Source organism: the organism of the source record quoted next, unplaced genomic scaffold (assembly GCF_019419815.1).
Source record: "Pyrus x bretschneideri cultivar Hongxiangsu unplaced genomic scaffold, Pyrus_bretschneideri_v1 Contig77, whole genome shotgun sequence".
In the NCBI taxonomy this organism is placed as follows: Eukaryota; Viridiplantae; Streptophyta; class Magnoliopsida; order Rosales; family Rosaceae; genus Pyrus; species Pyrus x bretschneideri.
This window is the reverse complement of record NW_025999817.1, coordinates 702,461-763,408: the sequence shown is the minus strand read 5'-3', so window position 1 is coordinate 763,408 and position 60,948 is coordinate 702,461. Positions and strand designations below refer to the sequence as shown.

At 37.3% G+C, this 60,948-nt stretch overlaps 4 protein-coding genes and 1 non-coding gene across 10 annotated transcripts; 2 read left to right on the top strand and 3 right to left on the bottom strand.

Moving 5' to 3' along the window:
• The first annotated feature begins 222 nt into the window (after nucleotides 1-222).
• On the top strand, nucleotides 223-6,265 carry LOC103964454 (ciliary rootlet coiled-coil protein 2). Of its 6 annotated transcripts, none has more exons than XM_048575062.1 (18): nucleotides 223-394; nucleotides 658-721; nucleotides 966-1,059; nucleotides 1,242-1,345; nucleotides 1,420-1,458; nucleotides 1,609-1,692; nucleotides 1,816-1,877; nucleotides 2,145-2,247; nucleotides 2,647-2,787; nucleotides 3,177-3,245; nucleotides 3,337-3,393; nucleotides 3,499-3,762; nucleotides 3,988-4,071; nucleotides 4,181-4,291; nucleotides 4,792-4,862; nucleotides 5,004-5,225; nucleotides 5,380-5,473; nucleotides 5,657-6,265. In XM_048575062.1, exons 2-18 carry the CDS (start codon nucleotides 719-721, stop codon nucleotides 5,957-5,959), a joined length of 1,905 nt encoding a protein of 634 aa, XP_048431019.1. In that variant the 5' UTR covers nucleotides 223-394; nucleotides 658-718; the 3' UTR covers nucleotides 5,960-6,265. The 6 variants fall into 6 exon arrangements, with proteins under 6 accessions (XP_048431019.1, XP_048431016.1, XP_048431014.1 ...); XM_048575059.1 differs by having other exon boundaries at nucleotides 1,237-1,345; XM_048575057.1 differs by having other exon boundaries at nucleotides 886-1,059.
• A 966-nt stretch (nucleotides 6,266-7,231) lies between these two features.
• Nucleotides 7,232-7,303, top strand: TRNAP-UGG. Its single transcript has one exon. It is a non-coding gene; the product is annotated as a tRNA-Pro (tRNA).
• An 8,072-nt stretch (nucleotides 7,304-15,375) lies between these two features.
• Nucleotides 15,376-18,750, bottom strand: LOC103964472 (endo-1,4-beta-xylanase 5-like). The gene is made up of 7 exons (XM_048575010.1): nucleotides 18,699-18,750; nucleotides 18,367-18,413; nucleotides 17,953-18,178; nucleotides 17,600-17,766; nucleotides 17,260-17,358; nucleotides 16,186-16,977; nucleotides 15,376-15,977 (listed from the first exon to the last, which is right to left on the bottom strand). The coding sequence occupies exons 1-7, from the start codon at nucleotides 18,748-18,750 to the stop codon at nucleotides 15,627-15,629; spliced, it is 1,734 nt and encodes a 577-aa protein (XP_048430967.1). The 3' UTR covers nucleotides 15,376-15,626.
• A 7,790-nt stretch (nucleotides 18,751-26,540) lies between these two features.
• On the bottom strand, nucleotides 26,541-29,046 carry LOC103964463 (endo-1,4-beta-xylanase 5-like). Its single transcript, XM_009377397.2, has 7 exons — nucleotides 28,989-29,046; nucleotides 28,744-28,790; nucleotides 28,429-28,648; nucleotides 28,174-28,337; nucleotides 27,967-28,065; nucleotides 27,078-27,866; nucleotides 26,541-26,906 (listed from the first exon to the last, which is right to left on the bottom strand). The coding sequence occupies exons 1-7, from the start codon at nucleotides 29,044-29,046 to the stop codon at nucleotides 26,541-26,543; spliced, it is 1,743 nt and encodes a 580-aa protein (XP_009375672.2).
• A 2,634-nt stretch (nucleotides 29,047-31,680) lies between these two features.
• Nucleotides 31,681-33,145, bottom strand: LOC125472925 (E3 ubiquitin-protein ligase SINA-like 7). The gene has a single exon (XM_048575025.1). The coding sequence runs from the start codon at nucleotides 33,143-33,145 to the stop codon at nucleotides 31,814-31,816; it is 1,332 nt and encodes a 443-aa protein (XP_048430982.1). The 3' UTR covers nucleotides 31,681-31,813.
• Between the last annotated feature and the right edge of the window lie 27,803 nt (nucleotides 33,146-60,948).

Genomic DNA, 60,948 nt, shown 5'->3' with positions numbered 1-60,948 from the left:
AAATCATATCGGAAAATTAAAAATAAAATTATTTTTTCTTATTTGAAACACTTTTGAATAGAAATACTTTTTATAGAAGCATTTTCAAACGGATTATTAAAGATGAAATCAAATAAAATTTCTCAAAGTTTTATTATCCACCAAAAAAGGTAATTTATTGAACTAAAACTAAAAAATATTTGGCAAAAACGACAACAATAAAATACAAAGAGGAAAACCCCCTAGTTTGACATTCTGTGGTTTTACACATTTTCTTGCAGCAAGCAAACGAAGCAAAACGAAAGCAAACTGCCCCTCTTCGTCTTTCTCTTCCTCTTCCTCTTTCTCTCCCTCTCCGGCCTTGAATCCGAATTCCTCCCCGCTGCTCTTCTCGTCGTTCCTATAACATATTCAGGTACCAAAAACCCTAAATTCATTCAATTCCAATTGTTTTCACTTGCTTTAAGTATTGATATGTATGAAATTGTTGCGCCTGGAGATATAATTCTGTCCAATTTTGGTTATGGGGATTCTTGCGATACCCAAATTGTGAAACGCTGTCGACTTTGCTTCAATCTGAAGGATACAATCTTGCATATGGGTTGGTTATGGTAATTGGTTAAGTTTATTGTTTGATGCTAATGGGTTTTACGGTTTAACCTCAGTTTCTGTTTCTAGCAATGGATGAATGATTTAAGCGACAAGGAATCGTTGTTGGCTCGGATTCATCAGCTCGAAAATGGTATGTGCTATTTGATTGCGTCTTCAATCTCCACTCTATGTTTTCTTATAGAATTGGTTTTTGACTATTCGTTACGCTACGTGAAATCGGAAGTTGGTTTTGTGTGGTCCTGCTTGATGTTGCAAACACATAATTTGTGCTTCTGTATATACTGTGTTGTTCAGTTTGTGACCCTCAGTGGTGTTCCAGAGTCGAGTCTATACTAAAATGTAAGGTAAAATATGGGGATTATAATGTTTCACAGAGCGTGATGAATTGCGCAAAGACATTGAACAACTGTGTATGCAACAAGCTGGACCAAGCTACCTTGTTGTGGCCACTAAGATGCATTTCCAAAGGTATAACTTTCTGTTCCCAATCAAGAGGGTCGAGTTTTTTTCCCTTGCGATTTCCTCTTTCGTCTTCTTCTTTTTATTGAAGGGTTCGAAAGGCAAATTTGTAACCCATGGCCCATGGGGTGGTACTGCCAAGAAAACTAAAAATATGTTTTGCATTAAAATTTAATGCCATATTAGGACAGCTGGTTTGGAGCAGGAGATTGAAAACTTGAAAAAGAAGCTAGCTGCTTGCACGAGAGATTATGTGAATCTTCAAGAGGAGCTTTCTGAGGCTTACAGAATCAAAGTGTGACCTTTAACTTTCTTCCCTTATGAGTGTAACTGCTTATGAAAGCTAATATGTGTGCTTTATACCTCCAGGGCCAGTTGGCTGATCTACATAGTGCAGAGGTTGCAAAGGTCTCTCTCACACGAAAGCTCTTTTGCATCTCAATCATCAGCAGAATCGTTCTGATACATACGAAACATTACATTTTTAATTATGGAATGAGTGCAAATTAATTTCATGGTGACATTCTTGGGTCTGATATATTGAATTTGTTTGCCTAGAATGTGGAAGCAGAAAAGCAGCTTAAATTTTTCCAGGGCTGTGTGGCTGCAGCTTTTGCCGAACGAGATCATTCAATAATGGAGGTTACAGCAGCTGTCCTTTATTTTAAGCTTATTTTCTGCATGCATGGCACTTAAATAAGTACTTGCCTGCATGAAGTATTTATGAAAATCAAAATTTTACATATGTTACGTGGCTTATCACAGGCTGAGAAGGCTAGGGAAAAAGAGGATCTCATGTCAAACAAATTATGTGATATAGAGAAGAGGTAATACTGGCCTTGCACGAAAGGAGAATTGATTATTAGCAGCAAATATTTGAAAATAAACGCTATACTTTTACTTTCTTCAATCTTGGGTTTCTGTCTCATATATGTTAGGCATCTACGTGTTATTTCGGGAACTTATGATTTGGCATTTTCATTAATTTCCTGAGTTGTCATGCTGTTCTTGGAGCTATAAAGCCAAGATGAAACTCTGATGCAAGTGACAGCCTACCTCTTTCTTGATGAATGTGCATCTAATTTGTGATACAGATTAGAAGAACTTACTGCAGATTTTTCTAAACAGAAGAAGCTTAGTGATAAACTGCAAAGTGATTTAGCAATGCAAGAGGAGCAGATTGAAGCTTTCAAGAAGGTGACTTTCTATAATGTTCAAATCATGATGCATGGCAACTTTCTGAATGCACGTTTCTAAATCGTGAAGAAACATCTGATGTATGCTCGTAAGGATGTAAAGATGTTGCATGACGAATCATATATAACTGCACTTTCAGTCCCAAACAATGAGCAAGCTATCTTTCCACTCATATTTAGCAAATAGAGAACATATTGCATGATTTTTCAAAGACGTGTATGTGCTCAAGGTGTAGCTAGAACTATTTTAACGTTGACCACTGTTCTCAGTTTTGTTTCTTCGTTTTGTACTCGATTTATGTTGCTCTCAATTTCTACCTTTCATTTGTCCTATTTTTGCTTGGTTCTTTTTGAGAATGATTTTTGCGTAGTTGTTAAGGAGATATTATGTTCATAACAGGTAATTGACAAATTTTATGAGATCAGACAGCAAAGCCCCGAGGGATGTGAAGATACAAGTTGGGACAGAAAATGTGCATGCCTTTTGCATGATCCTGCAGAATGGTGGTGTTTCAAGGATGCTTCCACATCTAAATATATTGTAAGTTTGCACAACCCTCTACTTTTCATTCTCTTCAAAGGGTAAATGGATAACTATATCAAACTATAAATTTATGTTAACCTAAGTTTGAGTTAGTGGAGATGGTAGATCTAAAGGATTAATTTAAGAATACCAAATATTGAACATCTCTTTGCTGAGGACATAAAACCATTAGCAACTGTAGATTCAACAAGAATTATAGATTGACTGTGCTCTTTGAGAACCTTGTGAATCAAAATAGAATTTTGTTGTCTTAATTAGTTTTCCAGATTGAACTGACATCATGTTTGCAGTTGAAAATTTTGCCTAATTTATTAAAAAATTTGCAGTTGTCACTAGATTAAGATTTTATGTCCTGTATGCAACTTGAGTAACTTATCCTCAGACAGAGTGCATTAGAGGAAGAGCTCGAGAGGATGAGGAAATCTGTAGATAACCTTCAATACAGGCAACGGATGGTAAGCAACTTGCTTCATACTTATCAGCATTACGTTGCAGACTAATTTTTATGGTCTATTTTCCAAAAATTGATCTTCTTATGGCATGTAGGGCTTGGAAATCGAAAATCATTTAAAGCGGAGAGTTGGCGAATTGGAAAAGAAAAAAGTAAGTTCTTGCTTGAAAAAATAAGGTTCAATCTCAATTTCTTTCTTTCTCATTAAAAAAACCTCAGCATCGTTCTTACTTTAACTCTGGTTGGCTTACATGCAGATCCTCACATATAAAATGATAAGGCATGAGATTACAGAATTGCATCATTACCATTCTCAGCATAGAGTTCTCATCATGAATTTACTTGATGAGGGAAAGGCTAGTATCAAAACAATAATTGATGCAATAAAGGAAAATAGTAGGCAAATTGATGCGACCCGACTTGAAAAGGAGGGGCCTTCTCCGCGAGATATAAAGCACGACAAATATGAAGGCCAAGAGGTGCATAAAAATACCGATGCTGATCCCCAATTGGTATCCAAGGTTTGTTTACTGCACCTTAATAGAGTAATCTGCTGACTACTGTCAATGATGTTTGATAGTAGACATCTTTGTGGACTTTGATGGGAAGTAGTACTTTTTGCGCTCTGTGGTTGGTGAACTCAATTTTCTAGTTAGAATAATAGTGACGAGAAGTTCGGAGGATGCAGTTTATCTGAGTTTGCACCTACATTTTTTCGTCCCTTATCTATTCCATACTGATTGCAGAATAGTGGTCCTGACTCATCAGAGTTTGTGGCAGTTAGAGGGAATGATTCCTCCGAAGTCCTTGCACAGGCATTGCAAGACAAGGTTATTTGCTTATATCTTTTTCTTGAAATCTGTTGGTTCTTTTTCTTGTGACTTTGGAACGATTGTACTGATTTGCGGTTGCTTTTCTTTAACCATGAATGTTTTTCAGGTCTCAACGTTATTGCTTTTATCACAGCAGGAAGAAAGACATTTACTTGACAGGAATGTGAATGCAGCTCTTGAAAGAAAAATAGAAGAGCTTCACAGAAGTTTACAGCAGGTAACTTCTTTGAAGTGCCCCTCCTGCAACTTTTCACCATTGAATGGAGTGTCTGAATTTAACTAAACTATTCTGCTTATTAGTTTGGGGGTGTTGTATGCAATTTACTGGTAACTCATGAAATTTCTTGTGAAAGGCTGCAGTATAGATATGACACTGTTATCCAAGCTAACTATTGTGAAGTTTCATGTGGATGCCTGTAATGTGCTCGTGTGCTTTGTTGTTAATTTGGCCACTCGCTTTAACATGGGACCTTATCTTTTGATGTTATCACTATGTCATACAATGTTCAAGCATTTCAATGGTGATCTTCATTGACCACTTGCGTTTTTGCTGACTCCAGATACTTCCATCTTATTGTGGTAGTTTGATATTTCATTATTTGCATGAATATTTGTGGTTCAAATATGAATTTGCCTGTTCGATGTGACCTTAAAAGTTTAGTACAATTGTTGTTTGGGTTCATTGATGAACTGTCCAATTATTTCTTTTTGCTTCAGGTTACGAATGAAAAGGTAAGAGCTCTAATGGAGTTTGCACAATTGAAGCAGGATTATCATCAGCTTAAAGAGTTAGATTTCTTCTTTACTTTTCGAAATGTTTGCATCATAGATGGTTATTAATTCTTCTTTTATTTGAGGAGAACCTTCTTCTTTGCCTTGTAGTGATTTTTTGCTTCAGTACTGACAGTACTATCGATGATAATGTGCAGGAGAATGGGTCAGGGGACAAATAGAGAAAATTTGGCCGCTGAAATTGGGGAGAGGAAGGTAGTAACTCGTGAAAGAGATGGAAGGCTAAAAAGTTTGCTGAAGAAAACGTACTTGAGTCGTTGGGCTGGTAATGTAGACTTTAGGGGACATGAAGCTGCAGGTGGCCAAAATGTCGAGGGGAATCTATCTGGCAAGGGGTCCAATAGCATGGAGTTTGCCAGGTTTGTGAATATAGTTTGGGTTAATTTGAGTTCAATGATACTACCGTGTATGTGTGTTCTTGACATGCATCACCGTTGATTTTGCCACTGACATGATGGTAGATAATTATATGACATCAAAGTCCTTTTTCGTCCTCAATTTTTGTCTTCTCAGAATGAAAATTGAAATAGCAACACTTCGAGAAAGCATGGGAAGTATGGAGCATCTGACTACGACAGTTCACAGGCTTCGTCTATCCCTTTCAAAGGTCTGATGGAAGTTTAAGATGTTTTTGTTTTTCATATGGAAAACTTTTACTCTAACGTAATTAGTCAATTGCTAGCATTGAAACTCTGTTTGTCCATCAAAGGCTAGGCGGTTTAGCCGTTTTCCTTTTGTCTACTGTTTGAAGTTAAGGTGTTCAGTATTTCTGCTGTAATCTACTGTATAGGCCAAAGAGTTGGTGACTTCTGGAAGTACAGCAGTTGCTAGCCTATCAGAAGCCGTCAATGGCATTATTAATGAGGCAAAACTAGTGAAGACTGCACTTAGCAGCTCCCTGCCGATTAGTTGGTCAGCAGACGAAGACGATGGAGTTAATCGTCAGAGTGTCAGCAATGAGCCAGGTCATGCTTATGGGAAGGCCAGTCATGAGAAGATAGATTCTGTTTATGCTGCCGGATTTGAGATGGTGGAGCTCCTAATACTTGCAGCGCAAATATTGAAAGACAACACGAGCAAAACTGGTTCCTAACTGAAATGGGAATGGTCTACTGTAACTTGGGTAAAATGGTTCATGATGATCGGTTAGACGCCAAAGCATAACTGGTACCCCTGAACAAATTGATGCTAACGGGAGAGTCGGGTACACTGAGAATTCTTCAAGAAGTAAAAAATGAAACTCAGTCGTCGAGGGCCGAATGCAGATTTGTGCAGTATCTTGTCATTGTACATTTGTAACCGGTTGCATTGTAAATCTGTTTTCCGTTGAGTGATTAGGGGTGTTTAGGGAATTCAGTACCTCTCAGAACATGCTTTAGATGCATTCATCTGTTGTTCATGGACAGTATAGTGATTAGGGGTGCTTAAGGTAAACACTAAACACTAGATAAGAGGTCAGACACCGTATTCACAAGAAACAAGCATAGCGCAAAAGGATCAATTGGATCAATGCGATAGCATAAAAACACTAATCACAGATTTAAGATAATTTCAATTTGAACCTATAAATATTAGCTGTGACGGCGTTTGGGTGCAGAAGATGAAGTGTTTGATCCACGGATGTGAAGTTAAACAACTCCAGCTTCTTTGATCCACGGATGCAAGATATGAAGAGTTGGATTCTTGAAATGTTATTGATATCGTATAAGGTTGGTCTAACAGGGTACTACACACGTGAACTTAAAACTCACGGCATCTAGTTATCCAAAGACACTGTTTCCCACAACAGTTTTGAAGCTAACTGCACTAAATATTAGCAAGACACCATTAGATTTGCACACTAGAGAACCCTACCTGACAATCGTACAACAGAAAGCATAAGTGTTCAGGATCAAAGAGAGTAAATCAATACTCAACTTTAAGCTAATTAATATAAAGTCCCCATTGAATATATGATAAGGGCCCAAAGGTTTCAAATTCCACATTCATACCCATGTGCCAGGATTAGCATTACCAAGATTGTGCTTGCCAAACGTGAACTAAACTAGCGTGACCACGTCATCCCTAGGGCACCCAACTTTAGGAGAAAACTTGGGTAGGAATACCCCGGGTCCCGACTATGTCATTCCTCGAACACCTCTCACAAAACCCTTGGACCAGACCCTTGTATTTTGCTTCCACCCAACCTCACAATGGTCTCGTCCCATGTGGTTTGGCTGCCAACCAACCCCGTCCCACGTGAGAACTGCCGTACACAAGAACAGGCAAATTGAAAAGGAAAGCAACTGGACGCATGCAGCTATAACAAAGGAAAGCATTCCTAAACCAAAGTAATTATCATTAGGACGTATAATTAGCATGTCGAGGGCATTTGGTCTAGTGGTATGATTCTCGCTTTGGGTGCGAGAGGTCCCGAGTTCGATTCTCGGAATGCCCCTTTTATTTTTCCAACTTTTTGCTTTGCCTCAAGCGAGTCGGCACAACGGAGGAAATCGAGAAATAGAGAGAGGACTCAAATTTACTAAATATAAGGAGTTACTTGTAAGTATCCGGAACAATTACTTGTGCAAATTGCAATATTTAACAAACTAAAAAGCAAGGAGAATACTTCCATCAGATGTGTAATTATAAAAGGAAATGAAACCCAAATAACTCATTAAGCTACTCTTTTCTCACCTGAAAAATGTTCCACCCGCTTGGAATTTCCGACGACTGATCATTCTTATCATCTCCGGACTTCCTCAAATACACACCAACAAAACGGAAAAGGCAATTTAACTTTGGCGAGCGAAGAAGGCATGAGAGAGAGAAGAGAGAGAGAGAGAGAGCGAGCGAGAGCGAGAGCTAGTGGTGTTGGTGTTGTTAGTGGGTTTTGTGCTCAAAAGGTTTTAACCCAGAATGGAATCTCTCTCTACTGTGGCCTCTGTTTGCTTTGGCGCCACGTGGGTGTTCCTTACCCTTTAATCTATCGCCTTCCAAGCGGTAGACGGTCAAGTTTATTATATTTTGTTATTTAATATAAAAAATGTTAGCAACTTTTCTATTATAGTCAATGTTAGGAAATCAAATTTTATCTTCTTCTCTTATTTATTTATTTTTTAACTGGAAATGACAACGATTTTCATTACTAATAGTAACAATTACAAAGGTTGCCACATGAATACAATTTCCAGTGACCAAATATTCGACTAGAGATAATTCGCACAAACAAAGTAATGATGACAAACCCCTAATTGGCTACGACACTAGCACAAGCATTTCGGTACAAATCTATCAAAAAAAGCCAGACGCAACAAACATATACCAGAGCACACGTAATATCATCGCCACACAAGTAAGACAACATCAAACCATTGCTAACGAGGGAAGCTAAATTTTGTTAACCAAATTATGTGTTTGTTGATGATTAGATTAACTAACGTGCTTATTTTTGTAATAAATAACACATCATTTGATTTACAAATTTAGTATTCCAGTGTTATCCTTTGCATTTTTGGACCTTTTCATTTGTTTTCAATGACACAATGTCATTTTTAACACAAAAGATCACATTATTTTTTTTACTTCTTCAAATAACACGTGTCATTTTATTACCCAAATGGTAAGTGCAAATGTTGCTAGCACTCCCATTGATACAATTATACGAGAATGCCCACTATTGATACAGTTAGTTGTGGGACTCACATCACATCAAACTTCAACAATCTGAACCGTCTATTTGTTAAGTTGCACCTCATAAATCATCCTTACAACATATTAGCCAAATCAAAACTATTTCAGACACCTAATTGAGTTCAAATAAATTTTGATATTTTCTCTTCAGATTCTTATGGCATGTTTACGGACCTGTGATTGAAATAAAATACTAAATTGGATTCTAATTACACTTTACTTCTGTGTTTACCTAACATAGAGGAATAAAAATTCATGCAAGGTCTTCACAAATGCTAGAATCCAACTTCTCTTTTTGAAGGATTTGGACTCACTAGATGAATTAATTATTTGAATTTTGCGATATATGTGGAATCTGGAATGAACTTTCCCTTCATTAGGGTCGTCACCTTCTACCCAACTAGTGGATGTATCCACCATTTCCTTTGTTTGTTAAGCTAGAAGGGTATGGAGTGGCTCTAAGGTGGGTTTTCTGATGGCGGTACACAGATTGTCTAGGGCCTGAACCCTTGTACATAAATGCTTTTGTCCAAGAATATGATGTTCTATTATTGGTATTTTACCAACTATGTCCTCACTTAGGTTTTTATTATTCCAACAATTGCCCTTCATTTAACAAGAGAGACTCGTCCAACGCTGCAAATTGTCCGTCTCCCTCACCACCGCAGCCTCCCCCACCCAAGGCCACATCTCATACCCACTGCAACCACTCCCAAACATCTCTCTCTGTTTATCCCTAGAGAATCTTGTAATCAAAACACTGGATGTGAGAGAGAGAGAAGAGAGAGAGAGAGAGAGACAAAAAGAGAGAGTTACGGTGTGGCAGCGGCGGTACACAATTAGTTTGGCAAGTTTTTTACAGGAAATTAATTGATGTTTTTTATTAATTAAAGTTTTTAACCAAAAAATTATAAACTCAATTTCATTTTTAATTTGATTTCAGTCAATATAGGTAAACAGCTGCAACATGAATCTGATTCTAACCCATTGCCATTCCAACTCCCCTTCTTTTTAGTTCATTCTCAATCCAATTCCTCTTATTTTGATTATGATTACGTGCCATTAGATGTTATTTCGCTCATCGTGGCTTTTCATGCTGACTTTCATGGAATTTAGAGCTTGTTTAGAAGTGCTTTAAAATGGTTAAAAGCATTTTTAGTGAAAATATTTTTGGAACCAATTCTTAGAAAAAATGTAAGTAAATCTTGAAAAGCACTTAAAGTGTTTATTGGAAGAAGCACATAACTGATACTTCTTGCATGTGAGAATTGAAGAAATGTAGAGATTATGCAGAAAAGAATGCAAAGAGAATTAGAAAGAGAGCTTGAGAGATTTTGTGAATTATTCTTTCTTCAGTAACAAGTAATTGTTTTACAAAGAGTCTTATATACTAATCCACTACAAAGCTTGCTAGTTAAGCTAATACAATGTGCTAGCACCATAATACAACAAACTACAATCCTAAAAACCTTTATAACAACCTCTTCATCTAATGACACATGGCATAATCTTAACCATTGTATTATTTTCACTTGGATCACTAGCTTTGATATCCTTACATCCTCCCTCAAGCTCATGCTTCATGGAACTGAGCATGAGATTGCTGCAATGTTGATAAAACAATGATGATGATAGCCATTTGGTTAGAATGTCTGTGAATTACTCTGCAGAAAACAAATGTTGAACATGAAGATCACCTCTTGTGATTTTTTGTAGAACAAAATGGTAGTCAATTTCGATGTGCTTTGATTTTGAATGAAAGACTGGATTTGTAGATAATGCTATGGTCGAGATGTTATCACAATATAACATTGGAGATGTGAGAAGTGGAATATGCAAATTACAAAAGAGCTGTCTTATCCAGGCAAGTTCAGATACTATGATAGCCAATGCCCGATACTCAACTTCAATAGATGAGCGTGACACTGTATGTTGTTTCTTTGAGGCCCAATATATGGGATTGGATAAAAAAAAAAACACAACAAAGAAGTGGAACTGTAGACATCAAAATTTTGGTAAAATAAATGTTGATCAATGCATTAAAATTACAACCTCCACTCATTTCACCTACATCATCCACTTACTTCACCAAGAAAATTTGTGGTGGTGATTCATTCTCAAAGCCTATAAATATGCTTCTCCATCAAGGTATCAAGGATCCAAAAAAAAATCAACCAATTCACATTACACCAAAACCTTGGAGCCTTGAAACTCTAAACTCTCAAGCAAATCCCGAAGGATTAAGAAAGCCCTTTTCGTTCTTTGTCAAATCGTCCTTCAAGATCAAGCCCCGACGACCCTTGAAGAACTTCCACCAACTCAAGATCAAGCCCCAACAACCCTTGAAGAAAGTGTTCATCGTTCATCCTAAGATCAGGCCCCAACGGCCCTTTATATCAACAACACAAACAAATCCACACATCTATTCTTCAAGATCAAGCCCAAAAGCCCTTGAAAAAAAAACCAACTGTTCTTTCAAGATCAAGCCTCGACGGCCCCTTGAAGAAACCCAACCGTTCTTCAAGATCAAGCCTCGACGGCCTTTGAAGATCCGTTCATCACCGTTCTTCAAGATCAAGCCCAAAAGCCCTTGAAGATCCGTTCATCACCGTTCTTCACTAGATGAAGACAAGGATCTTACCTTAATGAAGAAAGAAGTAGAAAGGAGCAGAGGTGGCTGTATTGATTATCCAATGCAGAGGAAGTTGTCAAATGCAAAAAGAAAATGGAAGGCTGGAGTCTGAATGTAGTGTGAAGGTAAGGGTCAGAGAGTGAGAGTGGAGGTCGAGAGAGAAAGAGAGAGAGAGAGAGAGAGATTTGCGGGTCTGAACTGAAAGGGGTATAGGAGTAGGGAGGGAAGGAAGTGAAGGTGAGGTGAGGTCAGAGAGTTTGGCAGAGAGGTTAGAGAGTAAAGGTGAAGGTGAGGTTGGGTTTCATTTTGAATGAACTGTTGAGATTAATTCTGAACCAATCCAACGGCTTATAATATCTAAAACTATATATATGTTAACTTCGGTTCGGTTTGGGAATACTGAAAAAATAAGATTGAGAGATTGATTCCTGTACCGAAAAGTTTGGGATCGGTACCAAAATTTTTGGGATTTTTTTGGTTCGGTTTCAAGATTTTTTTCGGTACAGTTTGGGATTTTAGGTATTTTTTTCCACCCCTAGTTGTACTAGTTCTAATGAAATGTGGGTGAATCTCAAGGAAAGGTTCTCATCTATGACTAAAGTAAGTATCTTTCAATTAAAGACTGAGCTTCAGAACATAAAAAAAAGGTCTGATTCAATTTCTGAGTACCCACAGAAGATTAAAGATGCAAGAGATCATCTTCCAGCAGCTGGGGTTATTTTTGAAGATGATGATATCATCGTTCTTCCTCTCAAGGGTCTCACTGCAGAATACAACACATTTCGATTTGTTATAAGAGGCAGGGAAAATGGCATCTCCATTAAAGATTTTCATTCTCAGTTGATTGCTGAAAAAGCAACTATCAATCAATCTCTGGAGTTTAGTATGTCTTTTGGCACTACAATGGTAACAAGCACTCAAGCTTCAAAAGGGAAAGCATTAGTTCTTGGTTCTAGTTCCACAGAGTCGAACACATATGGTTCATCTTCTGGAGGTGGATCTACTCAACCACATAGCTCAAACAATCAAGGTTATTACACCGGCAATCAAAATGGTGGCTACAATAATGGTCCACATAACTACACTGGTGGTTACAATGGTAGATACATAAGCAATAGTTATAGAGGTGAAGGTAGAGGGAAAGTAAACTACAATTCAAGGTCAAGATTCAATACACCAAACAACCACCTTGGAATTCTTGGCACTTCTAAACCTTATCAATCAACTTGTCCTGACCATCATTTTGAAATTCCAACATGCCAAATCTGTAGCAAAAGAGGACACATTGCAGCTGACTATTTCCAAAGGCATACATGTTATTCTAATAGCTCTTCATCACTTATTCAATGCCAGATTGACTGGAAATTTGGGCATACATCAATCTAATGTTATAGCAAAGGTAATTTTGCCTATCAAGGAAGGCCTTATGCACCTTTTCTTAGTGCCATGCATGTGAATCATCACCCTTCAGCTCCGCCACATCAATTTTGAATTGTTGACATTGGAGCTACATGTCAATTGACATCTGAGCTTGCTAATCTTGAGCTAGCTAACCAATATCAAGGCACTGACACAATAACCATTGCTAATGGTGCAAGTTTGGCTATTACCAAGATTGGTTCTTCAAAATTGCATACTCCAAATCATACTTTTAAGTTAAAAAATGTTCTTCATGTTCCAAAATTGTCACAACATTTACTCTCCATTTATCAACTCTGCAAAGACAATATATGCAGGTTTATATGTGATGAAATTTCTTTTTGGGTTAAGGAAAAGATCATAGGGATAATACTCCTCAAGGGGTTATGTAGGGATGTCTATTATCCTATTCCATTTTACATACCAAAGCAGCTGTTATCTGTATCATCTCACAAGCATGCATGCTATCTTGCAAAGCCAGTACATACAACCTTATGGCACAAAAGACTAGGACATCCATAAAATACAATCATTTCTGTTATATTATACAATAATCAAGTTCTTGCATCACAAGATAGTACTGCAAACATTTGTACACCTTGTTTAGAAGGAAAAATTGCCAAACTACCTTTCTTGTATTCTTCAAATAAGTCTGTACTACCTTTAGAAGTCATTCACAGTGATGTATGGGGACATTCCCCCTTGTTATTTGTTGAAGGTTTTAGGTACTATGTAACTTTCATAGATGAATGTACTCGATATACATGGATTTTTCCATTACATAAAAAACAGAAGTGTTTCCAATATTTGTTCAGTTCAATGCATATCTGTACTCAATTCTCTGCAAAAATGAACGTTTTTCAAAGTGATGGGGGTGATGAATATATAAGCAACAAGTTTAAAAGCTATCTTCTTGATAATGGAATTATACACTAATTTCTTGTCCATACACCCCAGAACATAATGGACTTGCAAAAAGAAAACACAAACACATTATTGAGACTGCTATCACTTTACTACAAATTGCGCATCTTCCTTCCAAATTTTGGTTTTATGCTTGTGCTACTACAACTTATGTAATCAATCAAATGCTTTGTGCTACTTTAAAAATGAAATCTCCCCAATTGTTGTTATATGGTCAAGTTCCTGGTGTAAGTCACTTTAAAATCTTTGGATGAGATTATTTTCCATTACTTAAACCATATAACGTAGATAAGTTTCAACTTAAACCATGTGCTTGTTTTCTTACATTGGCTGCTTAATTCAAATGGCCTCTTAGGCAATTGGATATCAAAAATGACTTTCTGCAGGGTGTTCTCCAAGAAGAAGTTTACATGGAACAGCCTCCAGGTTTTATCAATGACCAATATCCATCAAACTTTGTGTGCAAGTTACAAAAGTCTCTCTATTGGACTTAAACATGCTCCAAGATCATGGAATTAATGATTATAAGTTTCTTATTTGGGTTTGAAAGTTCATGAGTTGATCCATCTTTGTTTGATATGAACAATCATTAAAGATCTCACTGCATCAATCAAAAACTTAAATCAACAACTCAAATCAACAATCATTAAAAATCTCACTGCAGAATTTGATATGAAAGAGTTGGGTCAATTGAACTACTTTTTGGGATTACAAATTAGTTATACACCAGAAAGGCTCTTTGTGTCTTAATCAAAGAATATATCAGAATTAATAAACAAAGTTGATATGCAGGATTGTAAACCTTGTCCTACACCATGCTTGCCATATCAAGTTATTAAAAGATGATGGAAAACCATATCATAGCCTTGAGCATTAGAGAAGCATTGTAGGTGCACTTTAATATCTTACCTTCACAAGACCTCATATAGCATTTTATATCAATCAAGCATGTTAGTTTATGCACAATCTGATGGAATCACATGTTGTAGCTGTTAAAAGAATTCTTAGATATCTCAAAGGTACTTCAGACTGTAGCATTCACTTCAAATTAGGACCACTTCATCTCCAGGCATACAATGATGCAGATTAGGCAAGAGATCCCAATGACAGAAGTTCTACTTCCGTTTTTGTTGTGTTTTTGGGATCCAATCCAATATCTTAGGCCTCAAAGAAACAACATACAGCGTCACGCTCATATATTGAAGCTGAGTATCAGGCATTGGCTATCACAACAGCTAAATTTGTCTAATAAGACAACTCTTTTGTGATTTGCATCTTCCACTTCTCACATCTCTAATGCTATATTGTGACAACATCTTGGCTATAACATTGTCTACAAATCCAGTCTTTCATTCCAAGTCAAAGCACATCAAAATTGACTACCATTTTGTTCGAGAAAGAGTCACAAGAGGTGATCTTCATGTTCAACATGTGTTTTTTGCAGAGCAATTCACAAACATTCTAACCAAAGGGCTATCATCATCATTGTTTTATCAACATTGCAGCAATCTCATGCTCAGTTCCCTTGAGGGAATATGTAACAATATCAAAGCTAGTGATCAAAGTGATGATCCAAATGAAAACAATACAATGGTTAAGATTGTGCCATGCGTCATTAGATGAAGAGGGTTGTTATCAAGGTTGTTAGGATTGTAGTTTGTTGTAATATGATGCTAGCACATTGTATTAGCTTAACTAGCAATCTTTGTAGTGGATTAGTAAATAAGACTCTTTGTAACAAAACAATTACTCGTTAATGAAGAAAGAACAATTCACAAAAACTCTTAAGCTCTCTCTCTAATTCTCTCTGCATTCTTTTCTGAATATTCTTTGCATTTCTTCAATTCTCACAGAGAGCACTTCAAGTGCTTTTGGAAACAAAAAACATTTCTCTAAAAGCGCTTTTAGTCATTTAAAAAGTACTTCCAAACGGCCTGAGAACGAACATATCTTAAACTTTTGAAAGAGTATATAAGAAGAAGAGCGGCGTAAAGAGTATAAGAAAGAAGATCGTGACAGAGTTAAGAGTACTGCATGTAAATTATTTGTAAATTGATAAAAAAAAAAAAAAAAAATTCAAAATCGATTATTGTTGTAGGAAAGATATTGCTCGCTAGACTTTCAGGGTATCAATACGAACAATTTCCTGTGGTTCAGTTTGTGTGACCCTAAGGTTCAAAGAAAGTGTAGAATTGGTGATGTGGTCTTCTACAGTTATCTCATAATCTCCATGAAACAAGGAAAAATCAACAAAGCCTCGATCATTTGCTGTGATTTCTTGAGTCCCAGACCTCCACTCAGCAATCAGCTTATCCACAACATCTCCTGATGGAGTATTTTTGAAGTTGTTATCTGCAAGGGTGGTAACATTAAAACCCGCTGACAATGGACCTACAAACATGATGATCCCTTTAACCGCAGGATGAGAATATCCCTCCCGTAGTATCTCTTCCAAATATTGAGCCTGCCAACAAATTAAACAAGTGTACAACATCTGCATTTCAAAATGTCATACCATTTTTTTTTTTTTTTTGGAAAAATACGCACAAATAGAACTGAAGAAACACTAAATCTACAATGAAATGGCCCCGATTCTATTTTTATTAAAATTTCGTAACCGATCCTATTTGCACATGTCCCCGTTGCTTACTGCTTTAACAAAATTAGAATACCTGATTAGGGTCTTTTGCCACATCCACTTCTGTAAGCCATATTGGCAGTCCTGTTGCCCCTAACATGTCTATAGTCGATCTCATGTAAGCAAGGTTTGGCTGACCAGAAACAAAGTGGCCTTGCAGCCCTATTCCTGCTGATAGATTTGCATTTCCGGGATATGATAAAATCTCTTGAAGTTTCTTCTTATAGTTGGCTGCACCTGCTTTCATGTCTTTACTATATTCGATGGAGTTATACTCATTCATGAACATAACTGTACTAGGATCAAGCTGTTGAGCTGTGAAGTAGAATTCTGCAGAAGCATTTTTGCCAAGTTTGTCCTCAAAGAATCTGAAATGAAGATTCTCATTCACTACATCCCAAGCAATCAATTTTCCTCTGTACCTAGAAACCACTGAGTTGATTCTCTTTGCTGCTGCTTTTCGTAATTCCTCGGGGGAAAGGGATTTAACCCAGTTGGGCTGGGCGTTGGCATTGTCCCAGAAGACGTTGTGGCCTCTAATCGAAATTCCATTCTGTTGTGCAAATTTAACCATGTCATCTGCAATGGTATAGTTTTCTTGGCCTTGTGTTTTCTCAGTGCTGTACCACTTCATCTCATTGGTGAAAGTTGTCCATTTGAACCTTGACGTGAACCAATTCTGGTAATCAGGGCTTGTGAGGATGAAATGGTTCATTCCACACCCAAATGGGAAGTGTGACTTGACTTGCTTGATGGTGACTTTAGCTCCTTTTAGAGGAGCTTTACTTGCTTGAGTTAGTTGCAACTTCACCCTTTTCTTACGTACCTGCAGGGATTTAAGTGATCAAAATTGTCATGAAATTACATGACATGACATGGTCACAGAACCCGTTAAAGCGATCAAATTCCCCCTCATATGTAAGTATAATGCAGAACAAGAAGGGGAAAATGACTCATTTTTAAGTAGATATCTGTTTGATAATTCTGGAATGATTCTAGCTATGTAAGTTATGATATTGTAATCAATCTAGCGTGTTATCCATAGATTCTATTACTAAGTATACGCCATTGATGTTAAATAGATGTGATTCATCATGCTTGGGTTTACCTCATTGATGCTGTTGTCTTGATGGGATCTCCATTCATCCTTGGTGAAAGGTTGCAATGAGACATTGTCCATCCATATTTCAACTGATGTATTTTCAGCCTACATGAAATGATACATGAAAAGCATAATCAGTCAGCAAACTCATTTAATTTCGACCTTCTGGTGGCGGTGGCATCAATTCGAAAGCAGTGATTCTTTTTAAGTTTGTAGTTTTATCGGATGAATAAAATCCTGAACAAAATGGGAGAACTTTTGAATTTCTAATCAGTTGCGGTGACGATATACAACACAAAGGTTGTCAAAACAAGATGGTTAAAGTCAAAATCAAATTTCAACATACCTCGAATAGAATCTCAACTGGGGTTGTGAAATTTGCTACCATGCCACCTTTTAGCAGGGTCCAGCATCCTTTCTTAGCTATTACATCGCCACCAGGTACAATATCTCCATTGGGAAACTTAAAAACAACAGCTACAATCTCACTTCCTTCACTGACTTGAACAGAAGCTGAAAGTTTTCATAGTTTGGCACAATCAATTAAGAATCATGTAATGATTTACATGATTAAATCACTAAAAAAAATCATGTAAAAAGTAATTAAATCACCTGAACACTATCGGAAGAAACAAGTAGCCAAATCTTAAAACCGTACGAGACATAAATTGTATTCCATAAAGCTTTTTAACTAGTTACCAGAAAAGCTGTAGATTTTCCCTTCCTCGACTTGAACCATCTGCGAGAAACTGTCTAATGGATGTGTTCTATTGTGTGCCACAATGAACCCGTTTCTGTGCTTTGACGTTCTTCGTACTTCTATCCTCCCTTCTCCGAAAGCTTTCCATCCTTCTGTGTTGTGATTAAATTCTGGATTTACTATAATTCCTCCTCCATACAAAGGATCTAGTGGTTCTACCAAGCACTGTTTGATCAAAATTATAGAAAAGGCACCAAAAAAATCAGCTTTTGGCCTATGTTAACTTTAAACAATGTTTCAAAGACTTGCTGAAGCTGGTACTGATATGTATTTCCAAATTTAATTGTTATAGTGACAAACTTTTGGAAGCAAAAGAAATAATAATTGTGGACAGTATAGGAGTTGATTCTTGCTTTTGTAGTTGTCGAGTAGTTGTACGACGAAGCGTGGGTTCCATGCCCTGTAGCAGTTGTAAAGGTTTACATAAGCAAGAATTTATACGACAGAAAAATTGATTGCAGTATGATACCCAAACTAAAGGAGGAAAATAGCTTCTAAATAAACAAGATTAACATCCTAATTAATGCTTAATCAGTTTTCTTTTTGTACAATTAAGAATATTTTGTTCAAATAACATGCAAACAATCTTTTTCTTTTCCATATTCGGTTGGCGCATTATATTTTCGGCAATCTTATGCTTGTGCGTGAGAGGGAGAGAGAGAGAGAGATAGAGAGAGAGAGAGACCGAGAAAGAGAACAATGCATGAAAGAAATAAGGTGCAAACTGTTGTGAACATCTTGATCACTTCACAACACCAACGGCCTTCCTTCCTCACCCAATCGAAAAATATGGTTCAAATTTTGTGGAAGAATGATGGTAATGTCACAAGTGAAGAAAATAAAGTTTGGAGCAAATACTGAACAATTAATGAAAAAGGAGGAAGGAAACCCTGCAGTCCACAGAACAATTAATCAATCTTCAAAACACAACATTATGTGGTATTTATAATGTACTATAGAATTGTGTAATGTGGTATATTAATTTCTAAACTTTTTTTTACATGATTATTTTCCAAACTTATGCTCCCTATTTTGTTCAAATTCTCTTCATCATCCCACATTTGATGCTCTCATGTATTACAGATCATGGGGATTTTAATTACCAAATATAGATACATTCATCCCCCTGCTAATTGAATTTGAAGGTAAATGAAATCTTAACATTCTCAAAATTAGTATTATGTAGTAAATGCATGAATAAGAAAAAAGAATAATTGTCTGGCGTTTCTGAACATTTGATGTTATTAAATCTTTGATTATCCATGTAATGGACATAAATTTGTGTTTTAGGTTCATTCAAATTCGTACTCCATGGCAGTTTTCTAGTAAAAATTGAACAATTGAGAAAACTCTTGGGTAGAAATTGCAGACATTAGTTTAACCCCATTGGCTAAAGTGGGTGTTCTCCGTTATGCGCTCGAGTTCGAATCTCCCCAATCTGGACAGTCTATAGTTTTTTTCGGCCAACTTCCCAAAAGTCTATTGTTTGGAAGGAAAAAAAAGCTGTTAAATAGAAATAAAGAGAAACGAATTAATGTGGCAATAAAGATATTGTTCTGTAGGCTGTTGCGCCAGGATTTTGTGATAATACTGTAGAGATCTATATTTCTTAATATGTACACGTTGTGATGTTTCAGTTTCAAGTATCAATATGAACATGGACAATGGCCTATGGTTCAGCCTATGCAACTCTAAGGCTTAGAGTAGCCGAGGTATTAGCGATGTGATCTTCCGCAGTTATCTCATAAACTCCATGGAACATAAAAGTATCGATAAATCTTTGACCATCTGCTGTGATTTCCTGAGTTCCAGAGTTCCACTCCTCAATCAGCTTATCCACATCTCCTGATGCGTGTTTTTGAAGTTATTCTGCAAGGGTGGTAACATTAAACCAGCTGACAAATAGACCTACAAACATGATGATCCCTTTAACTACAGGATAAGAATATCCCTCGATCGCTAGTATCTCATCCAAATATTGAGCCTACAAACAAATTAAACAAGTGTAAAACTTCTGCGCTTGGAAATGTCATAAGCCAAGGTTTTGGTTTTCAAAATTTTACCTGATTTGGGTTTTATCGACATCCCGTTCTGTGAGCCATATTGGCAACCCATTGTTAATTAATCCAGTCTTTTGTTTTATTATATTCACACCCCACAAATTGTTGAATAAACCTCACATACTTAATAAACCCCACATTTTCTTTTTCAATTAAAAATTATCTTAATACACCACACTTACTTCCCCATCATACTCTCACACCCCACATTCTTAATATACACCTTACATTTTCTATATGTACCCCATATTTTCTATACACCCCACATTTCTCAAATCTTATAAAGCTTTTAATTTGAACAAACAATGCCGACTAAAATTTTGATAAAAGATACCGCCTGAGATTTAAAGCATATGTGGGTTGTTTTCAATTCCACCATTAAAACCTATGTCGTCTGTTTTTAATATTTGGTGGTAATTTTGGGTGTTTAATTCTTCATGTAATCCCCGTGATCCCTAAAAGATGAATACGAACACAGAAGCTTGAATAACGCATCAAAAGTAAGATTAAATAATTATCAATGTCGTCAAAATCCCTAAAACAATAAATAATATGAAGACTTACCTTATGTGAAACTTCCAAAACATCGATTTCGTGTTTCATTCGTCAAAAATAAATTTTCTCAATCAACATGTTTGTAGTTTCATTGGTTAGAGTATTGTTCAATAATGGAGGGTTGGAGGGGTTTTGATAGTTGAAGAAGATAAATAATACGTTAAAAGTGAATTGGGGTGTATATATAATTTTTTTTTTTTAATTTTTAACTTAATAAGGTCAAAATTGTCATTGCATAGTAGGATAAATAAGTTATTTAATATTAAATTTTAATGTGTGGTGCATTCAACATTTTGTGAGGTGCTAATATAAAAAACCAAAAGCATTTAGTATAAATCATTTTTATTAAATACAACATTCACCGGTTTTATTTTTTTGATATTATTCTAGTGTGTGTGACCTACTAGATTTCAATTAAAGCTGGGGGTAGTGGATAGTTTGATTAATCAAATTAATCTAATTACATAGTTAGAACCATTGTAATTCAACCTTGTAGGAATATCCACAAACCAAATAGTAACATCTAGCAATGACTTTTGGCTACCCAAATTAGTCAAAATATGTTTGAATTCATGCAACACTATTTAGAACTTTAGTTACAGTTACAATGCAATTCGGTTTCTCTGTTTGCTATCTTTCGATCATAAATTTTAGAGCATGGAACATTTGTCAAACTCTAAGCATGAATATGATCACCATGGTGTATCTCTTATACATTGCTTTGACCAAAGATTTTTGGAGATAGATCATCAAGGAGCTACTAGCATATCAAACATTCATGATTACCTAGAAGGTAATATATTCCTTGTTGTGCATTTCACGTATCTCCATGTTGATGCACATGATCCCAAACCTTAAACTATAGAGCTCCACTATTGTTTGAGAGCTTTGAGGTGAGACCAAAGATCACATTCATTAACACGAGATAACTAGTAATGTCTCAGGTCTAAGAATTAGTTGCATCCATAACTCAGAAGTGTTGTATGATTGGCAAGTAGTCAATCTTCCATTCGTACACTTCTATGGTTGGTCAATGTTCAGTGAACTCGATCTCATAGATGAGTACCTTTATGTCTATTCTATGTCACTATATGCTTAATCTGAGACTTACTACAGAATACGACATAAACTAGCTTTTGCAGATGTTTGATAGTCCACTCGATCATCATATGGCTAGGAACATAATTTAGGATTTAAGATCCATAGGGTACATATATCAAGATTGGAACATCTTTGCAGTCCTACTAAAGTTATTCCTTGGATTCATCCTAACCAATAACGAACCTTGAATCTTTCTACTCGATTGATAGATGTTCTCACTTGCCTTTTTTTGTCAATTACTCGACATTAATTTGACTAGAATAACCAATTACGTGTTGCCACATTAATTGTTTTTGAGCATATTTCAACACATGAAAGACCTGTTTATATTCATAGCATTGTTAATCCCTAAACCATATGCTTCATGCAATAATATTGATATCTATCTTCAGCCATTAATAGAAGAGTTGAAGAAATTGTGGGAAGATGGCATCACCACCTATGACCAAGGTTCTTAAAAACGGTAGGCGCCAGTCGGGCAGTGGGTAGGGGTTTAGCACCTAGGCGACCTATGCGGATTTATGTAAATTTATTGTATATCTTGTAAATAAGAGCTTATTTACACTTAAAAAAAAACTATACTTGTATGGATAATAAAAGAATGATAAAATGAAAAAATAGAAGTAGAAGATTACACAAAGTACATCTATCCAATAAGTTTAATATTTAAAAAACAGTAAGCATATAATCATAATGAGGAGTATTCTTGGATGATCGACCAAATTCTTCTTGGTCATGATCCTTTCATTGGATTTGACATAGACTAAATTATTTAACCTTGTTCTATCTAGTTTATTTCTTTTCTTTGTATGTATCCCCTCATAAGGGCTCCAATTCATTTCATAATCGGATGAACTTTTAGTCAATCCATCCTTTGCAAATTAGGTACACCATTTCATAAGTATACCACCATGAAACTAAAAAACAAAAAGCACAAAATTAATTAAAAAAAAAAAAAACCACCAAACCGCCTAGGACCGCCTAGCTCCGGACCGATTTTTTGAAATGATTTGCACTAAATAGTGGTGGGCCTTCATCGCTTAGACCAATTTTTAGAACACTGCCTATGATGCGTTTAGGAAGGGTCATTCACATTGCGAGTTGCTCTCTTGTGGACTTTTAATGACTTCCTGACCTATGCAACCTTGTCAGGTTAGAGCACAAAGGAAAAGTTTGCATGTCTTCACTTAACTATAAGACTAATTCAACGTATCTACGTTTTGGTAAGAAAATTTTCTATTTGGGACATCATTGCTTCTTGCTCATAATCCTTTTGTTTTGTTGGCATCGAAATGCATTCAATTTGTTTCATGAAATGAAGTGTGCACCATCGACAGTTGTGAAGTGCCTTCGCCTGTTGTCCAGACTAAGGTATGGTTTTGGGTTGAGGTGATTTAAAAAAAAGCTGGGAGAGTTTTTGGTGTTTGGTAAACACCCCAAACCAGTTTTTTTTCAATGTTTCAAATGAAAAAAGCTAAAAAGTGGAAGCTGCAAAAGTGGCTTATTTTCAAAGTTTCTCTTGATTCCTCACACTTTCAGGAGGAAGAACAACGTCGCCACGTCCCGGCAACCCAGCTCCAATCTGTTGATTAAGAATTACAAATTGACGGCCCAATCATCCATTTCTTCATCGTTGCCTTTCTCCTCCCCTTCATTGCTTTCTCCGTCGCCATCTCTGCCTTTAGCTTTGTCATTAGAAATGGTGAATTTCTCAACCTTGAACGTGAGGCTGGAGTGCACAATTTCAGAAATCCTAGTCTCGTAAGTTCCATTAAACCTTAATTTGGAGGTGGAGTGAGAGGAGGAGGGGATTAGGGCGATCCAATGGGGTCGAAGAGAGAGTGAGCGTTGTCGTCATCGCTAGAGAAGAAATCGTCCTCTAAGGTTCCGATGCGGGTGAGGTGAAGAAATGGGCAGTCTCGTCGGCGGAGATAGATTGGAGAAGGGGACTTAGCTAGAGATCTGGGAGAGCGGTGGTTGGTATTACTAGCACCAGCAAGGTTGAGGCAGGAGATGAGGGATTTGAGAGAAGGGTCACGGTCGACGAAGGAAGTGAGGAGGTGGGTCCCATTTTCGACCACCATGTGGAAGAAGAAGATGAGGAAGGAGAGGAAGACAAAGGTGAAGAGGTTGCCAGCGAATGACGTCGTGGCTTGTTGTAGCACATCTAATATTATACCTTTTTGGTCATTTCACATAGTCACAACTGTTTTACATAAAAGTTTACCAAATACTATCATACTGCGTTTTTTTTTTTTTCAAAAGCACTTTTACAAAAAAGTTTACCAAACACTCTGTTACTTTATTTCACAGCTACTTATTCTCACAGCATAGCAGAAGCAACTTTTTTTTCAAAGCACAACAATACCAAACCAGCCCTAAGTATTGGTTTTGGACTGCTTAACTTTTTTTTATAAGCAGGAGTGAAAAAAAGCTGAGCTCCAATTTGTGTTTGGTAACTTAAGCAAACCTAGCTTTTTTTTCAAAATCACGGGCATTTAAAGCAAAAAAGCGAAGAAGCGGAAACTTCTAGCGTGATGTTTTGGTAGTGGAGTGATGACCCTTAGCACATGAGTTCAGATTAGTGTTCTTGCTGGGGGGGTCTGAACAGGCGTTGCCTCATCTAACGATTCCTTAAAGCTAGAGACGATGTCTTCAACGACCTTTATCTGCCATTCGAGGTCAGTGAGCTTTATCTGTTCCCTCATTCGTGAAGGTTTTCGAAGCTTATCATAGAAGCATAGATTTGCAACAAGCTTTCCCAGATTCGATTCATGGTGGGACTACCTTTCATACTAGAGAAGTTGATGTGCTCAGAGGTGACGCATGTGTAGTAATATTGCTTTGGAATGGCCATTGCAGTGGTGGTAAAGTGATTTGGTTAAGAGGAGTATGAGTTCACTCTCAATGAAAGCACCAATTGTTAGAACCAAATTTGCGAACCGCCGTCAATGGTGGAGATGCACAAATTTGTTGACCTACAAAATAGTAAACAACTGTAAGTATCCAAAGACCTCACCGCGAGAGGGGGAGGGGTCAAAAACTCTTTGATGGTCAAGGTAGTAAGCAATATTATGAGACTCAAGCAGTAGACAAGAGAATAAATGTACGATAATTACATTACTCGAGATTAACCTAGATGAGGGTATTTACACTAGTTGAGGTAGAGACATTTTAGGATAAGGAATCCGTATGAAACCGGGAGAATCCCCGAGGATATATAGGAAATAGATATTAAATCTTTTTGAGAGTGTGATTACTTGCCGTGCACGCCAATCCTTAGATTGTAAGCACTCCAAGAATATAGTAAGTTTGCTGATTCCTTACTAGACTAGGTTCTCATGTCTTACGGAAAAAGTATGGTCAATCCTAGCGAAGTCTGACGACTTCGCCCATTGCTCTGAAACAGGATGATGTTGGCATTGTTGGTCCATTTATTCAGCTCTGCTAGGAAGTTGTTGAGCCCATTATCGGACTTTTGAGGCATTCTATTTCGATCCGCCTTACTCCAGCCCTGAAAAATCATGATCCCACATCTGTAATCATAACTTGACAATGTTTCATGTGAATGAGGATTTTAGCATAAATGTGTGATTAGAAAGGTTATAGGTTATGTTAACCTTACAACATTGTTAATTCCATGTTGAAGCACTTGTTTGGCTGAAGCTTGTGTTGACGACAGGGTATGAGCACAATCACTAGCCATTAAGTAGTTTTGATCTCTATTCAGAAACGCAATTATAAATATGACATTTGCAGACCATTTGTAATCCAATATAAATAAACATTTAAATGGTCTACAGTGTAATGGAATTAAGATTGAGATATGAACCCTTATATCAGCCTTCTGAATGTGTGTCTTGAATTAATCCAAATAAGGCTGATTAAATCTTTGATAGACATGTGATTATAATATAGGATTTTGGTCTCCTTTATGGACGGAACCTTAATACCTTAGCCAATATAAATACTAAGGTCCCTACAAACCTCAGATACACTTCAAACGCTTCCAGTACGATAGTTATATCTCGCTAGGTGCTTTGTAGAAGACTTTAGTATTGTTACTGTCTTCATCCTCTCATATTTGTCTTCAATGAGCCCATGACTACCGCTTCGATCAGGGTAGCCACTCCTTTTTGTGTTAATTATATAGCCATATAAAGCTAACACCAGCCTCGTCTACCACTAGTACAGCAAACTAAGGATTTGCGTAAATATATAGACTCGGGGTCTTTAATATTCTTAGTGAGGCATTATCTCAAGTTCCAACTACACAATAAACCCTTTTGGTGAAATGTACATGGAGGTAGTAAACTTGAGATGGAGAAATATCATGGTAACTTCATCAGAATGATAATTCTCCTTTTCAAGTTCATCAATGAGTGTCAAAATTTCTGCCGTCCTTTCTACTTCCTAGGAGACCTGTTGTTTGCCCTGGTAGTTCCAACATTTTGGCCTTTTTCTGCTTAGAACACGGGAAATTTTGACACACACTAACGGAACACAAAGTTTCTAATCAAGGACATGGGATTCTATCTCTTGAAGTCCAGGGTGATGCTGCCGATGTGATTTTTTATGTTCTTAAATAGGGTCACTTGGTATTAGAGCGATGCCAGCCATCAAATTAAGAATAATTTTTTTTGGTTCTATGATGATCCACAGCTAAAGTAACAACATACTCGCAAATTTATATAAGAACATAATCAATTAGTTATTAAGAGGATAACATTAACAACACACAAAAGGCAAGATAGCATAAAGCTTGTACTAAAACCGCAAGACAAAAAAAAAAAACAAAAAAAAAAAAATCCTCAAACAGAAAGTTGGATCTCCAAAGGTTGGTGGGACGCAGTGGTTGGTGCCACATTCAGTGTTTGAACCAAGGACGAATTTGTCACCGCTGATGGCCGAGTGATTTTCACTTTGTAATCACCATGGGAGAGAGAGGACTCAAAGAAACCATTAGCGTCTGTCATGCCAGAAGAAGTTAAGCCAGCCCTCAAACCCCATTCATGTAACAGCTTGTCAACAACATTACCAGTGGCCAAGTTGCGGAAATTGTTATCTGTCAAACACATTCTGTAGCATCCCTGAGGTTTCCAAGCAGACCAAATAATAATTCCTTGAATCTGAGGGTGAGCATGTAGCTCTCTCAAAATTTGTTCCAAGTACAAAGCCTGCCAATATAAACAGAAACGCTAGTCATACTGAAGCACATCATAAATTTTTCCCCATATAACCATAAACTCTAGTTATATATAAATTGAAACAACTAGGGTTTAGAAAGATCAAACGACATTATTAGTTCAATTTGTATAGTCTAACACCTTAAATTGATCAAATTTTACCTGATTGGGACTGCCTTTCACATCTAATTCTGTAATCCAAATGGGCAATCTTGCAGCAGCAAGAGTATCGATCGAAGCTCTTATGTAAGGAAGGTTAGGAGCCATACTAAAATGAGACTCAAGCCCAATCCCTAACCGTGCATTTCTGTTACCCGGAAAAGTTTGTATCTCTCTCAGCTTTTGAAGGTACTTAGCGGGTGTAGATAAACCATCTCTACCGTCCTCAATGGTGTTAAATTCATTCATGAACATGGTGGTTGCTCCATCAGTTCTAATAGCCATGTTATAAAAAAGGGCGGAAGCTTTTGAACCCAAGATATGTTCATAGAAATTAAAATGTAAATTTTCATTCACCACATCCCATGCTATAACTTGCCCTCTGTATCTATTGATAACAGAGTGAAGCCTCTTGGCAGTGGCCGCAAAAAGTTGCTGCTTAGTGAGTGATTTGACCCAACCGGGGGTGTACTGGGGATCTTCCCAGAACACATTGTGGCCACGGACTGCAACATTGTGTTTTCTCGCAAACTGAAGCATGGCATCAGCCACGGAGTAATATTCATGACCCCAAGAAGGTTCAGTGCTGTACCATTTCATTTCATCTTCAAATGTTGTGACTCTGAACCTTGATGTGAACCAATTTTGGTAGGCAATGTTGGTGAGGATGTTCTTGTTGATAGCACACCCAAAAGGGAAACTTGAAGACTTTTGTTGTATGGAGATTGTTGCGTTTTCTAGTGGATTACCTTGTGCATCAAGTACTTGAATTCTCACATTTCTCTTACGAATCTAAGATATCATAGTTAATTAGTCTTTAAGTAAACCTCATCGGAGTACAATTCAATCATCAACAAACCTACTCTAGATAAATAGACATGATCAAACTCACTTTGGTAATGCTTTGATCTTGATGGGACTTCCATTGCTTTTCGGTGAATGGTTGCAACGAGATGCTATCTACCCAAATGTCAACAGATGCTATGTTGCTCTGCGGAGTACATAAATTTAAATGAATGAAATGTATGACACAAGAACGCACCGCAATTATAACTGGAAGACTACTTGTACACTCTTGCCTGCAAGTATTGAGTATTACCTCAAAATAAAGCTCAGCTGGGCCTGATGAATTGACAGTTAGACCACCTTTGAGCATGGACCAACAATTTGATTCGGCAACAATCGAACCAGCATATACGAATCCACTATTTGTCTTGAAAACTGCTGTTACTGGTACACTACCGTTACTCACTTGTATCCAAGCTACACTTGCACAAAACAAATATTAATTTTTGGAAGGAGTGCATGATGACTTTGTTGCAGTATATATAGTTGCCCGTAACTAATTCTGTACCAGAGAATGAATAGAGCTTGTTCCTTTGCAAATAAATTTTTTGAGAAATACTGTCATGCGGTTCATTTCTGCTATGTGCCACAACGAACTCGTTGCCTTGTGATTCTCTGTGTTGTAGTTTTGCATTGCCAAAAGCAGACCATCCTTTCAAGCCATGTTTTAGTTCCGGGTTTACGACGATGCCTCCACTGTATTTTGGTTTATGAGGCTTTTCCAAACACTGTACAAAGGGCAAAAGATAAAAATTCAAAAAGTTAAATTTGTTACATTCTAATTCAACTAACAAAACAAGAAATTCCAGTGAAAGCAACTTGCCTCAATACTAGCTGTGTAATCATAAGATAATGCGTTCACTTCATACCCTGCACAACATTTGATTGAGTAATGAATTGTCAAGAACTAGCTAGAAAAGCTAATAGTGATTAATTGTTCGTTCGAGAACTGTGAAATAAGGCAACAGTTAATATGATTCATTGGCAATAAAGGTCGGCTATAAGTTTATAACGTGACGGCTCTCATGATGAACATTGCTCACAAAAGATGGTACATGATAAACAAACCTGCAAAAATGGAAGCGCATAACAACAGAAGCAAATTGATTCCTCCCAAAATCTTCATTGTATGTTGTTTGCTTGCTAATTACAAACCTTAGAGTGAGAGAGAAGAACCATAAGGTAAGAGAGCATATTATGCTTTGTATTTATACAGAGATGAACGCTGATATTTATACGTAGAATATGGCTAGATTTTAGCGGGGTAAAAAAAAAAAAAAACAAAAACATGACACCGATATTTATAACCATATCCCATCAAGCAATTAAAGATATGAGACGATATGTATATATCCCGTATAAGCTTTCAATGATATACGTTGTCTTAATAATTAATTTGACTGAAAAACCCAAAAAAATTATAATTGTTGTAGGATATTTATGTCTGTCCACTAATTGGTGTAACTGTTGTAACCGTTAGGTCATTAATCCCTCAAATGAATAAGTCATTCATTCCTCAATTAATTAGGCATTTGATTCTTCCTATTGAATTAGGGGGGGTATTTTGTGTAATTTTTCATAATAGCCACACCACAAGTCTAAAAGCTGGCTATGCCTCACATTGTAAAACACTACAAGAAATTCTCGAATAAAATTCTTTCATTCTCTCTCAAATTATTTTCCGCTACATCAATACTTAATTTGACTGACATTAAAATTATTTTCCACTATATCCATAAAATTCTTTCATTCTCTTTCATTCAGGGCTGGTTGGCTAGCTATGTTAGCTCAGTCCTCAACCCATTTGGCTATATTTTGGTCTAGTGGGTCCCAAATTTTTTTGGCCCAACCCTCCATTGGAGATGGATTTTGTGTCAAAACAGGCTATATTTTGGCCTATAGCCATTTGGTCGACTCGGTTGGAGATGACCTTAGGACCTTCATGCCTCACAAGCTCAAATCAATAGGTTGTACAATTACAAACCCTAATGTAAGACCTTATAAGCTTTTTCTATATTTCAACGATTTTTCAGGTGATATTCCTCTTCACTTGGAAGTGAGAGATCTTATGTTCGAATCTCGTAGATGACGAATTTGATAGGCTACCCATTGTGTGGCTTAGCCGAACTCTCCATCCCCTTAGTGTAAGAATATCGATGTACTCAAAAAAAAAAAAAAAAAAAAAGACAAAAACAAAACGATTTTCTGATGTGGGACTCTTAGTGTTGTGTTAATAATAAAAACCAATAAGTGGATTGTGAGACGAGGGGATGAGTCAAGCGCTAAGACCCGTACCCCCATGGCTTGGGTCTTGATGTAGCGAGTAGGGTGATTTGCAACCTACCCAGGTAGGGTGTGCTCTGCTCTGTAAAACTTAGAGCCAGACTGTGATCTGTTGGACCTAGAGCCACTCTCAACCTTCTCGTACAACATATCACTTAATACCCTGCTTAATTACAAGCCCACACTATCAGCTAGGCACAGGAATTACAAATTATAATGTAAGACCTTATAAGCTTTTCTCTATTTCACTAACTTGCCGATGTGGGAACTAGGTGTCGTGTGAATTTGTAGTATAGGGATTGAGGATAACTTGGATATATGTTATCAGTAAAGAATGATCACCTGTTGACAAATTTACCAAAACGAAATTGTGGTAAAAACTAAAACAACAGGACAAGTGTGTGGTCGACCAATAAAATTGTATGAAGCTTTCTATTTTACAGTCAACTCTAAAGTAAACGAAAACGAGTGTCTAGTCGATCAAAAGAAAACAAAGCTTTATATTTTGATCTGGTAATCTTCTATAAGGTCAATTGGTGTCTCTGCCAAGAATAATGAGAAAGTCGTCCAAGCCTAAGCACATAAGCAAGAGCAAAAGCACAAGCAACAGCAAGGGTCCTCCACTTTTCTCTAAGTTGGGTCACAAAAGCTACAAAGGTTCTCTCTGATCATTCTCCAGATTTCTCTTGTTTTTCTTTTTCTTGTATCGCAAGAAGCCTATTCGAGTATTGTCAAATCATAGAAACGTTACTATTAGTCGCATTCTCAAATCATAGAAATAAAAAATTGGTAATTTAAATTATCATTGCGTTCACTAATTCATGCTTAGTCCTATGCTGGTTTTTCTATTTTGATTTTTTTTTTTTTGAACAAATGATATTATTTACATTAAGGGAGAAGGGGTGAACTTTAGCCTGAGTGTGAGATTTTAAACTCTTATCTTGGCCAACATCCAACCAAGCTTAGTTTTTGGGGATTTCTATTGACATATAAGTAATTTTCGATTTTTGTTTTCAGCCTAACTTCTTAGAGTAATTGGTGCTTAAAGCTTTTCGTTGCATATGAAACAACAGATAGAGAGAAGATGTTACATAAATATGAGCATTCTACAATACCCGTTATGCTTTTTATACTATCTTATGAAATTTTGTATGATGGTGGAGAATACAAGAATTAGCATGAGGAAAATTCTCTTTGTGTATTACCAAACATGGGATATACCAAGGAAAATGAGAATAATATTCATACGTAGCATATACATTCTGAGTAAGTGAACTGTGAGCATATGAAGAGCAAAAGGAAGGGCTTCTTAGAGATCGAAATTTCAAACATGAAAGTATCGTCTATACTCTGAAACGATCTTATGTTTATTCATCAAATTCACCGTTTATGTTGCCACACAGAAGGAAGTACAAATACAAATATATGTTTTGCTCAAAATGTAAAAATAACATTATAATCGACTAATCGGGGGAGAAGTACATGAAAAACTAACAAGGCTAAGCCTTGCATTAGACACTAATCAAATTGATACCGAGTACCAAACAATCTTTTCCAATGTTAATTAAAAAGTGGATCGTAAAACATTAAGAAACAGCACACCGATGCTTTCAAAGGATGGATATAGGGTGGTCATCCTCAGGCCATATGCAGAGATCCATCTTAAGCTGGCCGCAAGAACTGATATAATCAGTTGGGATTAAGTGGAAACCTGTTTTAGGAGGGCTGTCATCAATTATAATTCTTGGAGTGCTCTTTGTGAAAGCCTGTAATCTTAGGCGATTTCCCTTAGTTTTTACAACAAGGTCATAGAAGAAACCTCCTGTGGAGCTGGGTTGAATACAGCTAAGCATCACGGCATTTCCTAGATCTTTAACACAATGGTTCTTGAGAACAAATAATTCACCTTCATTCTTTTCTTGGAAAACCACAAATTTGTCAGTAGCTGATAAGGTAACTGGAAAACTGCAGTGGTACTCGAATCGTTTTGCCGAACCAAAATGTTTACGCCTGAAGTGTTGACATATCTGCTTGGATGAAGCGACAAAGTCACAGCCTAGATGGGGACATGAACAAGGCGAGTACACACATGTCTTTAGATGTTCACTTCTTTTGTCATAAGTGACCGACTCTTTGCATCCATGCTTGGCATTTCGGCATGATATTGTTGAAACTGATTTAAGGATCTTCTCAATTGCACGGCAACGATTAGAGCAAATGGACCCGGAGCAGGAGGGACATTTGTTATTAATTTTGCCGATGCAAGAGGAGCAAGCTATATGCCCATTTTGATTACATTGGAAGACAGGGATGGTCAAAGGTTCATAGCAAATTGGGCATTCAAACAGATCTGGGTCAGTTAGGGTTATGATAGTTTTATCAGACCTTTCATTATTTTCCTCTTCGTCTTCAACTTCGATTTTATCTTCTTCTCTTTCTTCTTCTTCACTTCCGTCACGATAGCGATCTTCTTCTTCACTCCTGTCACGATAGCGATCTTCTTCTTCACTCCTGTCGTGATAGCGATCTCCTTCTTCACTCCTGTCGTGATAGCGATCTCCTTCTTCACTCCTGTCACGATAGCGATCTACTTCACCTACGTCACTATCACTTTCATCTTCTTCTCTTCCCGCGTATCCTTGACTTTTTCTGGCTCTGGATGCCCTAACCATTGTAACAGGAATGAAGTCGTGATCACTTTCCTCTTCTTCTCTTTCCGCATCTCCTCGAACCCTTTTGGCTCTGGGTGCCCTAACCCTGGTATGAGGAGCGAAAGGATTTGGACGACTCAGACGAGCTCTCTTGGTCCTTCGGATGATGCTGACTTCTTCATCTGACTCTCCACTTGGAAGGAAACCAGGTGTTAAATGGCGCTGGGGCCGCATCAGTACTTCTTTCTTCAAATCTGAATATCCATTGCTCAACATCGATGATCTTGCCATTTATATACAATGAATAAATCAATACTTTATAAGCCCTTATATATAGGCTACGCGTACGCCTCAGTTGGAAGAATATCAATCCTAATACAGGTTCGTTTTGCATTTCTTTGGGAGCAAGAATTCAAAACAAATAACGAAACAACTTTTCATAGAAGGACGGGATACGATACGATTCGATTTATGTAATGAATACTGATTTATCATAATAAATATTTTCCTTCGATTCGATTTATTTAATGATAACGATTTATCATAATAACTACTTACTTTCCTAAACAGATAATGATTATCTCGAAATTACGAGTAATTCTAAAATTAAATGCTCCATGAAAATCGGAAAAAGAAACAATGAGACTTGCAGAGTTGGTGTCACATTCAAACTCTGATTCCAAGGAGAAATCTGTGGCTGAAGGTGTAATTTTCAGTTCATAATCTCCATGGGAAAAGGAGGCCTCAAAGAAACGGTTAACATCCGTGGTGTCGAAAATCACGCCATTCAAACCCTATTCATATGGAATAGCCCCAGACTGGAAGAAAGGATTATCCCGGACCTACGCCGAGGTATTGACTGTGATTCTCAAATATTGCAAAACAGAATGTGATAATAGAATCCAATAGAAACAAAGACACAGGGAACGAGCAACTGATAATTCAGATACCTAATAATACCAAACAATTTTTTTCCATGAATGTTAAAACAGCGGATCGTACAAGTTAATGTCCAGACCAAAAAAAAGGAATTATTGCTAAGCTACACGTTTACTTGCAAAGGATGGAGCGCAGCCATACGCGGAGATGATCAGCAATCACCCGGCTTGCAGTGTTGTTTGTGAAAGACTACAAACTCAGGGAATTTCCCTCAATTTTCACTTCAAGATCGTACAATAAGCTTCCCAATAATGTTACATACAAGTAGGCGTGACAGAATTTCCTAGACCTTCAAGAGTTGTCTATGAGGATAAGTAATACTACACCATCTTTTGTGTCCTTGACATCTAAGGCCACGGAAAAACTGCTGTGGTACTCGAATCTTGCTGCGGAATTTACATGTTATTACATGCCTTTTGATGTTTTTTTCTTATGGTAAATGACAGACTCATTGCATCCTTGATGTTTTGGAAGTATATTGTTGTAAATGACACAAGAACCTACTTAATTGCGTGGCAAACAATTGAAATGAATAGACCCATAACAGGAACAAGGGCAGTGAAACTTTTACGTTCACGGAAAATAACCTTCATTTAATAAAAGAAACCGTATTGTCACAAACCATCTCAGCCGTGAAAAGTGCTAAAATCTAACGGTGTCAAAAGTTTTGTCTAGCTTTGTCCTCCGATCTGAGCCAATACATACACACATACTACGTAAACCGTCTAAGAAATTGAAGGAAAACGAAGGGTTTTTTCCACATCATGACTGACCAGCAACTGGCTCAGTACAAAAAACCAGGTGTAACGCAGGAGAAAATAAAAATAAACATTCATCATATAGCTATTGTAAATGGGTGGAAGTTACCGAATAACCATGTCCCATGGTACAACAACGGATCTTAGACAACTTATGTTTAGCAACACTGTTACTGGAAGGATAGAGGGCACTGACCAATAAGCCATATGGTAAGTTCCAAGCTGACCACAAGAACTGATAAAATCACAAGGTAATAAAAGGAACCCTGTTTTAGGAGGCTTGCTGTCTTAATCAATTTCCTGCAGCTTGCTTGGAATGCTCTTTGTGCAAGACTGTAACCTGAGAAAACTCGCCTTTGTTTCCACATCAAGCTCATAGAAGAAGCTTTGCATGATGCCGGTTGAATACAAATAAGCATCACGGAATTTCCTAGATCTTTAACACAATGGTTCATAAGGACAAATAACGTGCCTTTATTGTTTTCATGGAGAACAAGAAAGTTAAGATGATCATATAAGGTAAGGGAAAACTTTGAGAGTACCCAAAACGAGTTGCAGAGGAATTAACATCCACATGATTACTGCTGAAGTGTTGGTATACAACTGTTTGGTTGAGGAGCCAAATTGGTAGCCATAATATGGGCAAAAGCAAGGCGAATATAAGCATACCTTTTGATTTTCATTAAAGACCTCGTGACTAAAAGCATCACATGAAATTCTACCTGCAAGTATAAAAGTGCTGCATAGCAGCAGTAGACTGCTTCTTCCCCCAGTATTCTTTATCAAGAAGAAAGTCTAGACCAGTAAATGTAGAGAGAGAGAGAGAGAGTAATGGAAGAAGACGCCAGAGATATACACTGATAGTCTATTATGAAAACTAAAAGCTGATATCATGCGTTGTCTTTGTATTCAGGGAGATGAAAGCTGCTACATTAATGCAATATCTTTTATTTTTTATTTTTTTGAGCATAAATATGATATTTATTGATGAAGAAATTGAATACGTACAACGTTGAGGATAGGCTGCATGTCATAGACCTCGATAAAAACCTTGCCAAGGATTTCAACTAGGACCAAGGGACCGCATCAACAAATCACTAAAAAGTGCTATCCTCAATGAGAAGATCAGATTATATCAGGAGGTTCTTCAAACCAAAATACTAGGTTATTAAATATTAACAGTTAAACCCAACCTAGCTAGCCTGTGTGCCACCTTGTTCGTTTTCTTCTACCCAATGTAGTCTTCCAATGAGTAAGGAATCTAGAACCCGTCGCGTGTCAGCAATAATATACCCAAATGGCGAAGAATCCACCAGGCCATTCTGTTGTAATGCCGTGACCACCATCAGTTCATCCCTTCGATTTCTACCCTTGTCAGCTGTTGTTGTGCTAGTAATGCCACCTCTCTGACAGCAATGATCTCTGCCAAAAGTGGTGATGCAATCCCATCAAAGTTTTTGCTACCGCAGCCATGAACTCACCTTTTTCATTCCGTAAAACTACTCCCACTCCGCCAGTCCCATTAAAGTTCTTTGCTACCGCATCCATTAATGCAATATCTTAGCTTTAGAAAAGATATATACAGGAAGAGTGCATAACATACCCAAAATAACCATTCAACATTAAAACCGTCCAGATTTGGTAATTAAGTAAAGAACACTACTTGGCTCCTTAGGATTTCTCTCTCATCCGCAATTCTGATATCGGAACTTTACTTATGGGAACTTAACTTGGAATCACGGAAGGGAAAAGGTACACGATCAACTGGCCCTTCCTAATTGGTAGATTCCTGATTTTTCAAGCATTCGGCCACTGATTTTAATTTTAATGTGAAACTCACACTTTTTTAACATTAAACTTCTCACTTACAAATAAGAAAGAAAACAACTAGATTGTATTATTAGTGGCAAAGAGAGCAATAAATTTGCGATAAGAATTCACAGTTCCACTTTTAATTAGTGTTGGAGCGAAATTTCCTACATGAAGAAATACCTCCACATAATTGTTGTTCGTAATCCTCACATTCAACTGTAACGACCCATCCCTAAATATTTCGGTTTTTATAATTTTAAAGTGTGAATTTACGAAAATGCCCTTCAAGGTGCAACCATTGACTTTTGTTGACCTTCATATTGTGCAACGTATGACCTATTATACTTGCGTTTTCTTGTAGTATTCGTCACTATGAAAGTGTGGGCGTAAGCGGAATTGAATTTGGAGCTAAAACGAAGATTTTACAGAATTCGAAATGTAAGGGCATTTTGGTATTTTTCCAAGTAGAGATATTTTCCACTTTGGACCACCCCCGAGCTGACACGTGGCAATTTCTCCATTTCTGGGTGCCCTTTTTCTCTCCTCCCGTGATCTCTCTCTCTAGAACTCTTTCTTTCTATCATTGTCTCTTCCCCATCTCTGCAACTCTCTTCCTCTCCATTGCCGAGCACATCTTCACACACTCACACCCACACACCACTTTGCCTCTCTGGCAAGCCCTCAGACCACCTGAACCCTTCAGACCACCACCATCTTCTCTCCCTATTTTTCCCTCTGGAGTTTGTGATCACTGTTCAAAAATAGTAAGGGTTCTTGACAACTTCGACCTAGGTAAAAGTCGAAATATGCCTTCGATCCTTTCTCCTTTTGATGTCATGAGTTGATGTACAAGTTATATGTGTGATTTGATGATGAATTGATATAGATATATCTCTGGGACGAATTTTTCAAGATTTTCCATCAAGGTTCGATGGTTTTCGAGCCATTTTCCGCCAACTCTGGCCACGACACAGGTCCAAATTGGTATGAAACCCTTCTCCTCATTCTAAGCTTCATTTTGGAAGGAAGAGTGTGAAAAATGGTTGAGTTTTGACCCCAAAATCCCCAAATCCAGCTTTCTTCTTCGTTAGGTCCAGTGACCCCAGAGCCTAATTGGGTCAAACCCGACCAGTAATCAAAAACAGGCCCAACCCAGCTACTGAGCCTAACCCAGTAACCCAGGCCCAACCCATTAACCCTAACCCGGATCTAATCCAACTACCTGGTCCAATCCAACAACCCAAAGCCCAAATCCGACCTGACCCAGACTCAAGCCCAATTTCATGGTTAGCGCGTAGGTATGCGTTGCGGGCTGTCATGGCTGGCGCGTGGAGTACATGCGCTTGCGTCGAAGGTATTGTGTTTCGCCGCCATCCACAGCGGGGCTGATGAATTTTCTCGGTGACTTTTCTACACAACCTATCTCAGTGCATGCAGTGGCTTGTGAGGGAACCTAAGGTCCCTCCTTAGGTTTTTCGACGTGCCGAATTCGAATATGTTGTCCGTTTTCCTAAATTCTATCGTTTTAGTAGAGTTTTATTAAATGGCCTCTATTTGTGTTTAGGTGCGTCGGTGGGATGTGACATCTTTCTCTCTAGTTCGTGCGGCTCCCAGGGAACAAAATATCTATAAGTGGACCCTTTCTTAACTTGCATGTTTTTATAAAATATTAGGCTTGTATTCACGAAAAGCATGATTTCATGATTTTACGTTTTATGCATTATTTATGATTTATCGAATTTACATTTTTACGAAAGGTTGCGAATTATTGGATTTTCGTATATGGAATTCTATGGATTACGAATATGATTTATTTTAAGGATTTATGAATGTAATTTATCATGGATTTATGAGATGGAGCTTTCAGCTTTTGAGCTTCGGTGACTTGATATGAGATTTTGAGATATGTTTTCGATGCTTATCTAGTGGGTTATCATACAACACATCCACACAACACGGGTATATAGACGTTATGGCCATATGACACAGTTAAGGATATTTATGCCATACCCCCAGCCTCACTGGCAAAACCAGTGTCGGACAGCTTTACTAGCCACGGCTAGTGTCGGTGTGTGATGTTATGACACGCCCGACCCTAACATCCACTGAATACTAGGGTAGGCACGTGTTGACCAACATCCGAAGGTAACAAAGCCATATTAGGATGCATGAGAACAACGAATATAAATAAAAGTTATGAATTAAAATACAATGAATATGCAACTTAGGAACTTGTTCAGAGCATATAACTAACTAGAACATTAAAAAGAAATAATATAAAATTGAATGAGCAAAGGAATGGGTCCTACACTGAGAGGACTCGAAGATGCCAACGCGGAAGTGCCTTGACGCTGGGATTGTACGCCTCGATTCTAAATCCTAAGGGGGCGCAAAACAAACATGAATGGACCAAATTGATATATATATATATATATATATATATATAATACTGAAACAGTTATTCAACATACTAACCCCCAAAGTTTATGAAAACTCAATAGTATAACATGTGATAGGTTTTCCAAAAACCCTAGCATGCCATAAAATCTTTCATAAAACATATATCATATAGTGTGCTAAACAGTGATATCAGTATCGCTCGAAGGCATATAGAACTCTTCTGGCCGAAACCACCCATACATGCTCAGCTAAAGTCAATAAAAATATCTTCCGCCCGTAGGCACCTACACACGCTCGGCCAAAGCCAATAAAAATATCTTCTGCCCGTAGGCATGCCCGACCGAAGCCAATATAAGTATCATCACCCATAGGCAGAACGGTGGCCACTAGATACGCACAAAAATACATTGAATATAATCTTTCTAGCACAAATGCATATATCTCAAAACCACTTCGTAGTATATAGTCATCTATCATATATACTACAAAGAGTGTAAAAACATGTTCATAAATAGTATATAGTCATCCATCTTATATGCTACAAAGAACATAAGTTCGATAAAGTATGGTATTCCAAAATATTCTCAGTAAGCATGATAATCATAAAGTGTGAATCTAATTTACTCATAAAACGTAACCATTAAGTCATGCTTTTCATGTATGTATTTATACTATTAAAACATGCATTTTAGAAAGGGTCCAATTAATAAAACTCTATTAAAACAATTGAATTTGGGAAAATGAACGTCGGAAATAGATTCAAGACGTTGAATTACCCTAAGAAGGGTCCTGGGTAATTTCGAAAAAGTCAACAAAAAGTCAACACATTCCTTGGCTAGACTGGGTCAAAGGCTAGTGGGTCGGTTTCACAGCCTAAAGGCCTAGGGTCATTTGGATTTTGGGCTTGGTTTTAATGGGCCTATGGCTCGAGTTAGACGGCCCAAGGGCCTGTGTTACAAATGGGTTTTGGGCTGGGCCTACAAGGGTTAAAGGGGTTAAGGACTTAGGCTCACACGGACTTGGGCTTAAAAGCCTGGCCCAAGGTTCTAGGTTTAGGGTCACCGGGCCCAAGGAAGAAGAACACCGGAGTTTGGCCGAGAAGTTTTTGAACTTTGATCAAGGTCAAAACGAAACCATTTTCAACATATAAATAGTCAAATTGAAGCTTGTGAAGTAAGGGTTCGAAATATACCTATTGGAGGCTATGAAATGGCCGGAGTTGGTCAGGAAAAGAGCTCGATATCGTCGGTCTTCGTAAAAAACTGGGAAAATGGTCCGAGTTCATTTTCTGCATTCAAACAAGCCAAACCACTTTAATGACAACCTAAACTTACTTATAATCACCATTTACAAAGATTTGGAGTGGTTAAACAACTTACCCATGTCGGAGGAAGTAGGAACTCGTCGGAAAATCCTTTAAACAGTGGCAACGCCACTGTTCAAGGAGGAAGAGAAAAGACCCATCCTTGGTGGTGGGTGGTGGTGTTGCTATTGTTGATGTGGTGTGGAGGTGTGGGTGTGTGGGTTGGTTTTTGGAGGGAAGAGGTGAGAGGGAGGGAAAGAGTTGTGTGGAGGGAGAGAGAGAGAGAGTGATATGCGAGAGAGGGAGAGACCAAGAGATTGAGAGAAAACCAGGAGAGGTAAGGGAGATAGATTGGGGTCGGGGGGACAAACCCAAAAGCAATGGGGCCTCATGGGTACACAAAATAAGGTCTAAAGCAAACTTTTCAAAAATAAATATCCCAACTTAGTGAAATTATAAAAATACCCCTCCGTTCTAAAAACCATATGAATATTTCAGGACGGGTTATTACAATCTACCCCCATTAAGAAAATTTTGTCCCGAAATTTGAAATAACTTGTTACATTGAAATACTCAAAGATAGGAAGAAGAAAAATATATACATATGTAAAAAAGAAATCAAGTTAGAGCGGTTGCACAAAAGGGAGAATGCCACCTCGTCGCGATCGGGTTGCAATGATTCCATCTTTTGTGCCTCCAGGCTCGTACCTTCTTCCCTCATCAGTGTAAAAGTAGAAACATAATTTATAAAGGTATAAAGTCGAAAACATATAATAATGTAATGTCAAAAATATGTACGTAATATACAATGGCATCAACATAGGTATGTAACAACATATAGGTCGAAAACTAGTATAGACTTAAAACTGAAAGTAGAAAAACTCGACCAAACCTTTGTAACTTTGAAAATACCGATAAAACTCTAATAAGGTGAGTTAAAATACTTGTGCTGAAACCAAAACCAAAAATGAAAGTGGGTCTCGCCCAAGCATACGTAATGTCACGTACTATGAGAAAAGGTGTGTGTGTCTTTGGGTCGAGTCCCAACAATGACTACTTAGTAACATCTACCGTAAACGGGTCCATTTGCCCACTTGCTTAATGAACCAAACGAATAAGCTATCGATATTACAGTCGGCCGTACGCAATATCGACAACACATTGTTGTCTTGGTAAACAAGTAGTAATTTCCCAAGGGTGCACAATTACCATTTTTGCCTCGTAACATGAGAGTGTGCATAGATCGTCCGATTCTCTCCTCGATCGCACCGTCATACCTTTCCAGAGTGCACCAATCAGATCTCCTAGAAGTGTTTCGACATCCACGTACTCATGAACAATAAGGTCCTAGAGTGAAGCAGTGGAAAGATGCATTAAGACGAACATATATCTTTGGAAATGAACTAATAGAGTAAGATATGATGTTTATGAATTGTAGCAAGATAATGAGAGGTGGCCATTCATTTCTACGTGAAGATAGTGATTGGTGATGCAATCCGCTGACTACCTGCACTACAACCTTCATCAATCTTTTACTAAAAGATGGCTCAAACCTCCCATCCTCATGAAACTCTTTCTAGTAAGTCTGGTAAGCTTATGAAAAGGTGATGCTCTTGACATTCATGTCCGAATTGATAAGAACTGGGCACACACTTCCGCCAAAATAATCGATCATGAATTCCTTACAGATTGAGTAAGAAACCATATCGAGAAGGCTAAAAGAACACTCAAGAATTTGAGGGTTAAAACAAGTCCAAGGATAATTCGTATTTCACAACTCCTTGTGAGGATTTTCAATTTCTAATGGTCGCAACCCTTTTTGGAAATTGATGAGAATAGCGTTTGCTACTGAAGAGTCTCCCAAGAGAGTATTTAATCTAAGCAAAGTCAACACTCAAGGGATTTTGGTATAAAGCTAACAGTCGATAGTTAGGGAACTTGACTTCGTCGTTGGAGTAAGCAAGAAGATTAACGATAGAACAATCGTCGAGGATTGTTCTAAGGATCCACACGAACTTCCTCAGTGGGAACGAGTCCAAGAACATTGATTCAATCCCAGCAACTACCACTTACTAAACATCAAAACAACTAGTGCTTACTCGCTTTCTCCAACACGCACTTTCAATGTTTCAAGTAATTTCCAAAGAGATATGACTCTGCCTGCATTCCTAGGGAACATATGTCACACAATAACATCATCGTTTTAGATTTCCAGTTGGTCTTAACCAACTCGTACCATTAAGATTTTTCCGTTTCCCAACATTCTTATGTAGATCCCACTTCACCCGTAATTCCTAGGGAACGCATGTTGCAGAGTAACATCGCCCTTTCGGATCTACAACTGGTCTTAACCAGACTTCCTCTCACTGAGATTTCTAATTCACATCGCTTCAATATACAATCGACTTTGCTCGCAATTCCTAGGGAATGCACGTTGCAGAGTATCTGTCTGATGTTGAAAGTCATCCAACAATCCATTACGTCATCGATGAGGCACAATCCCAACACGAGTTTCTTCTTCTTCCATAAGATGTGACTATTCATGCAGAATGAGGGTTGCACAACCGTGCCGAAAGACAACAAATGTAGAAGTCGTGACATCCAAATGATGTCATGACTGACACACTACTAGAGTACGATGTGATCCTAAGTATGCTCTAAACAAACCACGGTCTGATACCAAACCGACACACTCGACCCTGATATCCATCGAACACCAGGGTAGGCACGTGCTGGTCGACACTCAAAGGTGACGAAGCCATATTAGGATGAATGATAACAATGAATATAAATAAAAGTTATGAACTAAAATACAATGAATATGCAACTTAGGAACTTGTTCAGAGCATACAACTAACTAGAACACTAAAATGAAATAATATAAAATTGAATGCGTACTCTTCAAGCTAAAGCCACCTACACACACCCGGCTGAAGCCAATAAAAATATCTTCCGCTCGTAGGCACCTACACATGCCCGACTGAAGCCAATATAAGTATCACCACTCGTAGGCAGAATGGTGACCACTAGATATGCACAAAAATACATTGAATATAATCTTTCCAACACAAATGCAAATATCTCAAAACCACTTTGTAGTATATAGTCATCCATCATATATACTATAAAGAATATGAAAACACATTCATAAATAGTATGTAGTCATCCATCATATATACTACAAAGAACATAAGTTTGATAAAGTATGGTATTCCAAAATATTCTCAGTAAGCATGATAATCAGAAAGTGTGAATCTAATTTACTCATAAAACGTAACCATTAAATCATGTTTTTCATGTATGCATTTATACTATTAAAACATGCATTTTGGAAGGGGTCCACTCACAGATACTCCACCGCCGAGAGCCACACAAACTAGGGAATACGAAAACACCACAATAAATGCACCTAAGCACATAAATGGTCCAATTAATAAAACTCTATTAAAACGATTGAATTGGGAACATGGATGTCAGAAACAAATTCAAGATGTTGAATTACCCTATGAAGGGTCCTGGGTAAATTCCAACTGGGTCAAGTCAAAGGTCCAATTTGGCTGGGTTGGGTCAAAGGCTAATGGGCCGGTTCCACGACCCAAATGCCTGGGGTCATTTGGGTTCTAGGCTTGGTTTTAATGAGCCTAAGGCCCGAGTTGGATAGCCTAAGGGCCTGTGTTACAAATGGGGTTTGGGCTGGACCTACAAGGGTTAAAAGGGTTAAAAACTTGGGCTCACACGGGCTTGGGCTTAAAAGCCCGGCCCAAGGTTCTGGGTTTAGGGTCACCAGACCCAAGGAAGAAGAACATTGAAGTTTGGCCGGGAAGTTTTCGAACTCAGATCAAGGTCACAATGAAACCATTTTCAACGTATAAATAGTTAAATTGAAGCTTGTGAAGTAAGGGTTCGAAATATACCTATTGGAGGCTATGAAATGGCTGGAGTTGGTAGGGAAAAACCTCGATACCATTGATCTTCGCCAAAAACTGGGAAAATGATTCAAGTTCATTTTCTGCATTTAAACATGCTAAACCACTTTAATGGCAACCTAAACTTACTACTGTAATCACCATTTATGAAGATTTGGAATGGTTAAACAACTTACCCATGTCGGAGGAAGTAGGAACTCGCCGGAGAATCCTTTAAACAGTGGCAACGCCACTGTGCGAGGAGAAAGAGAAAAAATCATCCCTTGTGATGGGTGGTGGTGTTGCCGTTGTTGATGTGGTGTGGAGGTTTAGGTGTGTGGGTTGGTTCTCGAAGGGGAGAAGTGAGAAGGAGGTCCGTGAGTTGTGTGAAGGGAGAAAGAGAGTGATCCGCGAAAGATAGAGAGACCTAGATAGAGAGAGAAAACCGGGAGAGGTGAGGGAGAAAGATTGGGGCTAGGGAGACAAACCCAAAAGCAATGGGCCCTATTAGGCACACAAAATAAGGTCCAAAAGCAACCTTTTCAAAGATAAATATCTTAACCTAGTGAAATTATAAAAATACCCCTATATTCTAAAAATTGTATGAATATTTCGGGACGGGTTGTTACAATATGTTTTTTCTCTGGCGTAACCCAAATTCGTAGAGCTTCACCTTTGGGTGATGGGGCCTACCATGTTTCTTCACAGGCATAACCCAGTGTAGTACAACTTCATCTTTAGGTGATGGACAGGTACTACCTTCGGGCAATGATGCAAGTTTTATACGCACACAAATTAAACCCTCTTTTTGACAATTGTAGTATAAGTATAAGTAGGGATCGTTCTGGACCGGGGATTAGGAGGGATTGTTAATCTCTTGGAAACTGACTCAAAAACGTAAAAACAATATAAAACACTAAACTAGACTCAAAGAATGTGAAACTAAACGTTAAAACACTAAGACAAACCAAAAGACTCAAAATACTTTAAAAACACAAACTAAATTGATTTCTAACTAAATTGAACAATAAAGTAAAGGGGGATTGAGTTTTGGACGGAATTAAACTAAATGAACAAATTGCAATTAAAACAGAATGCAAATATGAAATTGATGAAATGGAATGAATGGATGCTAGCCAAGGGGTTCATCTCCACACATGTTACACTTGCATAATAAAAAGATTTCTAATTGCATTTCACTAAACCATGAATTCTCAACACCCCGGGTTAATTAGGTCCGTTTAAATTAACCGTCAAGTTTTCCTTAAGTTAATGAATTGGATGATTGCATACGACAACCCAAAGCATTCCTCACAAGTTCCCTACATGAATTGCATAATAGAGATACAAGCAAGAATCATTAAGCATCATGAAAACTATAAGTGTTGACGAGGCATTCGTTACTATGATTGCATGAAACTTATGCCAAGAATTTGTTTAACGCGATTGTTTATAAGCAACCTCCACTACTTGTGAATATAAGTTCATAACTATTACGTGAAACTCACTTATATTCTAGCGTCATATTCATGCATGAAAATTAAGCGTTCATTCTCAATAAACATACATAAATAAGTTATCAATCAAACAGTTAAACAAATTGAATTCACAACTTATGAAACGTAAAGTAATCAAATCATATTGCAAGCATAAACATATATTTCGAATCACCCCCTAGCTAAGGGGGGTTTAGTTCCTCATACGTACAAAACAAAGAGAATTGAAATTAAATATTGAAATCAAAGAAACGCCTAAACATTCCAACAACTCAAACTTGAATTGTATGAACGTTTAGGCCCTCTTCTCTTCCTCTTTATTGTAGCATAAGGTCTAGGGATAGTTGGTTGGGGGGATGGAAGTGTGGAATTATGGAAGTGGATGAGGAGTGGTGGAAATGGAAGAATGGTTTTTGGATTCTAAGGGAGACTCACGGCACAAGGGAGAAAGGAATGTGTTTGTGGTGTGTTGTGTATGAAATGAGATGATGTTTAAAGGGACATGTGGGGTGTATATGTGGCTGAAATGATGAAGTAAGAAGGTGGAAATGCATGTGAAATGCTGGAAAGGGATTGGGAATGCACGGCACAAAGGATGGGCTGTTTTGTGTTGGAATGATTGCTGTTTTGCATGTGAATTTTGTTTGTGTGAAGTGTGTGTGAATGTATGTGGGTTAAATGATTAAAGGGGGTGGAAGATGGCTGAATGATAGATTGAATAATGAGGCTCTAGGGTGGAATAAATGGTGATGCATGTGGGTGAATGTGAAGGGAATATCATTTGCACGGCAAAGAGGGATTTGTGGTGAAATGGATGAATGATTAAGAGTGCATGTGGATGATTTGTGGTGCAATGATGAAGAGAATAAGTGCATGTGGCTGAATTGAATGAATGCAAAGTGAATGAATAATGAAATGGGAAAGCATGACCAAGGTGGAAATGCATGTGAAATGTTGGAAAGGGATTGGGAATGCACGGCTTTGGGGAAAGAATGAGTGGATGTGCAAATGTGTTTTAATTAATGAAAGTGTTTGGAGAATGAATGCAATGATGAAGAGTGAATAAAGAATGCATGTAAGGTTAGCTAGGTTGGCTTTGTTTGGGTGCATGTGTGTTAATGGTGGTTTTGCATGTGAATTGATGGATTGTTTTTGATGGAATGGATGGTTCTTTGCATGGCTATAAGGGAGAGAATAAGAGAGAATGGGCTAGGCCCTTTGTTTTATGTCCAAAGTGAATACAAGGCCTTCAAATTCGTCCATCCTCTTGGCTCCATGGATAAGCTATCCAATCCATGCCCAAAAATGCTCCAAATGGCCTCAAAATGCACTTTCTTGCTCCCTAGGCCCTTAGAACCTGAAAACACACAAAAGAAGCATAAAGGACTGAAATAACGAGAGAAACATAACGTAATTGCACGAGAACAAGCCATTTAAGTTGCATGAATATGCTCCTATCAGGCAACTATGATACCCCTACTTGACTACATCATTGATGTGATTTACTGATGTTTTACAGATTTACCTTCGGGCGATTATATTACCTTTACTGAGCACTGATTTACACGTACATGTTTTACGAATGTTTTTCATGGCATGCTAGAGTTTTTAGAAAACCTACTATGTAGTACTATATATATGTTTTCAAAACAAGGGGTTAGTATGTTAAAAAAGATAATGGTTTTCATATTATTAGTATTATTATTATTATAAACTAGGGCTCACTCACCTTTTGTTTTGTGCCCCCTTTAGGAGTTAAGAATCGAGGCACATGATCCCGGCGTAAGAGCACCTCCATATAGGTGTCTTCCGGTCTTCTCAATGTAAGACCCATTCTCTTATTCGTACCTTTGTACAATAATTCTTTCTCATTATTGTTGATTAGTTGCATGCTATGAACACAGTTATTTCTTTCTAATTATATATTTTATTTGTATGCATGTTTAAAATGGCTTCGTCACCCTCGGGTATCGGCCAACACGTGCCTATCCTGGTATATAGGGATATCGAGGTTGGGGCATGTCAACGACGCTCAAGTCAAACAATTGAATTTATGTTCTCTAATGAGAGGTTTTGATTGCATACCTTGTTCTCTGACTTCTTTCCCTATTTATATGACTATGACACTTGGAGAACAAATACCACGACATGTCCCTCACTCCCTCTTCCTTAATGATTCTCCGTAGTGGAGGTAGTTATCTACCTTCTTCTTCCTTTTTCTGAGCTCTTTGTGCAACTCTGACACGTTTCCTTTCCCATACACGAGCGAGGAGCGAGTAAAGAGTCATCATGTTTCTTGTGGGCTTTCCTCTTTAGTCTACCCGTCATAGCTTGTCTTACGCAACATCATCTCTTTGGATGATTGGTATTGGCTCATGGGTCGAAACTGGATTTTATCCTCCTACAATGCCTTTTTTCCCCTTTTTTATTGGTGTGTAAAATAAGGGAAAACTAAGCTTTTCGATCACATGAGGCCCCTGAAATAATATTCTCTAAGCCAAGCTAAAACTTTAAGCACCTCTTGCTAAGGTCACTTTTTCTAAGGCCAAATTTACTAAAGGTAAATTTACCAAAGCCTCCATTTTGTTTGCCTAACTTATGAATGCTCTACTAGCTCTCTTCGCATAATTTACGAAAGCAGTCTTCGCATTACTTGTGAAACTCTTCGCATAATTTACAAAAGCCAACTGACACTCTTTACATAACTTGCGAATGACACTCTTCACATAATTTGCAAAAGCCAACTGTCTTTGCATATTTTACGAAAGCCAACTAACACTCTTCGCATAACTTACAAATGACACTTTTCACATAACTTGCGAAAGCCAACTAACACTTTTCGCATAATTTACGAAAGCCAACTAACACTTTTCGCATAAATTATGAATGACACTCTTTGCATAATTTGCGAAAGCCAACTGACACTCCTTGCACAATTTACGAAAGTCAATTGACACTCTTCGTATAATTTTCAAAAGCTAACTAACACTCTTCGTATAACTTACGAATGATAGTCTTCGCATAACTTATGAAAGTTGACCGACACTTATATGTGTGTGTACAGGCACATCGACACTTACACACATATATACTTATATATCATATATGTTTCCTTCCTACACAAATATATATATTAATTACACCTTACACGACCCGTTAACATGACACATAAACGACTTGAAAATAACAGGTTTCAGGTCAACACGATAACTAATCGGCTTGTTATCGGGTCACACAATAAGAACCCATTAATAACGGGTTAATAAGTTTACATGAGGGTGACACGCGGTTAACCCGTTTCGACACGTTAAGAAAAAAAGTTATTTTGATGATTTTAATTTTTTAAACTACTTAAAAAAGCTAACTATAAAATACAATAGACTTAGTGTATATGTACATATTGTATTTTAAAATTTTTAAGTTTTATTTATTTTTATAGGATACTATAGGCAAGGAGTGAGATTAAAAATTTATAAAACACATTAAAAATAAAAATATTAAGTAATTTAAAAATACCAAACGCGTTAAAAAAAATATAATAATTAATTTACAAGTGCGAAAAATGTGAAAAAATATGCAAGCTCTCGTGATCGCTTCTTGTACGCTTTGAGGATGGGTACATCATCATTTAATTTTAAAACCATACAAATGCTCATGAAAATAATTTTTAATGGAGTTCAAAATACACCAATATCATTTCCCTTTGTGATTGATGAAAATTGACGGGTTTTATTGTAAAAAAACATGCAAGGTTTCCTCAACCTTGAAGCGCAACTCCTTTCATTAGACTCTTATTTTGGGTTGTAATACTTAAAGGACAAATGTTTTTATATTTTGAAGTAATATTTATGTGACAATGTGATATACATATGCAAATTTAGTATTATGTTTTCAAATTTTTGGAGGTCAAATTATGTTTTTCATTTTCATTATTTATTGACTTAAAATATATTTTCCTTAACGGGTAAATGGTTAGGTCATATTACCTGATAAAATTAACAGGTTGATTTCGAGTCAGGCTGTCACATCCCGGCCTGGGCCCCCACCACATCCCTGGCTCGACTCCACCGTAGCACGATTTTGTCCGCTTTGGGCCCTTACCACACCCTCACGGTTTTGTTTCTGGGAACTCACATGAGAACTTCCCAATGGGTCACCCATCCTGGGAATGTTCTCGCCCGAACTCGCTTAACTTCGGAGTTCCGATGGAACCCGAAGTCAGTGAGCTCCTAAAAGGCCTCATGCTAGGTAGAGATGAGAATATACATATAAGGCTTACAGGATCCACTCCCCTGGGCGATGTGAGATGTTACACGGGCCATACTGCTCGTTTACTTTAATGGGTGTTACACGACACGACCCGGATATTAGGTATGACACGAAAACAAAAGAAACACAAAGGATACAACACAAATGTCAAGTCTACATATTATATTAGTCTGCACACATCTTCACACGTGCACACACACACACACACACACACACATACACACACAAACATATATGGATATCTTTGCACAAACCTTTTCCATAAATTTATATATACACTAGACTTCATGCACGCACTCACGCGCGTGCATAAGGCTTTTTTTGAATCACAGCATGCTATGAGCGACTTACACGCTTTAAATGTATTTATATGTGTAAATTAGGAAAGTCATATATTTGAAGTAAATGAATAATTTTAGATCATGGTAGAAGAAACCCCTCATAAACCAATTAAAACAGTTGAATTCACATAATAAAATCGGTCTTTATAGAATTTACATTAAGAATAGAGAAAAAAATATTTAATAAACAATTTATTGAATCACATTATTGCTCGCCTATTGTGAGGCTAAGCCCACCTCCCTCTTAGTGTAGATAATATCGTTTGTTAAAAAAAAATAATAATAATTTGACAATTAATTTAATCACATTATTATCCCCGTGCGAAAGACTTTTTTTATAACTGGCATTATATGCCTCTTAAGATGGTTTGAACGTGTTTAAAAATAGAGAATTGAATCATATTATTGCTAGCTTATTATGAGGCACTAATGAAAAATAAATAAATAAATAAAAAACTGTACCAAAAAATTAATTATTTAAAAAATACTGTTAAAAATATTAAAATGCCCCTGCCTTATTTGATGCATTATTTTGGAATGCCTTTGAAGTTTTTTGTCTTGGGGGCATTTTTGTCCAAATATTTTTGTTGAAGCTTGGTGACACCAAAATCACTATTTACCTTTTGTGTTGGCTTTATATATAGATCTCTGCTCACAAGCATATATACATATTTATATGTCATTACCTCATATTCAACATGTGTTATAATTTCCTACACAGCGAAAGGTGCGGTTTTCAACTTTGGAACATCTGCTCCGGAACAAGCCTTCTTATTTCGCTCTCGTGGTCAAATTACCGTCTCCCGTCACCTAGATTGTGACCACACACTGAAATATATATGAGAAAAAAAAACAACTTTCTTACACGTCCTATCCCATCCATTAGGTTGTCTATAGCCTTTGTCCCCTCAATTGGAGTATCATCCATCCTCCGCGAGGATGAAAGTTTATGTCCAAACTTCACATGCACTATTTTCTCTTCTTATAAATTGCACTTCTTGTCACATCTCGACCCGGGGCAGATCACTTCCCGGGCCTGCTCCACCACCGTAGCATGATATTGTCCGCTTTGGGCCCCAACCACGTCCTCACGGTTTTGTTTTTAGGAACTCACATGAGAACTTCCCAATGGGTCACCCATCCTAGGAGTGCTCTAGCCCCCTTCTCGCTTAATTTCGGAGTTCCTACGGAACCCGAAGCCAGTGAGCTCCCAAAAGGCCTCGTGCTAGGTAGGGATGGGAATATACATTTAAGGATCACTCCCCTGGGCGATGTGGGATGTCACAATCCACCCCCCTTAGGGGCCCGACGTCCTCGTCGGCACACCACGGCCAGGGTTAGGCTCTGATACCAAATTGTCACATCCCGATCCCGGCCCGGGACGGATCACTTCCAGGCCCCGCTCCACCACCATAGCATGATATTGTCCGCTTTGGGCCCTGACCACGCCCTCACGGTTTTGTTTCTGGGAACTCACACGAGAACTTCCCAATGGTTCACCCATCCTGGGAGTGCTCTAGTCCCCTTCTCGCTTAACTTAGGAGTTCCTACGGAACCCGAAGCCAATGAGCTCCCAAAAGGCCTCGTGCTAGGTAGGGATGGGAATATACATTTAAGGATTACTCCCCTGGGCGATGTGGGATGTCACACTTCTCATTTCCACATAATTACCCACACTTTTCTTTATTTCCTCCACTCAGTTCTCCAACAAGCCTGTGATTTCATGTTTCAGTGTGCTTTTTGGCTTACATATAATTTTTCTATTTCGAACTCTTCCTTATGGGATTGTCAAATATTTCAAAAATTCCACTTAATTTTAGGGGTCCAAATTCCTCTTTTTACCTTCTCGACTTGATTCCAACCAGTAAACCTGACATTCTATTTCTCATGTAGAGACGTACACATTGGTTTAAATATGGTGGGACTCCACCGCACTTTGAGATGGTCAAGATTCGTGACCAATATCATGTTCCAATTGACATGCACCTTAGCTCACATCCTGCCAGAGTCCACATGTATTCAGGTTTGGTATTTTGGCCGAGTTCATCGTTTTGTCTCCAGACCACTTAAGGGCCATTAGTTTCCCGCTCCACCCCATAATCCATCTCATCATATTCTTCACAAAAACTCAACCTATGCAACTGAACCGAAACTCTTAGTTGATTATGTCAACCTTCCTGACCTTGGGTTTAAAACTAGGCGTATCCTTAGGTTTTAGAGATTGCCTCTATCTCTTCGACTTGATCACCATTAAGAGTGAAGCTAGTTTGTTTAATTTTAAGCCTAGATATCACAAGAAATTCTTGTCATTGGATCCCTTAAGAACTAGAGATTGGAAGATCTGCCTCTTCTAATTTCAAGGAATTAGAAGGCTCCCGAGTTGTCACAACTATCTATCCCTTCTGCTTTTGGTCCTAAGCAATGTATTTTTCTCAAATATTTGATTGCTGTAATTTAGTGGAATATATGAACATCAATCTGGAGAGAATTTTCTGAATAGAAAAGAGCATATGAGGATCGACAGAGAAGAGTAAAAAAAAAGGATAGTAAGGAGAGTATGTTAGAGTAAAAAACACAATTAACTATTAAAGAGAGAGAATTAGTCATAATTAAAAAAATTCAAATTTTAATTTCTAATGTATATTTGTTTAAATACTTAAAGAAAATTAATTGTCATGACGTCTCAATCATTACAACTGGGCTAACCTAATGGTTTAAAAATTGTGTCAAATCTTGTGTAAAAAATATGGTGTCACGGATCCACCACATATTTATATATACATATATACATGGGAGAGGATCCCTGGCACGACAAAAAAAAAAAAAAAGTTTTGGCATGACTCTTTGACCATCAGATGTATACATTTTTAATGGTTTAGACGTAATCTAAATAGTTCAATTAAATTTCTTTTTTCAAATAATTATAAATTGAGAATAAATTTTTTTTTATATTCTCTTTCCTATCTCATTAACTATTTTCCATTAACTTTTACTTTCTCCTTTGACTCTTTCTTCTCCCACCTCATTGTTCATCCTATGTATAGATACCTCCCATGGCCATGCTATCTTGGTTTCTAAGTTTTTGTTTTGTTTTTAAATTTCTTACATCTTGATGATTGAATCTTTCTGCGCCAACCAAACTTTTGTTTTCTTTATGCAGACCTGATTCTTTATATCCCTTGGACTGTTTTGAACACATACAGATGTTCATTCTGTATTCAGACGTGATTCTTTTCTACTCACCAAGAAACGGAACAACTATGGGATTTCTTTTGCAGTAGATGAGTCTGGAAGATCTTTTCCAGTAAGGTTACTAGGTTCAAATGGTTGTGGCATGTTTGGGTTCCAGTAAGGTTGCTAGATGAGTCCGGAACCACAAACAACAAAACATGAGATTTGAGTGATGCCATTTTAATTACATGATTAAGCATCAATGCACCAATACTGATGCAAATTAACAAACAAAACAGGAAGCTACACAAACACAAACAAGAACAGATTTTCAAAGGGGCAACCTAAAATGACTAATTGGTCAGGCAATCAAATCTCTAAAGGTAATGCTAGGGAGACTAAATTTGAAGACTAAATTTGTAAACTAAATGATGTGTCACCAATAGAAATGAGCACGTTTATCAACACTTAAGCAATAAATCAATCATCAACTTCCATGTCATTTAAATTTTTAAATTTAGTCTACAAATTGAGTCTTCCATTACCCAATCTCAAATGATCAAAATTGTTGGATTCTCATAGGAAATCAAAAGAAAAGGAAAGAAATGGAAAGTTAATGAGATTAGGAGAGAGAATCAGAGTCATAATTAAAAAAGGTTTCATATTTTTATTGCCAATGTATGTTTTTATTTAAAAATAAATAAAATCAGTTGTCATATTAGGTTAAATCTCAACCAATGATAGTGGGATAATCTAATGGTTTAAAACTTGTGTCAAAATTTTATGTAAAAAATATGGTGACATTGATCCGCCCCCTATGTGTGTGTGTGTGTAAGTGTCAGTGTGCCTATATATACATATGTACATGCCCCTTATGCAAAGAGGAAAGCCCACAAGAAACATGCTAACTCCTTACTCGCTCCTCACTTGTGCATGGGAAGGGAAACGTGTCAGACATTGCACGAAGAGCTTGGAAAAAGGAAGAAGGAGATAGATAACTACCTCCACTATGGAGAACCACTAAGGAAGAGGGAGTGAGGGACATGTCGTGGTACTTGTTCTCCAAGCGTCATAGTCCTATAAATAGGGAGAGGAGTCAAAGAGCAAGATAAGCAATCAAAACATTGACTTGAGTGTCAAAGTATCTCTTGCAGATACTCCCACCTAAACTAAGCTTCGGAGAAAGACCGTTCGAGGACACCTCTTATGAGGGATTCGTCGAGGTCAACGAATCTGTGGAGGCATTTTTCTGTGTAGAAAATTTTGATCCAACAATTAGCTAATGTGTTTTTTTTCACTTTTATACAAGTGATAATTCAAAAAGGGAAAACTGAAACTAGAATGTCGAATACGTAAGTAAACACCTCTTGATTACTTAAGCTATGAGTATCTTTTAGTCATTTTGTTCAAAATAGTAAACAAAAGGGAATTGGGCTTGCCCACGACGATGCCCATCAACCCTTAGAAATCCAGTCCGCATTCTAAACAACCGGAGCTGGAGAGCTTGTTGCAATATAATTACTTTTGGAATTGTTTGGCGCCTGTTCCCTTGTACGTCGTTGGGTTTGTCTGACTTTCAAATTCAACAGGTCTTGGGGTCGAAACTGGCAGAGAGAGAGAGAGAGAGTAGCAATTTTGTGTTAAATCAAATATGAGGTATTCTAAAATACCTTTGTTTTGCTTCATAATATATTTGTTTATGTTTGTAGCTTCAAACTTTGTACTACCGAAATTGACTCAATTTTTGTTTTTTTTTTAAATTAAAAATAAAGGTTACTCCAAAATAATTTTAAAAACTGCAATGAAGTTTCATCCATGTTTTCTGTCAAAGATTTGGTCAAAATTCATCTTGTTAAGTCACTTGTTTTGTGTATTGGTTTATTGCTTGCCATGTTTAGATATTTTCAATTGCTTTTCTTAACCTTCCATATCCAAGTGTTTATTAGCAACTGATGATAGTTTGTTGTTTACTTTTTTTTTTATTAATTCTCTTTTGATTTCTTCAATTTAAAAGTGTTTTATACTTTATCATCCTCCTGCAAACTCATGCTTCGATGCACGGAGCATGAGATTGTTACAATGAGTATGAAACAAAGGAGAACTTAAGCCTTTGGTCAAAATATCAGCAAACTGCTCTTTAGAGGACACGAACTAAATAGATAGCTGTTTTTGAGTAACTCTTTCACACACAAAATGAACATCAACCTCAATGTGCTTAATGCGTTGATGTTGAACAAGATTAAAAGCTAAAGCAATTGTTGACAAATTATCACAAAATAAAACAGGTGGTAAGGGTAAATGAACCTGCATAAATGCTAATAGTTGCTTAATCCAGTCTATTTCAGCAGAAGTGGATGACAGGGCTCGATATTTAGCCTCTGTGGAGGATCGGGAAACTGTTAACTGCTTCTTGGAAGACCAAGAAATAGGATTGTTCCCTAAAAACACAGCCGAGGCAGTAGTAGACCTTCGATCATTAGGATTTCCTGCCCAATCCGCATCACTTAAGGCTTTTAATTGCAGCAATCCCTTGGAATAATAGATGCCATGATGAAGGGTACCCTTTAAATACCTCAGGATATGTTTGACAAGAGTGAAATGGGAAGCCATAGGAGTTTGCATGAACTGACACACTTGATGGACAGAGAAGGCTATATCAGGCCTTGTAAAAGTTAGATACTGCAAAGCACCGACCACACTCTTGTACAAGGTAGGATTGTTATAGGGATCACCATCATCTTTGAGAAGCCTGATGTAGGGCAAACAAAAAGTGTCACAAGGTTTGGAATCAACCATCTCAGTCTTAGTGAGAAGATCTAAAATATATTTGGATTGAGACAAATGTAAACTAGTTGCAGTTTTTGAGATTTGAATGCCTAGAAAGAAATGCAAGTCCCTTAAATCATTGATGTCAAACTTAACTATTAATGCATCAATAACTTGTTGTATAGCTACAGCTGCACTTCCTGTGATGATAATATCATCCACATAAAGCAATATTATGACAATACCAGAGTAAACCTTCTTGACAAACAAGGAGGAATTGGAATAGGTATTTCGAAAACCCAAGTGAGGCAAAAACTTTGTAAATCTATCATTCCAAGCTCGAGGAGGTTGCTTAAGTCCATATAGAGACTTGTGTAGCTTACAAACTAGGTGAAGGTAATTAACATTTGCAAACCCCAGAAACTGAGCCATATACACTTCTTCTTCCAAAATGCCATGTAAAATGGCATTTTTTTACATCGAGTTGCCTAAGGGACCAACTGAACTGAGCTGCAAAAGCTAATACAAGCCTAACAGTTGTGGGTTTAACCACAGGACTAAAGGTTTCCCCATAGTCAATTCCAGGTTATTGACTAAACCCTTTAGCTACTAGGCGAGCTTTATGACGAGCAATAGTGCCATCAAAATGCCTCTTAATCTTGAATATCCACTTACATCCCACCAGGTTCTTCGTAGAAGGCAACATCACCAGACTCCAGGTACTTTGTTTATTTAAAGCACTAACCTCTTCTTGCATAGCTTTAAACCAAGTGGGATCCTTCATTGCAATTTTATATGAAGTTGGTTCAAAGTGAGACAAATCAGTATACTCAGACTCCTGAATAGTAGCCAACAAAGCTTTCTTCTTTATAATCCCACTTTTGCTCCGAGTTTGCATAGGATGCAAATTGAGTGGTGGAACCTCCAACACCATTGGTAATGTTTCAGGACAAAATTGATCTTCTGGAGTAGCATCAGGACTATTGACAAATGCCACAGGGACTTGAGGATTAGAAGTGGAAGAACCAGTAATGGACTGAGATGACAGTGGTGATGATGTAATTGGAGAGAGTGATACGTGAGAAGTAGCCGGCACAGATAAAGAATCTGAGATGAAGTGGAAGGAGAGGTAGGCATAGGCAAAACAACATTATTAGTGGAAATCACAGGCAATGGAAGTTGTGAACTGTGAGTTGCAGAAGGTATAAATGTTGATTTATTATGTACCAACAAATTTGTGTAAGGGAATTGAATCTCATCAAATACTACATGCCTAGAGACATAAATTCGCTGTTTTGAAACCTCATAACAAATATACCCTTTATATTTGGTAGCATATCCCAGAAAAATGCACTTAGTAGTTTTGGCTTGTAATTTGGTTGCATTAAAAGGCTTTAATAATGGATAACAAGCACATCCAAATGTTCTGAGATGTGAAATAACAGGACTATGCCCAAACAAGAGTTCAAAAGGAGATTTATTTTCTAGCACTGGAGTTGGCATAGGACCAAAAACTTACAAGCAACCTAGCTGTTTGTAGAAGTGTCACAGTAGTTTCAATAATATGCGTATGCTTTCTCTCAGCTAAGCCATTTTGCTCAGGTGTATAGGGATATGAAATATGATGGGTAATTCTTTTCGCTAGAAGAAAAGATTGAAATGGTTTACTAACATACTCCCCCCTCCATATCTTTGTAAAGTTTGAATAGTAGTTGCAAACTAAGTAACAACAAATGAATGAAAGGCAACAAAAGTAGCAAAGACATCAGATTTATTCATTAATGGAAAAAGCCAACAATGGCTTTTACATTCATCAATAAAGGTCATATAATATTTGTAACCATCAATTGAAACAGAAGGTGTTGGACCCCAAAGATCACTATGCACAACAGTAAATGGTTTTACAGACTTATTGGTACCTAGTGGAAAGGGAAGTTTACAAAATTTACCCTCCAAACAACTAAAGCACATGACAAGTAATGAAACTTTGGAAAGGGAATATTGGCTTGACTTAACATCAAAGAAACAATGTTATTGGATGGATGAACTAGTCTATTGTGCTAAGTGGTAGAATGAATATGGTGACCAAGAAATGCTTTAGCTTGAAATGGTACTGATTTTGATGCATGAGAGATTGCAGAAAGGCAAGGAATCAGATATAGTCCATTACTGCACATTCCTTTGTAAATGATCCTCCCTATGGCCTTGTCCTGTATCCAGAAGCAGAAGGCATCAAAAATTAGCCAGCAATTATTATCTAAACAAATTTGATGCACAGACAACAAGTTTTGTGTTAACTTAGGAACATATAACATAGAGTTGAGCTTAATTGGATACACATAATTCATATTGGGAATATTGAGAACTGTACTACCAATATGAGACACAGGCAAACCTTCACCATTGGCAGTTTGAATGGTTTTAAATGTAGGATATGGAGAGGACAAAGATAGATTGCTAAGATCAGCAGTCATGTGATTAATAGCCCCAAAGTTAGTGAGCCACACTTGAGGATTAGAATGAGAAGTAGATGGTGCTGAAGATGACTAAGTCATCACAGTATGCATAGCCTGTAAAGATTGTTGCTGAGGAGGAAAATGTTGAGACTGCATTGGTGATGATTGAAAGGTAGCGTTATAACTTGGAGCACCAAAGTTGGAGGAATGCAATTGAGAAACATAGAACTGTCGAGCCAACAAAATTTGAACCCTTATCATTGGAAAAACAGTACCATGTACTGTGATTATGTTTGCCATAAATTTGACAAGGAACTTTATCAAGAGGTTTAGATTGACACAATGGTGTTGTGTGTTCTTCAGCATTGCAAATTTGGCAAGTAGGCAGCAATGGTGCACTTGGAGTACCAAAATACTAGACTGGTGATTGACCAAGTATTCCTAGATTTGGTGTAGGAAACACATGTTTGAGTAGACTGTTTGAGTGGATAGAACTGAACCCTTTGATTAAACCTGCCTTTGCCTTTATTTTTGTTCCCATTAAATTGCTTATAACCATTAGAAAAGAATTGAGACTGACCAGGTGCATGATTAGAAGATTGACCATTTCCAGGATGAAAGACATTATTTGCAACCATGGCAGTAATAAATGGTGTAGTTGTAGAGTTTTCAACTATGATCTCTTCAGCAAGTAACTGAGATCAAAACTCTTTAAGAGAGATCACATTCTCACGACCTCTAATAACACATCTAAAGGTGTTGCATTCAGGGAGTAAACCATTGAGAGCAAGTATAACAATATCTTCATCCGAAAAATAAACCCCATCAGCTGCTAAGTAATCTTCAGCCTCTTTGATTCTATGAAGATACTGAGACATAGAGTCAGAACCTTTCTTAGTGGTCTGAAGATTGGACTTCATTTGAAAAATACTAGTCTTAGACACAGTGGTGAACTGTTCTTTCAAACGAGTCCAAATATCATGAGAACTCTAACTACCAATAGCACAGGATAAAGCAACAGGAGACAAAGTAGCAGTGACCAATTGCATTATAGCTCTATCATGCATTTTCCAAACCACAAATGCATCAGATTTAATAGAAGTATTATGGTCATACTGTATACCAGATTTTCCCTTGTACCGTCGAGGTTTCCCAAAAAAAAAAAAATGTATACCAAATTCACCAGATGGAACTGAATGTTGAGCAAGACAGGGGTGCGAACCATCAACAAACCCCATAATTCCATTGCTTTCCAACAAAAGTTGTAGCTGAAAGTGCCAATTAAGGTAATTGGAGTCATCCGATTTTACATTCACCGAGGTCGAAATGGTGGAGATTAAGGCAATGATTGGAGATTGCACAAGTTGAAGTTGCGTTGCAGTCACCATGGAGATTACTTAGAAAAATTCTCAGTGAGGAATTATAGCAAACAGTTGATATGCAAGAATCGAGGGAGCAGAAAGGATGATCGAAGAAGGAACACGACCAACCAAGAAACCCTAGAAATCAAAATTGCAAGAAGACGAAGAGAAATGGAGATACCAAAGACAAATTTATGAATGCGAAGATGCCTTCAAATCGAACAGAAGCAAAGAAGCAAGATTGAAGCTTATGCGCAGGCAACAATGGCGATTGATACCATGTTAATCAAGATTAATCTTACACAGCAAGGAAGACCAATGCAGCAGACTTAGAGAGAGAAGAAGAATCTTGTTTATATTTCTTAAATATCTAAGTAATACAAGGTTGAGATATTTACACTCCTATAACCACAAGGCTAACTGTCTTAACTAACAATCTTATACATCAAGTTTTATACTTTATCAGCTTTTTGGCATTTGTTGCTGTGCAATGACTCTGCGCGCTGCAGGATTTGCTTTTATAAAAAATAAAAAATAAAAAAAATTATTAACTAAAACGACACAGTTTTACAGCTTCATTAAAACACAATAATAAAATATTGTGTGGACCACTGGTCCCCATTAGCCATCACCCCGTTCAATTTCCCATCTCTCACTCACACTTTACCAAACGCAACAAATCCCCCAATTCCTAGCTACCATTTCAATCACCACCCGTTACGTCATCCTTCCCAATTTTATGTAAATTTTTTATTTTCTAAATTTATATATTATTTCAAACCCTAATTAATTATTCAATACAATTTTTTCTTTAATTAGTATAGAATAATATGATAATATATTAATATGGATATTGATTATTGATATGAATTCTATGATTATTGATGGCAATGAAATTATGTTTAGGGTAAAAAATGAATTATCGTTAGATTGATTAATTGAATTATTGAATAATGTATGCGATTATTCATACTGATTAATTGAATTGAATTTTTGTTTATTAAATAATTTGTATGATTATTAGTATTGATTAATTGAATTGTTGGATTGATTAGTTATTAGTCATATCACTATAGTCTAAGAGTCTAAGAGTTTTTTTTTTTTACTTTCCATGATA

Bases quoted from the DNA above. Each gene is read 5' to 3' on its own strand.
- LOC125472925 (XM_048575025.1), bottom strand. From the start codon at position 33,145: ATGGCAAGATCATCGATGTTGAGCAATGGATATTCAGATTTGAAGAAA.
- LOC103964472 (XM_048575010.1), bottom strand. From the start codon at position 18,750: ATGTTCACAACAGTTTGCACCTTATTTCTTTCATGCATTGTTCTCTTT. The intron at 17,359-17,599 runs GTATGTTGAAAT...CATTTCATGTAG, and splicing joins CAGTTGAGATTCTATTCGAG to GCTGAAAATACATCAGTTGA. The intron at 16,978-17,259 runs GTAAACCCAAGC...AAATCCCTGCAG, and splicing joins AAGACAACAGCATCAATGAG to GTACGTAAGAAAAGGGTGAA.
- LOC103964454 (XM_048575057.1), top strand. From the start codon at position 664: ATGAATGATTTAAGCGACAAGGAATCGTTGTTGGCTCGGATTCATCAG. The intron at 2,248-2,646 runs GTGACTTTCTAT...TGTTCATAACAG, and splicing joins AGATTGAAGCTTTCAAGAAG to GTAATTGACAAATTTTATGA. The intron at 4,072-4,180 runs GTTATTTGCTTA...AATGTTTTTCAG, and splicing joins CACAGGCATTGCAAGACAAG to GTCTCAACGTTATTGCTTTT.
- LOC103964463 (XM_009377397.2), bottom strand. From the start codon at position 29,046: ATGAAGATTTTGGGAGGAATCAATTTGCTTCTGTTGTTATGCGCTTCC. The intron at 28,791-28,988 runs GTTTGTTTATCA...AATGTTGTGCAG, and splicing joins ATGCGCTTCCATTTTTGCAG to GGTATGAAGTGAACGCATTA. The intron at 27,867-27,966 runs GTGAGTTTGATC...ATGATATCTTAG, and splicing joins AAGATCAAAGCATTACCAAA to ATTCGTAAGAGAAATGTGAG.